Consider the following 72089-nt stretch of genomic DNA (forward strand, 5'->3'; position numbering starts at 1 on the left):
AAGGCCTGCCGAGCCTCTGTCGACAGGGGGAAGGTAGTGGACTGTATTAGCGGGCGGTCCTTGTCTGCATACTGGGGGACCAACTGGGCGTAATATGAAAAGAAACGCAGGCAACGTTTCAGGGCTTTGGAGCAGTGGGGGAGGGGAAATTCCATAAGGGGGCGCATGCGTTCGGGGTCGGGGCCTATTATCCCATTGCGCACTACGTAGCCCAGGATGGCCAACCGGTTTGTGCTAAAAACGCACTTTTCCTCGTTGTACGTGAGGTTCAGGGCGTTAGAGGTCTGGAGGAACCTTTGGAGGTTGGCGTCGTGGTCCTGCTGAACGTGGCCGCAGATGGTTACGTTGTCGAGATACGGGAACGTGGCCCGCAACCCGTGTTGATCAACCATTCGGTCCATCTCCCGTTGGAAGACCGAGACCCCGTTTGTGACACCAAATGGAACCCTTAGGAAGTGGTATAGACGCCCGTCTGCCTCGAAGGCTGTGTATTTGCGGTCACCTGGGCGGATGGGGAGCTGGTGGTAGGCGGACTTGAGGTCCACGGTGGAGAAACCTTATACTGGGCAATCCGATTGACCATGTCGGATATGCGGGGGAGAGGGTATGCATCTAGCTGCGTGTACCTGTTGATGGTCTGACCATCCTTTGCTTCTCCCCGGTCTTTACTACTACCACCTGGGCTCTCCAGGGACTATTGCTGGCCTGGATTATGCCTTCCTTCAGCAACCGCTGGACTTCAGACCGAATAAATATCCGGTCCTGGGCGCTGCACCGTCTGCTCCTAGTGGCGACGGGTTTGCAATCCGGGGTGCGGTTTGCAAACAAGGACGGCGGTTCAACCTTGAGAGTTGCGAGGCTGCAGATAGTGAGTGGGGGTATTGGGCCGCCGAATTGGAATGTTAGGCTCTGCAGGTTACACTGGAAATCTAATCCCAGTAATGTGGGCGCGCAGAGTTGGGGAAGGACGTAGAGCCTGTAGTTCTTAAACTCCCTCCCTTGCACCGTTAGGTTCGCGATGCAGAACCCTTTGATCTCTACGGAGTGGGATCCTGCAGCTAGAGAAATCTTTTGCGTGCTTGGATGGATGGTCAGAAAACAGCGTCTTACCGTGTCTGGGTGAATAAAACTTTCAGTGCTCCCGGAGTCGATCAGGCATGGCGCCTCGTATCCGTTGACCAGCACCGTTGTTGTCGTCGTCTGGAGCGTCCGGGGCCGCGATTGATCCAGTGTCACCGAAGCCAGTCGTGGTAGTAGTGTCGCGGCGTCTTCTTCGGACCCCGTGGAGCCGTCGATGCTGGGGTCCTTTGTTGTCAACCAAGATGGCCGCCCCCATGGATCGCATGCGGCCGGGGGTGGACAAAATGGCCGCCCCCATGGATCGCACGTGGTCGGGGGTGGACAAAATGGCCGCCCCATGAATCGCACGTGGCTGGGGGGTCACAAGATGGCGGTGCCCATCCTCCCCTCGTGGTGCCCGGGACCCAAAATGGCGGCACCCACGGGTCGCACATGGGGCGCTGGGGGGGTTGGGGAGCGTTTGGGATGTGCTGGGCTCGTTCTTCTCCGGGGATTGCGGCGACCCCCCCGGGGCTGGCACACTGCCGCGTAATGGCCCTTCTTGCCGCAGCTTTTACAAATAGCTGCGCGGGCCGGGCAGCGCTGCCGGGGGTGTTTCGCTTGTCCGCAGAAATAGCAGCGGGCCCCCCCGGGATGGTCTGGCGCTTTAACCGCGCAAGCTTGCGAGGGGGGGGGGTTGTCGCGACGGGGGTCCACGGAGCCCAAGGGGCTGCCGTGCGGTCGGGGCCGTAGGCGCGGGCGTTTTGCGAGGCCACATCTAAGGAAGCTGCAAGGGCCCGTGCCTCTGAGAGTCCTAGCGACTCTCTTTCTAAAAGTCTTTGGCGGATTTGGGGAGAGTTCATACCTGCCACAAATGCATCGCGAATTAACATGTCCGTGTGTTCAATCGCGTTCACTGGCGGGCAGCTGCAGCCCTGTCCCAAAATTAGCAGCGCGGCGTAGAATTCTTCTAGCGATTCTCCGGGACTTTGCCGTCTCGTCGCGAGTTGGTGGCGCGTGTAGACCTGGTTAACGGGCCGAACGTAGATGCCCTTCAGCAATGTGAGCGCCGTCGGGAAATACTCTGCGTCTTCTATGAGAGGGTAAATCTCCGGGCTTACCCTCGAATGCAGGACCTGCATTTTCTGGTCTTCTGTGATCCGGTCGGGGGCCGTTCGGAGGTAGCCTTCAAAGCATGCTTGCCAGTGTTTAAATACTGCTGCCGAGTTCGCTGCGTGGGGGCTGATCCGCAGGCATTCTGGGGCGATCCGGAGCTCCATAGTCTTTTAAGCTCGCTTAATAAATTGTAGCGCACAATGACTTACGAGAGAGACGATAAGTGATGAAGTCGATTCAGGCTTCATTAAGCGAGACTTGTCCCCAGCAGCTCAGCAACAGAATGAAGCTGCGGGGAGAAGCTCGGGTTCTTATACTCCGCCTTCAGGGTGGAGCCAGGAGTCGGTAGCCAACCAGGACCCGGGATCTGTCAGCCAATAGCATCACGGCTTCACAGTCCCACATGACCTCTAATACATACCACCACACCATTCACGCTAAAATCCGGCGCGACGGCACTTCCGCGATTCCCGGCGGACCCGCCAGTCATGCGCATGCAGTCGGGGCGGCGCCGTTTGGGGGCCGTTGGAACAGGTGCAGCGATTCTCCGCTGTCGACCGGCCGAAGTCCCGCCGGTGTGGTTTACATCTGGTACCACCCGGCAGGAGCTTGGACCCGCGGCTGCGGTGGGGGTCCTGGTGGAGGTCAGGGGATATCTGACTCGGGGGGGGGGGCTCAACGGTGGCCAGGCCCGCGATCGGGGGCCGCTGATCGGCGGGCCATCGCGATCTGTGGGGGACCTACCTTACTCTGCGCGGGCCCGCAGTGTGGCTCCGGCATGTCGGTGGCGTCTGGGCCGAGGTGGGCCGCCGTGCGCATGCGCAGCCGTGCGGTCTGGACAGCAGGGCTCCGCCGGCAGCCAGAGCTGCAGGTCGCACGCCGGGCTCTGCTAGCCCCCTGGAAAACGGAGAATCACCCCGGACTTTCGAGGCAAAAGTCCGGAGTGATTCCCACCCATTTTCCTGTGGCCGTGGGGACTTAGTCCCCGAAAGGGAGAATCCCAGCCAATGTTTCCTCTTGTGGGGAGGAGCAGGACCATCAAAAGAGGTTAGTCACCCAAAAATTCCAATAGAGAATTCAGAAGAAAACCGCGACACCAGAGTGGTGAGTATGTGCAACTCGCTGCCACAGAAAGTGGTTGAATGAAGGGTATAGATGGATTAAAGGAAAACCTAGTCAACCATGTGAGGGAGAAGGAAATACATGGTCACAATGCTGGACTTAGCGGAGGAAAGATGGAAAACGGCTTGAGTAGAATATAAATACCAGCGTGGACTGGTTCGGCTGAATGGCCTGTCACTCTGCTGTATATTCTATATAACCTCATGCCCTTTCAGTTCAGATTGGTATTTTGTCAATCCCACTCCCAGATCTGACCATTTCAAATCCTTCTCTAAACCTGAAAATCCCGCACATAAAACTGACCGTTTATTTCTTGTCTGTCAATCATCCTCTTATCGATGCTGCTATATATCTATGTTTAAAAAAACTTGCACTCATATTTCAATAGATACCATAGACTTGAACTTTTGGAACAACTTTATTGTGAGACACTTTTATCAAAACATTTCTGAACATTAACCACCAAGTAGATGAACTCCTGTCGGAATTCAGCTAATTATCTACCATAATCTCTGCAGGTGAGCTGGCAGAAATGTTAATGCATTTTCCAAGGTTTTGCAGCCCTTACACTGAAGTTATGCCAGATAAGCAGGAGAACCTTCAGACTAGTTTTGTTTTTCGTTTGTCCTAAGATGTGGATGTCACTGGCAAGACCAGCATTTGTTGTCTATTCCTAACTTCCCTTGAGAAGTGGTGGTGAACTGCCTTCTTGAAGTGCTGCAGTTGTAAGTAGCAGCCACAGTCCTGTTTGGAAGCAGGTTCTGGGTTTTTGATCAAATAACAGTGAAGGAACAGCAATATAGTTCCAAGTCAGGATAGCGTGTGACTTGGGTAGGACCTTATAGGTGATATTGTTCCATGCATCTGCTGCTCTCGTCCTTCTAGGTGGTAGAATTTGTGGGTTTGGATGGTGCTGTTGAAGGGGCCTTGGTGAGTTGCTGCAGTGTATCTTGTAGATAGTATCAGTGGTGGGTGGAGTGCCAGTAAAGTGGGCATCAAACTTCTTGAGCGTTGCTGAGGCAATTGGAGAGCATTTCATCACATTCCTGCCGTGTGCCCTGGAGATGGTTGACAATTTTGGGGAGTTATGAGGTGTGTTACTTGCATCAGAATTCCTAGCTTCTGAACTGCTTTTGATGCCACAGTGTTCATCTGGTTGGTCCATTTATGGTTCTGCTCAATAGTAACCTCAGATAATAATCTTAATAAGGGGAAATCAGTGATGGTAATGCCATTGAATGTACAGGGGAAATGGTTAGATTCTGTCTATTTTTAATAAAATAATGCAAAGATTTACATAACTCTTCAACTTGAAGGAATGGTCCATAAATTCAAGGCCAGTCTACTCTGCCCCAGATTTTCAGTGTTGCTCTGCATCTTCCCAGCCAGTGGGCAGAGGATTAGCATGGGGATTGTGGAAGAGAGAGTGCATCCACTCAACCAAGGGGGTTTGAAAGGCAGCAGGCTTTTTGGAGGCAAAGGTGCAATTAAAGCACGAAAATGGAATTTGGTTCATATAAAGAGGATTCCCTGGGGAGTAGGTGATTAGGGACATTGGGCAGGATTCTCTGTCCAGCAACACTGGAATCGCAAAACGCGGAGGATTGCAGGTGATCCGAAAATTGTGGCCAGTGCCGGTGCTTGATGAAATACTATGCTCCGGTGCCTCGAAGCGGCATGAATGCATTCTACTTTGCATGTACAGTACGCGACATTGACATAATCTATGAGCCTGACCTCGGTATTCTCCGGGGCTCCTGCGATGCTTCACCTCCACCAGCAGAATGAATGACGGCAAGGCTCACTTGTAGTTTTAAGAATCGGGAAACAGGCGCCGTGGCTGCTGAGGGAGAGAGAGGAGGGAGGACAAGTTCCCAGATGTGCCACCATGGGCTGCCCATTCTGCCGCTGGTAGAGCTGGCTGGGGGGGGGTCATCTGCCAGGGCCAGGGAGGGGGATCAGCGGGACCAACCAGGGGACGGGCTGTGGGATCAGGTTGACCCCCTCTAGACCCGGGGGTCCAAGCATGGACCACCATTGCCACGGCCTGCAAGGCTGACACCTTGCTGCGCACCCTACTGACTGCCCACAATGGCCCATGGTTGTGTAGAGTGATACCAGCCATATGGGAGCCCCGACCCCACCACTCCCGCACTCCTCACCCCTTCACCCCACCAACCCCACTTCTGCCCAAACCGGGAACCACCTGCCAACAGGGCATCACGCGGCACAGTAGCCCCACAGGAGGGAGCTGGACGGGGGGTGGCAGAGCATACCTCTGGCATGGGTAGGAACAACCACCGGTACCCCTGCTAGCGGGGATGGGTGCTCGGGGCAGAGACCTCCGCGGTGTCCCGCCCCCTATGTTTTTTCATGTATGGAACGATGTGTCTGGACTGTACACAGAAAAATACTTCTCACTGTACCTCGGTACATGTGACAATAAACCCAAATCCAATTCCAAAGAATGTACCAGCAACACCTGTCATTCGTGGACCTGCCGGACTGGGCATGCCATCAAAGACTCCGGCTGAACAGGTGGACCGTGCGACATACATGGTGGATCATGGTGTACCTGGCAGCGCGAGGGTACGAAGGAGGATACCCGCTCCCAGTGGCCATCAAGGTGATGGTTGCCCTGAACCTCTCCGCCACAGGGTCCTTCAACGCGCCGAGTGGGGACCTGTCCAGAACCTCTCAGATCTCGGTGCACAGGTGCATCCGCACTGTCACGGAGGTTCTATACACCCGGTCAGCACAATATATCAAATATAATGTTCACCGAGCCCACCAGGATGCCTTGGCAGAGAGATCCGCCGACATTGTCAGGATTCCCTGGGCCTGGGGGGTGATTGACGGGACACTTGTTTCTCTATGAGCATCAACTCATGACAGGCCTGTCTTTACAAACTGAAAGGGTTCCACTCGATGATCCTGCAGTTGGTGTGACCTTGAGCTGCACATATGCGCCCAAGATCTGGGCAGAGCGCATGGCATCTTCATCCTGGCACACTTGATGATACCTGACACCTTTGAGGTGCACCCCCAGGTAAGGGATTGGCTCCTTGTTGACAGAGGTTATCCGCTGCGTCGTGGCTGATGGCGCCTACCCGGAGGCTACAGACCAACGAGGAGACCCGCGACAACGATGACCATGCAGTGACCAGGAGCGTGATCAAGCAGTGCTTCGGCCTCCTGAAGATGTGATGCAGGTGCCTGTACTACTCTGGAGGGGCACTCCAGTACAGCGCCAGGAGAGTATACAACATAATGATGGCCTGCTGCGTCCTCCATAACATTGCACAGGAGTGGCGCGATGTGCCGGAGTAGGGGCATGGACGCCAGCCCTCATCTGATAAGGAGGATGTAGAGAAGAGACAGGATGGGCAGGGCAAGGAGCCTGGGCAGGCACAGGATGCCGCACAACGTGTGTGCCAGGGCCAGCATGCACAGGACGCTCTAACCGCCTCCAGGTTCACCAACTAGTGGGCCTGGCCGATGGCACGGACATCACCATCCCACCCCCACAGCCCCTGCCTCCCCCAACCTGGTCGACCACACCCTCCCATGACCAGCCTCCCAGCACCACCGCCCCCAACCCGCTGCAACCCCCTTCATGATTCCGTGATTCCTACCTGCCTAACGATGGGTTGTGGGCCCTGGATTGTCAGGAAGAGCTGGTGATGACGACCCACTCTGCGATGAGCTATGGTGCCCGCATTGTTTGACAACGTCTGACTCCTACCCTCAGCAGCACTTTCCACCCACCGCCTGGGTCATCCCTGCATGTTTCAAGACTTCCCCTGCGTGAGTCACCGGCACAGGCTCCTTCAACTCCTCCTAACGCTTGAACTTCTGCACTAAAGTGCCCAACTGAGGTGAGTGTCTCTGGGATGGTGGAGGGTACTGGAGACAGCTGTGACGGGAAATCAGTGTCATCTTCTGACTCAAACTCCGGGGTCTCCTGAGTCTTGGGCGGAGGGCTAGTGTTCGAGCTGCTCTCATCACTGCTCGACTCATGAGGGGGGGGATCCGGCTGTGGCACTGGCTGGAGGCGGGGGCACCGATGGACCCGCCCCATCACCAGCAGGTCCTGCAAGACACAAGACAAGGCGCATGATTGGACCGCGGCCCGGGTTTAGGGGGTGGGGAGCGTATGGGTGGGGGTGAGGGGTGGTGAGGTTGGGATGATGTAGGGTGAGGGTGGTATGGGGTGATGTGGGCGTGAGGATGGTAGGGTGGATGCATGCAGCCCAAGGGGTGGGTAGCTGGTCGCCTCAGTGCCAGGTCACCCAACCATGGCAGCTGGTATGGGTGGCGGAATGTGGTGCAGGGTAGGGGTTCACCTGCGCTCTGGCTCGGGTGGGGGGTTGTCGGGTTACAGGTGTGTGGGACAGTGGTTGGTGGCAGGGGCACAGTGCTGCCTACTCAACCTGGCCGCCCTGAGGAGGTCGGGCAGCTTTTTGCAGCACTGTTGGCCGGTCCGTTCAACGTTGCCCAAGGTGCTGACTGTCTCTGCCATCTGCGCCCTGGCACAGCGAACGGCGGTGGCTGGCAACCTCCAATCCAGGCCAGGGTACAGGGTCAACCTCTCCTCCACCACGTCCAGGAGGCTCTCCAGCCTGGCATCCATGAATGTTGGGGCTGCTCTCCACACTGCCATCTTGTTGGCTGGGATGTGTGTGGGGATGTGATTTTTCTGCTCTTTATGAAAATTTATTTGCTTCAATTGGATTTAAAATCAATAAACTAAGATATTTCAGTGCTCTGTATGAAGCATTTACATTTTCTCTGTGTCATCTCGTCACTGGAAATTGAATGCCTTAATTTAGCCTCAGTTGTGCAGTGATCAAAGGCTTAAGTCATTTGAGATTATAAAATTAGCCTGCACACAGTAGATCATTTTGTGAGTTGTTGGTGCAGCTTTTGCATGATGTGATGGCAAGGTGATGAAAGCACAGCTCAGCTTGTAAAATAAATCACTGCAAAGTGAAGAGAGCAAAATGCAGATGGTTTTAAATTCATTTCAGCTCAAAACAGCATCGCATAATCAGAATGGTCTCTAAATCTATGGCCAGGCACATCTGGTTTTGTTGATTTTTTTTGTACAACTGCCAAAAAAAATCAGCTTATCGTTACAAGTAGGCTTCAGTGAAGTTACTGTGAAAACACCCTAGTCGCCACATTTCGGGAGGCGGGTACAGGAATTGAACCCGTGTTGCTGGCATTGTTCGGCATTACAAGCCAGCTATTTAGGCCACTGTGCTAAACCAGCCCCTTATAAACTTGTCTCTGAATTACTCAACATCAGTTTACCAGGAGTTAAGGTTTCCAAGAGAATCTGGATTTTCGATGGTTTTAGTGGTGTCTTGTGAGGTAATATAATCTGGTACAATGAAGTGAAATGTGACTTAAAAAATTGAGAAACATTTTATTTTGCTTCAAAATTAAAGCTGTTAAATATCAACGATGGGAAGTGGTCTGATTATTCTAGCAGACTTCATTGCAGCGCCATTGTATGCAGCATCTCCATGGAATGGGCTCTTAACTTTACCAGTGCCATTTGGCAAAAGTGCTGAATAAGCGCATGAGAAGGGATTCTCCGTTTCTGAAACTAAATGTTGACGCTGAAGCAGAATTCGTGGACTTTCACGGCAGCAAAGGTGGCGCTGCACCTGGACGGATTCAGTGACAGTTGGGGGTCCAGCACCGGCGCCACGTGTAACACAATCGACTCTAATGAGAAACGGTGCGGGATTCGCCGGATTTGCAATTGACACTCAGGAAGCTGACAAGCTGCAGCTGCATATACACACTCCACTCCCTATACACACCATCCCAGCCAACAAGATGACAGCAAGACGCACGGCTCCTATGGAAACCGAACTAGAGACCCTCCTGAATGCAGTGGAGGAAAGGCATCAGCAACACCATCTGGACTGGCCATTCGTGCCATAAAAACCTGCGAGACCTCCTCGGTGCAGCCAGGGTGAATAAGCAGTACTGTGCCGCTGGCACTAACACCCGTCCCACACACCCACCACCCCCGCCTGGATGGCGGCCAAACTCCCACACTGCAACACATACTGGCACCCATGCCGGCTGCTATGGCCAGGTGCCCTGGCCACTAAGGTCACCAGCTACCCACCTCCTGGCCTGCATGCGTCGGACTGTCTAACACTGTCATTTTCTGTTGTTCCCCCACCCCCCTCTCCACAACCACCCAAGGAGAAGGCCGCCCACAACTGCCGGGAGCAGGAGAAAACTGGAGCGCGGCCGCAGACCTACGGTCCCTCACCGTGGCTGATCAGAGGGCCTTGGACGTGGTCCGCAGCACAGAGGAAAGGGAGGTCGCGCGGGTGGAGATTGGCTGCAGGCGAGGAGGTGAGATCTTCTGGAACAGACAGCCCCATCGATTTGAAGATGCAGTCACAAAGCCAGGGACTACATGAGGAGTTGTTGGCAACCATCCAGCACCTGCAGGTGCAGTTAGAGCTGTCCAATTGCCTGCAGGAGCAGGAGGTGATGTCAACCATACCTGCTACCCAGGCCAACACTACACGGGTGGCTTTGGATCCACATTTCCAAGGCCTGGGGCATTGGGGCAGGGACGTGGGCTGAGGCCCAGGACAGTGTTTGCAGCTTCATAGGCAGCCGTGTGCGAGAGCCACCTGGAAATTGCAGCGGCGCTGCTGAGCGTGGCTTAATCACAGTGGGGCATGGCTGAGAACGCCAGCGGCATTGCCCAGGCACTGGCAAAGAGGGAATAGCCCAGTCCCAGAGGAAAATGGTGCTATCACTGGCTGATATGACACAGACCCAGAAGGTGGTGGCACAGTCGCAGCGCGATGTGGCGCAGTCCCAGTCCTGTGCTCCATGGGCGCGAGCGTGCGGACCCTGGTCGAGTCCAGAGTGGGCCTCCAGGACTGGCAGCGGCAGGTAGCGGGGGATCCTTTGGGGATAGCTCCACTTGCACCCCCATACCATGGCACAGCCCGGCAGCCATCTGGCACCTCCGAGGGAAGAGGAGATGATCGGGCCTGAGCCGGTGATTCCCGCAGGGGAAGGTGCATGGAGACCACAGCACCTCGGACACCCTCCTCCGGTCCCTGGTGCATCTGGTGGGCAGCGTGCAGAACAGGGTGTCCCAAACCATCTGCGATACCCAAGCAGCAGCTGGGCCCATCCAGGCCCAGTCGCCACAGAAGACAGCCGCCAACGGGGACCCAGATCGCAGGGCGAGAATGACAGCAGGCCCCATCCACTCCGGATGTACCATCTGGGTATCCACCATCAAGTAACATTAGAGTCCATAAGGCCAAAAGGTAGGCACCAGTCAAGTTGGCATGAGTGCAGGGCAGAATTTACTTCTCGGGGCTAGGGTACAAATCTGTAAATATTTATGCACATTAAATACCTGTTAACAGTGTTACAAGCTGCCTCAATGCTCTGTCAGTTGGGTGTAAGGGGTGGATTGGTCTGGGATGGCCAGAGAGGGGGTGCAGGGGGAGTGGGGTGGGGGTGGGAATGGGTGGACGTAGTGGGTGCCCTGGGGCTCCCCACCCTCACTCCCCGACCATCCCCACCACTGTCAACCCCGGGATCTGGCCAGCTCACATGCAGGGATCACTCACGTGGCCGGTGGAATGTGTTACCGTGGGCAGGAGTCAGAGTTCATCAAGCGAAGCGGAGCACCACAACTCATCGCAGAGCGGGTTGTCATCATCCTCTATCCCATGGACAAGACCCAGTGTTACTGCCAAATTAGGGTCCACACCCTGTAGCGCAGCAGGTAATGTATCTCGGAGGGGGTTGCAGGTGGACTGGTGGCCGGGGGGACAGTGTGGCTGGGTGTGGGACTGGGATGCGTGGCCAGTTCCCCCCTCCCCCCAGTTGGTGAACCTGGAGGTGATCAGAGCGTCCCGTGCACATTGGTGCACACATCATGCGGCCTCCCATGCCTGCCTGGGTCCCTTGTCCTGTCCATCCTCCCCCTCCCCCGTATCTTCCTCGACGGACAAGGACTGGTGTTCATCCTCCTCCTCCAGCAGGTTGCCCCTCTGCTGCACGATGTTGGGGACGACACAGCAGGCTGCCATGATGCGGATGACCCTCTCAGAGCGGTCCAGGCACCTGAACCACATTTACAGGAGGCTGTGGCACCGCTCAATCACGCTCCTGGTTGCTGCATGGACGTCGTTGTAGCGGGTCGCCGCGTCGGTCTGTGTTCTACGGATATGTGTCATCAGCCACGGCCGCAGTGGATAACCCATGTCGCCCAGGATCCAATCCCCCAGCCGGGGGGGGAGGGGGGGGGCTGTCAGCAATTGTCAAGTGTGCCAGGATGCAGGCGTCGTGCACACCGACCGGGTATCGGTCGCAGCTGTGCAAGATGCGCATCAGCTGCACATTCATAGAGTGGACCCCCTTTTGGTTTGTGTAGAGCAGCCTTTCATCAGCAGGCGCTCATGGGGGGTGTCATGTGAGAGTACTTTTAAGACATGGATGTTTAAGCAATGTACCTTTAAGAAAACAGTGATGTCAGAGAGTGGGTGGGGCTGAGGTCAGGTCAGCCATTTTGCAGTTTAGTTTTGCAGGTTTTTAGTTTCAGTTTTGAAAAGAGCTGGGTGTGTGTCTGTGTTTTGCAGTGAGCTGGATCTCTCCCATGAAAGACCATCGCAGGATCATTTGGGTGATTTAAACTCATAATTGTAAAGCCTTTAACCTGATGTGATTTTGTTTAAAGGTGTTAAGTCTCTTGGAAGTTTGAAGGAACAATTTAAGGAATTATTTACTGTTGCAATATTTTCTGAGTTATCTTTGAAGTAAGGGGTGTTAAGAAATCCAATGTTTATTTAAGATGTTAAGTTGAGTTCATGGAATAAAGTGTTTTGTGTTTAAAAACCTATGTGTCCATAATTGTAATTCCACACCTAGGGAAAAAGCCGTGTGCTAGGAAAAGCAACAAATCCATTAAAGGGAGAGGTTGGTACATGATACATTTTGGGGTTCTGAAAATGCCTCGCCCATAACAGGGGACATGCATCCCGTTCGATCACCCTCTGGACCCAGGCTATCCTGACGATGGCGGCGAACCCCACTACCCGGGCATCCTGGTGGGTCCTGTCCACGTTGAAATTGATGTATCGTGTCTTCCGGTGACTGCGGGCGGGAGGGCTCCCACTCGGGAATAGAATTTTCAGGAATTTAATGCCCAGTCCCAGGGGCAACGGATGCTGAAAAAGTTGTAGGAAGACACAGTGAGGAGAAATGTCCAAGTTTACGAAAAAAACGGCCGTGAAAAATGCGGCTAATGAAAGTCCACCGGTGAGTGGAAAAATTGGCATGGGAACTGTAACGAGAGCGGAGGCTGGGGCGCCGGGGGAGGCCGAATTGCTCACGGCAGAAGGAATTACCAAGATGACGGCCGTGGAACTTGAAAAACAGTTCACAAAGCGGTATTGAAAGTGCTGGTGGAGGAGGCGATTGCCCCGGTGAGGGCGGCGGTATCGAGAGACAACGGCGGAGGTGCGGGAACAGGGTGAGACACTGAAGGAAGTGGCAGAGGCATTATCGCAGCACAGTGATCAACTCACCTCGATGGGGAAGGAGCTGCGGAGGGTGATAGAGACCAACAAGGGTCTGTGAGCCAAACTGGAAGACCTGGAAATCAGATCCAGAATCTGAGGATCGTGGATCTGCCCGAAGGGGTGGAAGGCCCGAGGCCGACGGAGTATTTTGCCACGATGTTGGCGGAGCTACTGGGGGAGGGGGACGATCCCCCTCGATACGAACTGGATCGGGCTCATAGGTCGTGGAGGCCTATACCAAAGGCGAGTGAGCCACCAAGAGTAGTGACTGTTTGTTTGCATAGGTACAGCATGAAGGAGAAGATCCTGTGCTGGGCAAAGCAGAAGCGGGTGGTGCAGTGGGCTGGAGCTGGTATGCGCACATACCAGGACTTTACGGTGGAGTTGGTGAGGAGGCGGGTGGCCTTCGGCCGGGTGAAGAAGGCACTGTACAACAGCAAGGTGCAGTGTGGCATAGTATATCCAGCTACGTTGAGGGTGACCTACAATCCAAGGACTTCTATTTTGGGACGGCAGAAGCAGCGGAGGGGATTGCAAAGGCAGAAGGACTGTGGCAGAATTGAGAAATGGGATTGAGAGCTGGTCGTTGTTTTGTTATGTTTCCTTTGTAACATAAGCGGCTTCCTTGTGTTGCATTTGTCAAGGAAGGTCGAGACGTGTAAATAACTTCAACTCATTTATTTACACTATGTACACTTTTATAACTTGAGTTCAACACTACTGCTAATCCTATTGTAGCTACCTAAACTGACTAACCATCTGCTGTCTTCCACGTGGTGGGTGTGATAATGAATCAACCCTGTGCCTCTCCTCACTGACTGTCTCCACTAGCCAAAGGGCTGATCATGTGTGTGGTGTCCTTTATGTATGGGTTGGTGTAATGCCCCCCTGTGGTCGTGTCACCTCCTTGTGTATCGTGAATGTCGATTGGTCGCCTCCCATCTAACTTATCTATTGGTTGAGTGTGTGTGTGTGTGTGATGTTTCTGGTGCTCCCTCTCGTGTCTGTCTAGCTTACATGTATTTACAGTGATGCACATCACCACATCCTCCCCTTTTTATATGTTCATATTTTCTGTACACTTTAAGAAAAACTGAACAAAGAACAGGTAGAGAAGGTAACGTATATACAAGTCATGGGAACGGTGATGAAACAATAAGTCCAAATCATTCATGTGAGTCCATAAACCATCAATCACCATGGTCAAATGTCTCTCTTGGTTATGAACGCCAACAACAGGAACCAAGAAGTGGTCGAATCACTGCGCTGTCCGATTTGGAGTCTTTTTCTTTTTTTCTTTTTATGTTTGTGGTGGTGCTGTCGGATGGCATCTTGTAGTTGATAGGTCGTTGACATTGAAGAGGTACCATCAACAGTATCATTCGAGGTCATGGATGTGCCAGATGTTGAAGTCGGATGAGACTGTGCATGCTGGTTCTGGCCACACAGAGGTGTCACCGGAGTCACCAGTGGTCTCACAGGCCACCCTTCTGTGCTGGAAGGGTGATTCTGCTGAGAAGCGTTGAAGCATGTCGATTTGGAGACAGAATTGCTGCTCGCATCAATGTCTGGTGATGGTGTGAAACTAGACCCTTGCATCTGATAGGAATATGCTGTCTGGCCAGGCTGTGGTGCAGCAAATCCTGGGCAGTAACTAAGGCATCCAGTCTGTAGTGCACATTGCGCTGGCGGTAGCCCTCCTTCGGTCTTGATTCCATTAGTGGGCAATCCATGGTGCTGGCCTGTTTGAGAATATGCTGCATCGACTGCTGGCTGCTGCAGGCTTGAATACTGGGTCTGTCCAGCATGAGCTGTCATTGGCCGCACTGTCGGTGTGGAACAAATGTGTGGACATAGCTGTGGTGAAAATTGGTGTATTCCTCTTGGAATGTAGCTGCTGCTTGTTATTGCTGACCCAGTGTGATTGTCACGTGATCCATCTCCTGTCGTTGTGGCATCTGCTGTCACCCTGAGCATGCCATCGCTGAGGTTGCGGCACTCCCTGTCTGGAGTAAAGTCTGGCTTACGTGAATCAGAGTCGGCATTTGGTTGCTCCCCATCTGGAGTCTGGACTGTTTTTTGTTGATGCTCCCCATCCGGAGTCTTAGCAGGTCCACTGGAGTCAGCTGAGATTTCTTGAAGCTGCACGTCTGGAGTCGGAACATGCAGGAATGCATTGACTAGTGGAGAGGTTCGAGCAATTGAGGGTGGAAGTAGTGTGGTGTCACCGGAGTCACCAGTGGTCTCACAGTGATCGTCGAGTGCCTCTGTATGCACTAGCTGAGGTCTGTCACTTTGCACCTTTTGCATGGGAAGTGGGATGCTGTCGTCACTCGTTCCACATACCGTGGGTAGATCCTCAGTAGCTGCTTGCTGTTCACTAGGGTTGGGTAAATTGTCAGAGTTTTCATCTGGTGGTGCAAACAATGTGGGTGGACTGTCATTGTCTTGCCGTTGTCCTTCATTTGGGCTTTTCTTCTTTGGAATTTCAAATCTTCCCCAGACATTACAGAACCTTGTTCATTTCCCTCAATTTCTCCCATATGTAGGGCATCAAATGTTAGATCTAATGTTTCTTTCGTCATTGTACTAGTTTCCAAAGAACAGTCCGTTTCAATTTTCTTCTCAGTTACTTCATATGCATCCTTTTCTAATGTACATGCCTTCATAGTCTCTGGCTCTGATTTTGCTGGGACTGGCACAGTCACAGTCTCTCTTTTACTGTTCTCAATTGCCCACATTCTACTCCCCAGACATAAATGCTTAATCTCTGGAGTTAATGTGGTACAATGGATAATCGGGTCGACCTTATCTGCATCTTCACCATCACTGGAAAGCACAATTGGTTCACTTGAAACTGCTGCGGGTTTTAAGTGCTTTATCTGGCTACTCGATGTCAGTGTCCTCAGGATTCTTGCTCCAATGTTCTGCTCATTTATCAATGGAGTGTGCAGAGGTTCAATGCGATTAATGTTCCCATCAGGGGTTGAAGAGTCATTACTGACTAACTGCTGGTCTCTGTAGTTGGGAGTTTGCGGTTTTGTGTTGAAGGGAGACAGTTGTCCCTGCTGTAGATATGATTCAGGTTGTGTTATTTCCATTAAATGATGATCAATGTCTTGTCCATTTTTTCGATCCGTACTAAAGCAATGGCAATTTTCAGTCTGCTCCTTGCAAGTTAGACATACAAGCAATTTCTTTAGCAAGTCCTCATCATCCTTCTGTGACTGTGCAGCATTATTAATATCTCTTCGGCTAGAATGATCCTGAAGGTCAGCGCATAATCATTTTTTCTTCGGGCTTGGAAGAGGCGATTCCTTTGGCTTGTCTTCATTTGGGCTTGAACAGTCATCAGCGCTGTGCCCTTCATTGAAACATGATAGACCGTCATGGTCGTCCTGCTGTGCAGTGGAGCGTGGTAGACTGTTATAGCCTTCTTGCTGTTTACGTGAGCATGGCAGACTTGCATCGTCTGCCGCTAGTTGGTCAGAGGAGGTTGCTAGACCCTCATGGTCTTGTTCCTGCAAGGACTGCGCATCGGAGTCATGCATTTCTGCAATTGTGGAGTCTGTTCACGAGCTTGCTGTGGAGTCTTGTGACTCTGGAGTCACGTCTTGTTCCTGCAAGGACTGCGGTGTGGAGTCTTGCATGTCTTCTTTCGTAGAGTCGGGAACCCAGAGCGGGGCGTGGACCACGCTCTGTGTGGCAGCAGGTCGCTCTCTGTGGGCTTGCACCGCTCCCTGTCTCTTAATTTCAGGCTGCAGCATCATCCGGTACTGATGAGTTGGGACGTCATATCTGCTGGGTTGAAGATCCTCAAATCCGAAAAATGAATCCGCATCTGTGTCGGATTCAATGCGGGGGTCGCCAATGTGCAACACGAAAGGTTCTTCCGGGTCGTAGTCGTCTAGGACCATGGAGCTGTCATTGGGCTCGCGAGGTCCAGAAAAAATGTAAAGATGGGTATCGAAGTATTCGAGGTCGGAATCATCGGTTTGTGCGTAGGTAATTGCTTGTTGCAGGGTTCTTCAGAGGTTAAATTCACTTCCTGGTTCAATTTGAGGCATTGTGCTGTCATTCCAGGTGAAGGAAGGTTGTTTTACAGCTTTAAAAGATTTTTTCTTTGATTTGGGACGTTTCCCCTTTAAATTGGATTTGGGACGTTTCCCCTTTAAATTGGTGTGGTCTGGGGCCTCTGACGTCATGACGCGCGTGACGTAGCATGTAGGAAGCAATTGCGCATGCGCAGATCGCTGTTCCTTTACCGATGGCCATTTTCTTGATTGCGCATGCACGGCGTCTCGAGCATGCGCAAACGAACCTTCCGGTTCTGTGCACTTCTTGCGCACCTGCGCTAGTGTAATCCCTTTAGCAAGATGGCCGCCGACCTCGACCCAACAAATCGCGCTCTGGTCCGGGATTTCGGCCTCAAGGTGAGTACTGGCGCTTCTCTTACCTTTCCTTGCCGATTGGAGTGTGTTTTCCTCACAGTATTTGCCGAATTTGTCCAGAACTGCGTGGAAGTCGTACCTGTTTTGCCCCTTGGAAAACTTGAAATTTTTAAAAGATTTCTTCTGCTCTTCTACTGGCAATTGCGAGGAGAAACTCTATTTTTTTCATCATCGGCCAGGTCTTTAAGTTCGGCAGCCACCAGGAAGAGTTCAAACGTTTGCCGGAATCGTTGCCAGTTTTCGCGGAGATCGCCGTGGCACTGGAGCGGCTGCGGAACCAGGAGCTCGTACATCTTGCCTGGGTATTGCTGTTTGTCACTGTACGCTGAGGTATGGCTATCTGGATTTAAACAGTTCACTACTGGTACCATGTTTTATTATGTTTCCTTTGTAACATAAGCGGCTTCCTTGTGTTGCATTTGTCAAGGAAGGTCGAGACGTGTAAATAACTTCAACTCATTTATTTACACTATGTACACTTTTATAACTTGAGTTCAACACTACTGCTAATCCTATTGTAGCTACCTAAACTGACTAACCATCTGCTGTCTTCCACGTGGTGGGTGTGATAATGAATCAACCATGTGCCTCTCCTCACTGACTGTCTCCACTGGCCAAAAGGGCTGATCATGTGTGTGGTGTCCTTTATGTATGGGTTGGTGTAATGCCCCCCTGTGGTCGTGTCACCGCCTTGTGTATCTTGAATGTCCATTGGTCGCCTCCCATCTAACATATCTATTGGTTGAGTGTGTGTGTGTGATGTTTCTGGTGCTCCTTCTAGTGTCTGTCGAGCTTACATGTATTTACAGTGATGCACATCACCACAGTCGTGTACCGATGTAGCCTCATGTAACTTTATTTTTTCACTGTGTGTTGGTGTAGTTACTAAATGAGTCAACGCTGTATATTTGGACAAGGGAAGAGTTGGGACTTTCATTTGCAATGATGGTTCTTTGAGGCTTGGGTGTGTATGCTGGGGTTATGTGTTAAAGGGGATTTCTTGGTTTTCCTGGGACCGGGCAAAGGGGAAGGAGACCCAGGCGGGGGCCTCCACGCTGGCCGGTTTAAGCCGGCCAGTGAATGGGAGTGAGGTGGAGCAGGAGCCTGGTAGAACAGGTTTCGATGAGTCTAGCCGGGGTGAAAAGTTGGGGGAAGGAACCGATGCTGGGGGCGAGGAGCTTACAAGAGGAAGTGGAGGGGAGGAATCTGTGTGTGTGTGTGGGGGGGGGGGGGGGGGTCTACAATTCATGGGTGCCATTCACAGTACACTTTTGGGGATTGGATGGCTTTGAATATTAGGGGGGGGGGGGTTGGGGGAGTGGACTATATATGTTAATAGCGATGCCCGGTCTAGCATGTCCTCGAATGACAGGCGCTGCCGGTACATGGGAGGCCTCATGTGGCGTCTCCTTTGCACCTCCTCCTCCTCGGCATGTTGGGCGGCCGGCTCTCCATCGTGGGCGGCTGCCTCCTGTTCCTCTGGGGCAGGCTCCGCTGCTGCCCGCTCCACTGCATGCACTCCACTGCTGCAGCTTCCTTCTCCTCGAGCAGCTTCAGCTCATACAGCCGCAGGGCATCCCTCAGGCCACCATTGCTGGTTCAATACCAATATCCATTGTCTGCAGGGAATAAAAGACCGACATGTTAGCATGGTGTGAGTCCCCATGCCCAACCAGGCACACCGGGCTACATGGTATCTTCGGTTGATACTGTGGGCTGTGCCCCCGAGAGTTCGCCCCCCATCCCTGCACTTCTGGCTCTGGCCCTGCCGGTGCCTGGCACCATGGGGTCTCTGGCCTGGCACCCATCCCTGCTGTCATGGGTACCGTCGGCGTGTGCTGCCCTTGCCAGCGGTACGCTCTGTGGTCCCCACCCAGTGCCCCCGAAGAGGCTACTGTGGGCGATGTCCTGTGTGGGCTGCCTGATGCCCCGCCGGTGGGTGGCCGGCGGTTGGGTCGTGGGGGGTATGGACGAGGGTGGGGTGCAGGGCTGGGGGCACTCATACGCCGGTGTCACTTTGCAGAACCAGGGGCCAAGATAGGTGGTTAATGGGGTATGCAGCAATATGGCTGCCTTGCAGGCCACTATAATGGTGGTTCATGCCTGGGCACTGCCCCAGTCCCGTGGGTGGTCACTCCGGCCCCAAGGCCCCCACCACCCCAGCCAGCCCGGCCAGTGTCCGGCCTGGCAGCCCACTGTCGTACCTCTCCATGTCTTACCTCCTCTCTCCTCCTCACCGGCCATGATGCCGGTTTCATGATTTTTAAAAGCACAGTGAAGCGTGCAGTCGGGAATTCGGCCCATCAGACGCAGGGAATCACAGAAGTCCCGGAGAATACCAGGTCGGGCCGCTAATCATATGCAAATGCCGTTTACTGTATGTGCGTTCTGGAACGCATTGACGCCACTGTTGAGGCAATGGAGAATTGCGAATTGGCATCAAATCGCGAATTCGGCTTCAGAACCGATTCTCCGCCCAACAGTGCTTCCCGATTTCGGCGTTGGCCAATGGAGAATCCCACCTTTATGTTCGCTACTGAACGTGGCTTTACATTGACACTGAGTTGTCTGTATCGTAATTTTGATCAATGTGCCATTAGATGCATGGCACAAATTTGTTCAGCTTAATTTATTATTTGTAAAAGTACCTCAACAGATAAATAAAAATTAAGGAGGTGAAAAAAGAGAGTATGTATCCCTCGGGAATCTTCATCTTCTGTTCGGAGAGAAGGTGGAGACACGGTGACTACACATGGTGAATTCTTAAAGGCCAGCTTCATGACACTGGTCAAAAGACAAATTTGGTTTCCCTGGTAACAGTGCACTCTAAAGCTACCAGTCTTTTCTCAAAGGACCTTTTGTTGAAAGTTGACGAAAATGTCTTTGATTTATTCCAGTAATATTTTCAGCTAAGCTAAAGCAGAACTCTCCACACATCGCAAATACTCACAAGCTCATAAAATGAGAGATGCTAACTCAGTATGTATGTACAAAATGGAAAGTTCGGTATGCCCAAAATGAAGTCGTAGATCTATTCCTCAGACATACTCTAATTAAAATGTGGTGCTGGTCTTATGTCGTGTACTGTGACATTTCATTTCTGTCAAGTCTCCACATTATGCAGCATTACAGTCTTAATATATTGATTGAGAAGCAGTTCATGACATTACAGTAAAAATAGATGGGGTGTCTAATAAATCCTTCAATGCTTCATTTCAAGGCAAGCGGACTTTGAGTTTCTTTAATGTAACTCTTAAAGACAAATTCTAGAAAAGTGATCTTTCCGCATTTTCTCCATTTACATTTTAATGAGTTCCTCATTTGTTTGTAAATGGCATTTTTGTGAATATTTCAGAAAACTATTTCTCTAAAGATAAATGCTTTGGAAATGAGAATATTCACATTAAATGGGCTTTAAATTCTGATATTAAAGGGATGTATGAACCATTGTGTTATAACCTGCCTGCTTACCATTGGCTGGGACTAATGACAATCCCACAATCCTGTGGGCGTATGAGCTTCCCCAATGAGGGGGGGGGGCGGAGAAACCATTAGTAAACTCCAAGTATAAATAAAGCTGGCCAGTTTAGGAACCAGCAGTAAGGAGTGTGCAGCAAGGGAAGTTGCTGCTGCTGTTATATATATATATATGTTATTGGAAATAAATGTTATTACTTTGTATCCTTAAACTCGTGCTGGATTCTTCATGGCCCTTACAAAACTGGCGACGAGGGTTAAAGTGAATAGCTGTCTACACTGCTGAAGCCACCTCCCTGGATTTTTGGTTGGATACAGGTTGGAAGTTGTTTTCTATTATACCATGCCTCTGTACGGACGTTTGGATGTTTTTGATGCTGCGCTGGAAAGCTGGAACCAGTACGCACAACGGATGCGTTACTATTTCCGGGCAAACAATATCACCGAAAACGAGCGCCAGGTGGTCATATTGCTCACCGCCTGCGGCCCGCATGCGTTTGGTGTGATTAGGAGTTTTACGTACCCAGCTGCGCCGGACACCAAAACGTTTGATGAACTTGTGAATATAGTGGGGCAACATTTTAACCCAACCCCGTCCACGATAGTCCAGCGTTACCGGTTTAATACCACTGAAAGGACCCCTGGAGAATCCCTTGCCGATTTTCTATCCAGGCTTCGCAGGATTGCGGAGTACTGTAACTATGGTGAGACCTTGTCAGAAATGTTACGCGACCATTTGGTTTGCGGTATTAACAATGCGGCCACGCAGAGAAAGTTGTTAGCGGAGCCAACATTGACTTTTCAACAGGCCATTCAAATAGTATTATCCCGAGAGAGCGCAGAACGAGGATTGCAGGAGCTACAGGGAATGGAAGTGCATGCCTTGGGGCGCAACCCCTTCCATCCGAAAACGTCCCCCCGCGCTCCTGCGGTACCGTGGGCGAGGCGGCGTCCGGGCCGATGCCAGTGGCCGTCGGACATTCCTCCCTGAAGGGAGCCTTCTCCAGAACCAATGAATGAGGAGCCATGTCCGTGTCAAACTTGTAGACGCCGACCCCGTCGCGGACGCCGGTCCTGGGGGCGCCAGAGACGCCGTCGTTCCAACCGAAACTGGGACCAGCCCAGTGTCCGTAACTGGGACCAGCCCAGGGGCCGTACCTTCCATGTGTATGAACCTGCGGCGACTACTCCTGAGGACATGGAGACGGAGGACGACTGCCTGCAGCTGCATTGTGTGACAGCTCCCCGTGTGGCCCCCATTCAGGTGACAGTACGGGTCAATGGTCACCCGCTTGAGATGGAGTTGGACACTGGCACAGCGGTCTCCGTGATCGCCCGGAGGACATTTGACCGCATCAAGCAGGGTATACAGACCCTTACATTAACCGACTCACAGGCCAGGTTGGCCACCTACACGGGGGAACCACTGGACATTGCAAGAACTACAATGAACCCTGTTGTTTATGGACGCCAGGAGGGGCGTTTCCCACTTATCGTGGTGCGCGGCCATGGGCCCAGCCTGTTGGGTTGGGACTGGTTGTGCCATTTGTGTTTGCAATGGCAGCACATCCTCCAAACAGTTTCTGAAGGGTTGACTGAGGTGCTCGGACGATACCCAGATGTATTCCAGCCTGGTTTGGGGAAAATATCCAAGTCGAACCAGGAGCCACGCCGCGCTATTTCCGGGCGTGCCCGTGCCTTACGCCTTGCTCGAGAAGGTAGAAGGGGAGCTCACTCGTTTGGAGAGTTTGGGTATTATCAGGCCCGTCCGTTTTGCTGAATGGGCAGCAACAATTGTACCTGTAATGAAGCCAGATGCCACAGTTCGCTTGTGTGGCGACTATAAACTTACAGTGAATACGGCTTCCCGACTCGACCGATATCCAATGCCTCGCATAGAGGAGCTCTACGCGAAGCTTGCAGGTGGACTTCCATTCACAAAATTAGATATGAGTCACGCCTACCTGCATTTGGAGCTGGACCCTGCCTCCCGACCATATGTAACGATTAATACACACCGGGGCCTGTATGAAAATACACGGTTGCCCTTTGGAGTATCCTCTGCCTGTGCTATTTTTCAATGTGTTATGGAGGGCATTTTGAGAGGTTTACCACGTCTTGCTGTCTACTTAGATGACGTTTTGATTACAGTGACGTCGGAGCAGGAACATTTGGAAAATCTGGAGGCTGTCCTTGGACGCTTTTCGGAGGCTGGAGTCTGTTTACGTCGCACAAAGTGCGTATTTCAGGCAAAGGAAGTAGTCTTTGAAGTTTTAGTGTGAGTCATCCTAAAGTCTGTATAAAAGACAGACAGAAAGCGCACTTAGTAAGCATTGCGCTGGTCAATGACACACAGCCTGAGTGAGTGAGATACAAACCGAGTGAGAATTTGGTAATTTGGTGCAGTGAGGTAATTCGGTGAAGAGTGGGAGAAGGTGCTTTTTCCCTACTGTTTTGTTCTCTCTCTTTCTTCGGGCCTAATTTCGGGAGCCGTTCGGAGGAGGAGGAGCAGTCTCTGTGTATAAAAACCTAACGGTAATTTCTTGTTTTCCAGTTTTTTTTCCAAAAGCGACGTCAGAGGGAAGCTGTGATCTGAGTGGTTGATAGCAAATCTGCCCCAAATTTAAAAAAAAACACAGCTAAACTCATAAACTTAAATTAAACGAATTAATTAATTAGTGATGGCTGGTCAGGTGACGTGCTTGAGCTGCTTGATGTGGGAGCTGGCAGATCCCATTGCGAGCTGCAGCGACCACATCTGCAGTAAGTGTTGGCTGCTCGAAGAGCTCCGGCTCAGAGTTGATGAGCTGGAGTCTGAGCTTCAAACACTGAGGCACATCCGGGAGGGGGAGACTTACCTGGACACTGTGTTTCAGGAGGCAGTCACACCTGTCAGAGTAAGTAGTTTAAATCCTGCCAGTGGCCAGGGACAGCAGGGTGTGACTGCAAGTCAGGCAAGTAAAGGGAACCAGCAGTCAGGAACTCAGGAGCCTCAGCCCTTGACTCTGTCCAACAGGTATGAGGCACTTGCTCCCTGTGTGGATGGCGAACAGGGCTGCAGGAAGGATGAGTCAGATGACCAAGGCACCATGGTTCAGCAGGCCATTCAAGGGGAGGGAGTAAATAGGCAAGTTGTAGTTGTAGGGGATTCTATTATCAGGGGGATAGATAGTATCCTTTGTGAGCAGGATAAAGAGTCCCGCATGGTATGTTGCCTGCCCGGTGCTAGGGTGCGGGACATCTCTGACCGGCTTGAAAGGATACTGGAGAGGGAGGGGGAGGATCCAGTTGTTGTGGTCCATGTCGGTACCAACAACATAGGCAAGTCTAGGAAAGAGGACCTGTTTAGAGATTATAAAGAGCTAGGATTCAAATTAAAAAACAGGTCCTCAAGGGTCATAATCTCCGGATTACTGCCCGAGCCACGTGCAAATTGGCATAGGGAGGCAAAAATAAGGGAAGTTAACACGTGGCTGAAAGAGTGGTGTGGGAAAGAGGGGTTCCATTTCATGGGACACTGGCATCAGTTTTGGGACAGGGGGGACCTATACCGTTGGGATGGTCTCCACCTGAACCGAGCTGGGACCAGTGTTCTGGCGAAAAGAATAAATAGGGTGGTCAATAGGACTTTAAACTAAAGATTGGGGGGGAAGGGAAAATCAGGGGACCAAGAGGTGAAGTAATCAGTGGGAAGCGTAGCTGCTTAGGAATACAAAAAAGCACGAAAAGACAAAACTCAGGAGAGGTTACGATAGTCCCCATCCCACAAAATATGACACAGTGTATGGCAAGGCTCAGTAAACCAAGGTCCACCACACTAAGAAAACAAAAAGGGACGGTCAATAGAGAATTAAAGGTGCTATATTTAAACGCGCGCAGTGTACGGAACAAGGTAGATGAGCTTGTGGCCCAGATTGTGACTGGCAGGTATGATGTGGTAGGCATCACAGAGACATGGTTGCAGGGGGTTCAGGACTGGCATTTAAACATCCAGGGATTCACAACCTATCGAAAAGACAGGGAGGTGGGCAGAGGGGGCGGGGTTGCCTTGTTAATTAGGAATGAAATTAAATCAATAGCACTAAATGACATAGGGTCAGATGATGTGGAGTCTGTGTGGGTAGAGTTGAGGACCCACAAAGGCAAAAAAACCATAATGGGAGTTATGTACAGGCCTCCTAACAGTGGTCAGGACCGGGGGCACAAAATGCACCACAAAATAGAAAGTGCATGTCAGAAAGGCAAGGTCACAGTGATCATGGGGGACTTCGATATGCAGGTGGACTGGGTAAATAATGCTGCCAGTGGACCCAAGGAAAGGGAATTCATTGAATGTTTACAGGAGGGCTTTTTGGAACAGCTTGTGATGGAGCCCACGAGGGAACAGGCCATTCTGGACTTAGCGTTATGTAATGAGCCAGACTTGATTAAAGATCTTAAAGTAAGGGAGCACTTAGGAGGCAGTGATCATAATATGGTAGAATTCAATCTCCAATTTGAAAGAAAGAAGGTAGAATCAGATGTAAAGGTGTTACAGTTAAATAAAGGTAACTACAGGGGCATGAGGGAGGAACTGACGAAAATCGACTGGGAGCAGAGCCTAGTGGGAAAGACAGTAGAACAGCAATGGCAGGAGTTTCTGGGAGCAATTGAGGACACAGTACAGAGGTTCATCCCAAAGAAAAGAAAGGTTATCAGAGGGGGGATTAGGAAGCCATGGCTGACAAAGGAAGTTAGGGAATGCATCAAAGCAAAAGAGAAAGCCTATAATGTGGCAAAGAGTAGTGGGAAGTCAGAAGATTGGGAAGGCTACAAAAACAAACAGAGGATAACAAAGAGAGAAATAAGGAAAGAGAGGATCAAATATGAAGGTAGGCTAGCCAGTAACATTAGGAATGATAGTAAAAGTTTCTTTAAATACATTAAAAACAAACGGGAGGCAAAATTTGATATTGGGCCGCTCCAAAATGACGCTGGTAATTTTGTGATGGGAGACAAGGAAATAGCTGAGGAACTAAATAAGTACTTTGCGTCAGTCTTCACAGTAGAAGACATGAGTAATATCCCAACAATTCCGGAGAGTCAGGGGGCAGAGTTGAGTATGGTGGCCATCACGAGGGAGAAGGTGCTGGAGAAACTGAGAGGTCGAAAAATTGATAAATCTCCGGGCCCAGATGGACTGCATCCTAGAGTTCTAAAGGAGATAGCTGAAGAAATAGTGGAGGCGTTAGTTATGATCTTTCAAAAGTCACTGGAGTCAGGGAAAGTCCCAGAGGATTGGAAAATCGCTGTTGTAACCCCCCTGTTCAAGAAGGGAACAAGGAAAAAGATGGAAAATTATAGGCCAATTAGCCTAACCTCGGTTGTTGGCAAGATTCTAGAATCCATTGTTAAGGATGAGATTTCTAAATTCTTGGAAGTGCAGGGTCAGATTAGGACAAGTCAGCATGGATTTAGTAAGGGGAGGTCGTGCCTGACAAACCTGTTAGAGTTCTTTGAAGAGATAGCAAATAGGTTAGTCCAAGGAGAGCCAATGGATGTTATCTATCTTGACTTCCACAAGGCCTTTGATAAGGTGCCTCACGGGAGACTGCTGAGTAAAATAAGGGCCCATGGTATTCGAGGCAAGGTACTAACATGGATTGACGATTGGCTGTCAGGCAGAAGGCAGCGAGTTGGGATAAAAGGTTCTTTTTCGGAATGGCAACCGGTGACGAGTGGTGTCCCGCAGGGTTCAGTGTTGGGGCCACAGCTGTTCTCTTTATATATTAACGATCTAGATGACGGGACTGGGGGCATTCTGGCTAAGTTTGCCGATGATACAAAGATAGGTGGAGGGGCAGGTAGTATGGAGGAGGTGGGGAGGCTGCAGAAAGATTTAGACAGTTTAGGAGAGTGGTCCAAGAAATGGCTGATGAAATTCAACGTGGGCAAGTGCGAGGTCTTGCACTTTGGAAAAAAGAATAGAGGCATGGACTATTTTCTAAACGGTGACAAAATTCATAATGCTGAAGTGCAAAGGGACTTGGGAGTCCTAGTCCTGGATTCTCTAAAGGTAAACTTGCAGGTTGAGTCCGTAATTAAGAAAGCAAATGCAATGTTGTCATTCATCTCAAGAGGCTTGGAATATAAAAGCAGGGATGTACTTCTGAAGCTTTATAAAGCATTAGTTAGGCCCCATTTAGAATACTGTGAACAATTTTGGGCCCCACACCTCAGGAAGGACATACTGGCACTGGAGCAGGTCCAGCGGAGATTCACACGGATGATCCCAGGAATGGTAGGCCTAACATATGATGAACGTCTGAGGATCCTGGGATTATATTCATTGGAGTTTAGGAGGTTGAGGGGAGATCTAATAGAAACTTACAAGATAATGAATGGCTTAGATAGGGTGGATGTAGGGAAGTTGTTTCCATTAGCAGGGGAGACTAGGACCCGGGGGCACAGCCTTAGAATAAAAGGGAGTCACTTTAGAACAGAGATGAGGAGAAATTTCTTCAGCCAGAGAGTGGTGGGTCTGTGGAATTCATTGCCACAGAGGGCAGTGGAGGCCGGGACGTTGAGTGTCTTTCAGACAGAAGTTGATAAATTCTTGATTTCTCGAGGAATTAAGGGCTATGGAGAGAGAGCGGGTAAATGGAGTTGAAATCAGCCATGATTGAATGGTGGAGTGGACTCGATGGGCCGAATGGCCTTACTTCCGCTCCTATGTCTTATGGTCTTATGGTCTTATGGTCTACCTGGGTTATCGGGTGGACCGCGAAGGTTTGCACCCCATCGCAGAGAAGATGCGTGCGATTCAACAGGCCCCCGCCCCGACTGACACTTCACATCTTCGTTCTTTTCTCGGTCTCGTAAACTATTACGGGAAGTTCCTCCCCAATCTGGCAACTACGCTGGCCAGGTTGCACCTTCTGCTAAAGAAAAATCACACCTGGGTTTGGGGTCAGCCGCAAGAAACCGCTTTCCGGTGGGTAAAGCAACAATTGTCGTCGTCTGGGTAACTAACCCACTATGATCCTGGAAAGCCTTTGCTCGTCACATGTGATGCATCCCCGTATGGTATTGGGGCCGTCCTGTCCCACAAGATGGAGAACGGGGCCGAGCGACTGACAGCTTTCGCCTCCCGCACATTGAATGCAGCGGAGAAAAAGTACGCGTAGATCGAGAAGGAGGGCCTGGCAGTGGTTTTTGCGGTCAAATGCTTCCACCAGTACGTGTATGGCCGCCATTTCACTATCGTGACAGATCATAAGCCTCCGCTGGGATTTTTCAGAGAGGATAAGCCAATACCGCCTATTACTTCCGCACGGATCCAGCGCTGGGCTTTGTTGCTTGCTGCATACAAGTATTCTCTGGAGCAAAAACCAGGAACGCAGATAGCAAATGCCGACGCACTGAGCCAATTGCCTTTATCGACCGGCCCCATGTCGACCCCCACAACCGGTGAGGTGGTTGCAACCCTAAATTTTATGGACACCTTGCCTGTCACGGCATCACAGATCCGTGAGTGGACCCAGACGGAGCCAGTCCTGTCAAAGGTTCAGCACATAGTCCTGTATGGTGGGCAGCATAGACAGCTCCCAGGCGAGTTGCGGGCATTTTCCTCCAAGCTGTCAGAATTCAGCGTGGAAGACAGCATCCTCTTGTGGGGGACGCGTGTGATTGTCCCAGAAAAAGGCCAGGAGCTGATACTAAGAGACTTGCACAATGGGCATCTAAGTGTGACCAAAATGAAAATGTTGGCTCGGAGTTATGTCTGGTGGCCAGGCCTCGACACCGACATTGACAAGGTGGCCCAAAACTGCTCCATTTGCCAGGAGCATCAGAAGCTTCCGCCGGCCGCGCCCCTACATCACTGGGAATGGCCAGGGCGGCCTTGGGTGCGCTTGCATGCAGATTTCGCAGGCCCTTTTCAAGGATCCATGTTCCTTCTATTAATCGACGGCCAGTCTAAATGGTTAGAGGTGCATAAGATGCAGGGGACAACGTCCTGCGCAACAATTGAAAAGATGCGTTTGTCCTTTAGCACGCATGGCCTCCCCGAGGTGCTGGTCACGGATAACGGCACTCCATTCACGAGTGAGGAGTTGGCGAGGTTCATGAAGATGAATGGCATACGCCATATCCGCACTGCCCCTTACCACCCGGCTTCAAATGGGTTGGCAGAGCGTGCAGTGCAGACATTCAAAAGAGGCCTAAAAAAGCAGCCTTCTGGATCAATGGACACGAGACTGGCTCACTTTTTGTTTACGTATAGGACCACCCCCCATGCGGTGACTGGGGTAGCTCCCGCAGAACTCCTAATGGGTCGGCACCCACCTTAGTATGGTTTTCCCGGACATTGGCGCAAAAGTACGCCGCACACAAGAACGGCAGGGACCGGGATTTTCTCGGCATCAGCCGATTCAGCAGTTTGCGCCCGGTGACCCAGTATTCGTGCGGAATTTTGCTGGTGGTGCCCAGTGGGTTCCTGGCGTAATCTTTCGCCAAACGGGCCCTATATCTTACCAGGTGCAAGCCCAGGGTTGTCTCCAGGGGCAGCACGGTAGCCTTGTGGATAGCACAATTGCTTCACAACTCCAGGGTCCCAGGTTCGATTCCAGCTTGGGTCACTGTCTGTGCGGAGTCTGCACATCCTCCCCGTGTGTGCGTGGGTTTCCTCCGGGTGCTCCGGTTTCCTCCCACAGTCCAAAGATGTGCAGGTTAGGTGGATTGGCCATGATAAATTGCCCTTAGTGTCCAAAATTGCCCTTAGTGTTGGATGGGGTTAATGGGTTATGGGGATAGGGTAGCGGTGTTGACCTTGGGTAGGGTGCTCTTTCCAAGAGCCGGTGCAGACTCGATGGGCCGAATGGCCTCCTTCTGCACTGTAAATTCTATGATAAAAAAAAACATGTAGACCTCATTCGGTCCAGAAGACTATCCCCTCAAAAGATTCCCCGCCCCCGGAGCTCATTTCTACAGCCGCAGAGACCAGAGACAAGGGAAGGTAGTCCTCACAATCTTCCACTGATGCCTCACTCAAAGCCTGCGCAGTTCGTTACAGAACCGAGTGGAGATAGAGACGCTGACATGACGGAGGCAGCAGACTCTGACTCCGAGATGGAGACACAGGACGCATCAGAGGGGGAATCCTCGGGTCCACTGGCCGTGGATGTACAACCGTTACGCCGTTCATCACAGAAGCGCCGGTCTCCGTCTCGTTACACGCCGCCTGATTCAGCGCCGCGTGCAAATGGTGTCCGGCCTGCGGCAAAACGAGTCCGACGCCCCCCTTCGCCAGGGTCTTCGGTGGATTCCTTGGACTTTGGAGGGGAGGGATGTTATAACCTGCCTGCTTACAATTGGCTGGGGACTAATGACAATCTCACAATCCTGTGGGAGTATGAGCTTCCTCAATGAGGAGGGCGGAGAAACCATTAGTAAACTCCAACTATAAATAAAGCTGGCCAGTTTAGGAACCAGCAGGAAGGAGTGTGCAGCAAGGGAAGTTGCTGCTGCTATTATATATATATGTTATTGTAAATAAATGTAAATAAATGTTATTACTTTGTATCCTTAAACTCGTGCTGGACTCTTCGTGGCCCTTACAAAACATTGTTAATTTTCAATTTTCAATTGGATGTTATTGTTTCTGATGTCTTTCTTATTAGGGATAGTGGAGCCTTGGAGCGAGAGGAAGAGTGGACCTCGGAACGAGAGTGAACTTCGGAGAGAAAGGGAGAGCAGGACTTGGAGTGAGAGGGAGAGCGGGTCTCCGAGCAAGAAGGAAAGTGGGCCGTGGAGTGAGAGGGAGATTGGGCCATGGATTGAGAGAAAGAGTGGGCCTTGGAGCGAAAGGGAGACGGGACCCGGAGCGAGAAGGAGAGCAGGACTTGGGGCAAGAAGGAGAGTGGACCTTGGAGTGAGAGGGAGATCGGGACTTAAGCCACGAGGGAAAGTGGGACTTGGAGCAAGAGTGGGACCCACTGGCATGTGAGAAAGAGGGGTGTGTGAGTGCGCTTGTGTGAGAAGGTGGAGGGTAAGTACACGTGTCTGAGATATGTGAGGGTGTGTGTGTGAGAGAAGGGAGACTGTGGGCGCAATTTAACAGAAACGTTTAGAAGTGTAATTTGTGGCGGGATTTGCTGGGGGTTTCTCGCCAGCTCTGCCGGCGGGCTTCCCACTGCTATCTCAGATACCAAGTCACTTTTTTGGGACCTGGGGAGTTTCTCACCGGTTTTGCCCACAGTTAGGGCAGGATTGACTGGCTGTTCACATCAGCAGGATATTCTGGTCCCTTGACGGTGCATGGGTTTCCTGGCGATGTTGGGGAATACCGTTGACAATGGCGGGATCAGTTAATCCCGGTGGCTGGCCGTCTCCGCCGCTGAAAAGCAGGTTGGTCGGTAACTTTTTTTCAGTGCTGGGGAGCTGAACTCAGATATCGGGCCGCCATTTTGAAAAGGTGCCCTGATCTCTAAATGAATTTGTGAGTCCCCCATATCCCCCACCCATGGGCAATGCCACCCCCCCACACACATGAGCATTACCCCACACACCCGCAAGTGGGGACACCCCGTTATGGGATCCTTGGGGCCCCGCCTCTTCAGGACCCCCACCAGTCACCTCCCATCCTCCCAGAGGCAGCTTCGTCACTGTTCTGCACCCCCCAACCTTTTATATACCCCTCCACCCATTCAGGGGCATGGCCTTCCTCGGGCCCTGACTCTTGGCAATACCATTCTGGCAGCTGGGCACCCCTGCACCACGACCCTGGCACTCGGGCAGTGCTCCTGCCAGCTTGGCAGTGCCACCCATGCATCTTGGCAGTGCCAGGGAGGCATGCAAAGGTGGCAGTGCCAAGGTGCCCTTGTTCCAAGGGAAGGGCAAGGGGGCCACCATGTCCTGCCCTTGACCACACAGCACCTACGATGGCCTTGGAGATCCCTTGGGTGCTGTTCTGTCTGGTGCACATTTGTGTGGACCAGTATTGAATGACACCCAGCTGCGATCTCCCTCGGGAAGTCGGTAGATCCCAGGCGGCCGGTAGATACCGGGTAAGTAGACCTTAAGTAGGTTTAACTTACTTACCCGAGCGTGGCTTTGTCCCATCCATTGTGGGTGGGTTCCTGATCCTGACACCTCATGGAACTTGGGTAGATCCCACAAGATATCATCGGTGTCAGGAAGTCTGCGGGAGGCTTCACCCAGGATCTACTGGCCATGTGGAGGCGCTACATGGCTGGTAGATCATGGTCACAAGTGTGTTTGTGTGAGAAAGACGAAAGAGTGTGCATGCATGTGTGTGAAAGAGGGGAGAGTGTGATTGTGTGTGAGAGAGAGGGGCGAGTATGAGTGTGTGTGTGAGAGAATACTATTTCATGTTTAGCGTTGTGCCAAAACTTGCTCTTTGGCCCCTTGAGTGAAAACAATTGAAATATGTTCCCCCTCAAACGAATAAGTTGGACAAGGCTGATATATACTGTGGAGTGTACTTCTTCTGTATTTCACCTAACATTTAAACTCTTATCCTAATCTTCCAAAATATCTTGATAAACAGCTTGGGATCCTCATCCTGCCTACAACCAAAATGTGATTCACTCAGCTATGCTTTTCTAACTCTGAAAAGTTTCATTTCAAGTCCCACTCAAATCAAATCGTCATTATTAACACCCATAAAATCCCATGAGTCTCTTTCATGAAAGTTGTGAGTGGATTGTTATGGGCCAGGGTTTAGAGAACCCCAAAGTATATCATGGAGTTCACCTGGCCCACAACTTTCAATAGATTGTGGTATGGGGAGCGCACGGCCCACTCTACAGGTGTGGTACAGCAGAAATGGAAAAGGTTTTTTTAAAGCAAAACAATGTTTATTCTATGAACTCAAGTTAACCTTTTTAAAACATACAGTGAACATCTTAGCAACCATTAATTCAAATACAACCCCCAAAGAATACAACACTAAGTAATTCTTAAGCTGTCCTTTTAACATCCAGAAGACTTTAAAAAAAACTTTCAGCAGAAGCACGTCAGGTTAAAGTCACTACTAAGAGCAGTTATTAGTTTTAAATCACCGAAGGATCGATTTACATTCTTTAGATTACAGAGAGAGACTCTAATACATCTTCTGGCTGTGACTGCAGCTATCCAGCTCTGAAAACAAAACTAAAACACACCCTGCAGCAAATAACCTAAAACTAAAGTATAAAGCTGACAGACAGCCCATCTCCACCCACTCTCTGACATCACTGCAGTAATAACCAACTCATTTCTTAAAGGTACTCTCACTTCAGATACTTATGTACACTCCCATTTATAAACACCCATTTCTTAAATGTACTATCACATGGCATGATTGAGACTTTGAGAGGAAGCCATTTCACTCAGTCTTGGGCAGTGTAAATGAATCAATGGGCGGCACGGTATCACAGTGGTTAGCACTGTTGCTTCACAGCGCCAGGGTCCCAGGTTTGATTGCCGGCTTGGGTCACTGTCTGTGCGGAGTCTGCACCTTCTCTCATGTCTGTGTGGGGTTTCCTCCAGGTACTCCGATTTCCTCCCACATGTCCCGAAAGACATGCTGTTAGGTGAATTTGACATTCTGAATTCTCCCTCTGTGTACCCGAACAGGCGCCAGAATTTGGTGACTCGGGGCTATTATATTACTACTCCTGGTAGTAATGTTATATTGCTTTGTGCAATATATGTTACTCATTTTCCTCTTGTCAGGATAATCTTTAACTCAATGGTGATTAACACTTGTCGTCTCCCAATTAGAGCAAATCCTTTATCGAGTCATGTTGACAAATTAACTGCGAGTTCGTTCTCTCTCCAATGCTTAAACTAGATGTTACATGAACAAAATTAAAAAAGAAATACTTGCTGTCTTTGTCTACCTTTGGTCACTAGTCCCTGTCCTTCTGAAGAGGCGGATCTTGGCTTGAGTCTGTCTTTTATACCCATCTCTAATGCTGGCCTCTAGTGATTACTTATCTGTTATGTCCATACATTAACCCCTTGTGTACATACAGATATGCAGATCACTACAGGGGATTCAACCCCCTTGTTCTCTCGCTCCTTTACACCCTCCCACTACTGTGACCTTCTCTGCCACTTTAGAACTCTCATCCAGATGTCTGTAAAGATGTTATTCACTCCATGATGCTTTGATATTTCTGTGGAACTGTAATGATGCCAGAGGCACACAGTGAAGAAGATGATAAGAAGATGCTGAAGGTTTGGAACATTACTGTTACAACAGAGGCAATGATGAGGCATTAATGATGGGAACCCTAGGCCTGCAAAATGAATCTCATGCCCTTACAGAACATCTACCACAATCTGGAGAAGGCACCGCAGAAGCTGCGCCATGAGATTCAGATAAAGGAGGCCCTGGTGTGCAGCCTGGAGGATAATACGATCCAGGACCAGACCCCACAGTGGCTAGGTTACTGGACAGAAACCTCAATATTTTATTTTAATTATATAAGACTGTAAGGAATGAATACCTCACTCCAGGAGGGATTTCATACAAAATAAGAATTTGGTGCAGTAAAACAAATATTATTACTGACTAAGTATTAAAATATCTTTAACATCACACAATAAAAATAGCCTACAGTTACCCATGAAACAATGCTAATGAATACAGTAACACAATAACCCTTAACTGCTATCTTTATTCCCACTCAAACAACAAAACTATCACAGCTCTCGATCCATTTTCAAATGTATTTAGCACTCAGGAATATCTGCTGCATAGAAATGTTTGTATACTCTACTTTGAGACTGTTGTAAGAGATGGACCTGAATCTTATCAGAACAAAGTAGAAATGTTGGCTGTATTGCTTCAGAAGATGCTTCTCAGCTCATTTCAGCTCACTTTCCAGCCACATAATTCTGAACTGCTTGGAAAGAAACTGCTAATCTGTCTGCAGACATATTAAATTGAACTGCAGTGAGAGCAGATGCTTGGCTTTTGCCCACATTCCAATCTAAAACTTAACTACACTGCTTTTCTACAAAATACCTGGCACCTAAGCTCCTCCCATTAATTACATCACCTTACCAAGCTGAGCACAACGGTTGGATTCTTCGCGTTGGGATTCTCCTTTACGCCTTCATCGCACCTACACCCGGGAATTTCCCGATGGCGGGGTCTTCCCACAATGGGGAATCCCATGGGTCGGCTGATGGGAAGGAGAATACTGCTCAAGGTATCTAATTAACTCCACAGGGAACCCTCTTAATCCAAACATAACTCCATTAGCCCATGCTTTTATGATACCTTAATTGCACATCAGGCTCCCAAAACCTTTCAAACCAAGATTCTTCAAAGACATTACTGCAGCAGTCATGCGCACACTAACACAGGTTTTAATCCTTACTGCACCAAATACCTGTAATACGATATATCTGAAATTCCTACATTCATCACAAGGGGAAGCAGTTGGCCATGGAAAAACACACCGCAAACCTTGGGCAAGAACTAAAGACTGGAATCTGAGCTTGAGTGAAGTTGAAGAACTCCTACACCCGCAGAACGCCAGCCCCACCTTTCTCCAGCTATGATCTATCCTGGGTGTACCATGCTCAGCAGTGTGAATGAAAGTTCAAAATGGAATAAACTGCAAAGGTTTGAAACCTACCACCACTAGCGCCATTACATCCATAGGAATGGCCAGAAGGGCCGTGGCAAAGAGTCCATTTAGATTATGCCGGACGATTCAAATAATGAATGTTCTTCATTGTGGTAGAATCATACTCAAAATGGCATGAAGTTGCTGTTATGAAGATCACGTCCTCGGAGAGAACAATAGAAAGATTGGGCGGGATTTTTGCAAGATTCGTTAACCTGAACAACTTGTTAGCGACAATGGACCACAGTTAATTTTGCAAGATTCACAAATTATTTAAAGAAGAATGGAATCCGACACTTCTGATCCGTTCCTTATCATCCTGCCACAAATGGGCTGGCTGAAAGGTATGTTCAGAAAATGAAACATTCATTGAAGATAACCCACGAGCAAGTGTCATTGTCAAAATGACTGAGCCAATTCCTGATGAATACAACACATTCGACAACCCAAAGTTCTCTGACATTACTCATGGTAAAACCTCAGTTACACAGTGTTTGATTTGCTGAAGCCACCTAAGACAAGAGAACTTGTTGAGAGGAAACAACAAAGTCAGGTTTGCGATGTGAGAACAGGGCTAAATGTGTTTTTCAGAAAGGTCAGGAAATATCCACCAGTGAGAAGTGGATACTTGTCATCATCTTAGCATAGACAGGACTGGTCTTGTATACCATTCAAACTAGGGTCAATGTACTGTGGAGAATACATGCTGGTGAACGTTTAGCAACTAGAACTGGTTTCCAGAGACAGAAGAAGGTTTGCAAAAATTTAGGGACAGATGTGTGGTTAAATTAAAAGATCCTAAAACTACTGTCCAAGCTTAATCTCTCAGCCATTACCTTACAGAAAACGGTATCTCACTGTTTAGTTCATCATTGAAATGCAATGAACAGCATGAAGTTGTCACATTTACTTGGTAGATATGAACAAAACTTGCCACAGAAAGTTAACTCTTGACTATTCCAGTTTAAGGACCATTTTTAATGGGTTGATAAGTGTTAATTACTCCCAGTCAACCTCTCTGGCACTGAAGACAAACAATTGTGAAATGCCATGTTAAATATACTTTTCTTTTTTTCTGCTTTCACTCTTAAAATCGATTTTTATTTCCCTCTCTTTATTTCTATTTCTCTACCTGATTTGCCATTGAATTTAATTTAAGCCTCTCCGTCAATCATTGCACTATAAACTTTTCAATCCTTCAATCGGATTAAAGATATTCATGGCTTCCTGTTATGTTCACTCATGTCCCAGATGTCTTGTTTCATTCACCGTGCCAGTGTCAGTTTATACTTTCAGCAACTAGTCAAACAATGTAAAAAATCTAAACACACAAGAGAAAGTATAACAAATTATACATTTCGTGAGTGGCTACTACAGAAGATTATGGCACAGGGTTTATAGAAAGAAGCAAGTGATGGAGGAAACAATGGTTTCTAAATGCCATTAGAAGTGGCTGCATTTGTCCAGAATGTTTGTATAATCCACCCACTCTCTATTACCAAACTTGAGCTATTGCAGCCACAAATGTCAAACTCATTTTGCCTGTAATTGTAAGAAATTGAACTGCAAACATAAATTGATTTTAAAAACATTGACACCAGAGGCTGGATTTTCATCCTTCGGTGAGCACCGGGCATCACTTCTCAATCCTGTTTCCTACCCTGCAGTGCCTACCAAAGGTATTTTCATCCTGGGGTGGCATGGACAGTCTAGTATCAGGCCTGACACCTCCTTCAGCTAGAGACAGAGGTGGGCTGATGCCCAGATGGCAAGGTTAAAATAGCCACCTCCATTTACTGAGACATTGACCTGGTTCTGGAGATGACTGCAAGGACTCCTAACCCTCACCCCATTACCTCTAATAACTTTCCCATAATCCCTCACCTCCCATCCAGTCACCCAGTATCCATTATAAATACAACTCACTAACCCTGGAATTTTTTGATAAGTTAATTTGTCTGTCAAAATAATTAGATAATACTTAAATAACCATTTTAAAAACATCCTCCTCCTTGAAAGCCTGATTAATCTGTCAAAATACAAAAGCTTACATTCCTCATGGTGGCCGATCGACAAATATAATCTATTAGCGAATTGGAAGTCAGCAAAGCATTCATGATGAGATTCCACCGAACAACTATGTCAACAAACCCTCCTGTGCAGAGTCCATTAAAACCTTTGAACACAGACAGTAGTTCTGCCATCTGTCAAAACTTTGGAACTGCCAAATAAATGGCTAAGCTGAATTTCAAGGAAAAAATATCAAAGCAATGGGGACATTTCATACTTGCAGATCTGGTTCACTATTGTACAATGCGGAATCGGACTTCATCCTGTAGATACTGTACTCAAATGCATCTGAAGACTTTTCCACTTTCAGAGTACTGTTCTTTCCATTAGCAGCTTATCAGTTGGCAGAAGTAATAATCTGACAACCACAAGCACGATGATCACTCACTGTTTTAGTAACGTATAAACTAAAGCTACAGCATTTCACTCTGTCAACACCTTTTGTATTCATCTTTCATATGCTTCCCATTTCCAAGCCAATCCCCATGGTTCTTAACACCGTTCAAACTAGTCCCGACCCATCAAAATTGTGTAAGATCTAAAATGCTTATTTCACAATGGTGACGGCAATGTCAGGGCATTAATGTGCTGTCTCTCAATCAGCGCCCCTTTATCCCATGCTGGTGAAAATTACCAGAGCCAGGAATGGGGTTGGGAACCCCAGATGTGGATCCATCCAGCCATTTCTAAAGGTTTCCAATTCATTTTAGGCCTGGAAATCCTGAACTACAGCCGTGCCACTCACCCAGTTAATATTTTTTTGTTGTTGTTACCCTGATTTTCCTACTGCTGCCTTTCTTAAAATCTTAAATCTTAGCTGCTGCCTTTTGTACATTTTTCCTCATTGTCCACAGAATAGCTTTCTATTCTTGATCTCCATGATTCAGCATCAAGTTTTTTTTACTTGTTTCCTTCAGTCTCTTTGTCACCTTGCTTTTGTCATTTATCTGCTCTTCTTCGTCCTTCACCTTGATCCTTTGTTTTTTTTAAGTCTTTTTGCTGTTACCTAATTCTTCAATGGGAACAATGAGCTGCATAGAGAGGTTGGTTTCTCAGTGACACTGACTTGCAGCGGTCTGAAACCACAAACTGTACCAATGTTTTTCCAACTAATGCCAATAGAAAAATAAATCCTCTTAAATAAATAGTGAAGATTTAAGATCTGATAAAATACCTAATTGGCCCAGGCTCATGTGGTTTCCAGGCCTCCTCAATGGATGCACTCTGTGGTGGTGCTATGACTGGAGGCCTGCTGGCCTCTGATTGGCCAGCTGCTCTTGGATGTGGAACATCCTGTATCAAATGGGTGGAAGCCACAACTGCAGATGACTAATTGCCTGAACAGTGCAAAATTGAACCGCAGCTTGCAGGGCTGTGGATGGACAAGGTGGACTTGTCCCTTGTTTTCCTGCCAGTGTTAGGGCCACCATTGTCCTCAGCAACCCGCATTGAAAAACACAATTAACTTACATTTGAATTTAAGTTTTATTCATTTCACCACATAAACCTTTCCACTATACACACTTGAGAGCATATGAGATCCACGTCAGGTCTTAATTAATTTTGTTAATTCATTAATTGCCACACAGAAAATATGCCACCCATGCGGCTTAAGTCTCAGTATCCCTGATGCCTCCCTTCACCTACACCCACTAATCTCCTCTCAGCATTCCCTGGTGGTTCCCTTCCCTGATCCTCTCGATTTCTCCATAGTGGCCCAGACCCCCACCCCTGATGACTCACTCCTCTTCTTCTCTTCCATCCTGCCTTGTGCCTACACCAATTTACCTCTGCTCGCCTGATCTCTGGTTTACACCAGAACTCTGCCCCCCCACCACCCCCCCCGATCCTGATCTCAAACCTGCATCAGTACCACCAGTACCTTCACCACCAATCCCTACCCCCGATCCTGGGCTTACACTATTCACCCAGCCCCCTGACCTGGACCTACACCACTGCCTCAGTCCGCTGCTTACATTTGGTCCTTGAGCCCCTGCCACAAAAGTAGACCGGAATACTTATAGATTTTTCCAGCATCCATTTCTCGACCTTGCTGGCTGGAACAATACAGCAGGGCAGGCCTCACCATCAATTCCAGTTCCGGTTCCAATCAGTCCTGTCACTGTGCTCTCTGGCAGAGGGAGTGGGGGAAGGGGAAGAGTGAGGAGGAAGAGGAGAGGGCAAAGAAAGGTATGAGGGAGGTGAGGGGAAGTTATTCTCTACATGATTTTTTTGCTGTTGTTTGGGCTGCATTGCTGCATTTTTTTTTCCAGCTCAAATTCTTGCAATAATTTTGGCTTCGATGATAAGTAAAATCAGACAGGATGTGAAAGGAGAGTTGCACCCGCTCTCTTCCATTTTCTGGATCAGGTTAGAATTCTGCCCTTAACATCAGGACTGGCAGCATAATGCGGAAATAAGAGAGACAGTTAGGATTAACAAATAATTCCATGAATTTAGCATTTACCCGTTCTAGAAATAGGTATTATTCAAAAAATTCACAGAAAACCAGAAGGATGTGCAAAAATATTTTACTTTATTATCTGTCGCTATTCATATTACTATTATGACTAATTTGAAAATATAATTATTAATTATTAATATTTTAAACTCCAATTTCACATTTCTTCCTGTATTGAGAAAATCTATTAAATGTTTAATATCCTGGGAAAACAATGGGCCAGATTCTGCGCTCATAATTGCAATAAGGATAACAGAAAATTGGATAGCAACTCCTGGCATCTGCACATATATATTGAAATGTGGTAATGTGGTGGACCTTCACTCCTCCAAAGACTTGCCATAGCAGTCCTTATTGATAAAGACAATTAATGTCATGGAGTTGACTTACTTGTCCACTGTGTGGGATCTCATTCATTCAGAAATTGCTAAGTATTTGATTTTTTAAAAATATATTTTTAAAAATATGTCTGCCTGACCTTCTTGACTCGCTGCTGATTCCATCTGTTAATCATAATTTTTATTCTGTTTCAGGGACATGATTTAAATCTATTTTACACCACCTATTACTGCACCTCCCCAAATCTGTGCCTGGATTTTACGGAAGGCCTGCTGGGAACAGGGGATGAGGTCAATTGCATGTGGCAAACCTGGAAATAAGATGGGTGGCATGGTAGCACAGTGGATAGCACTGTTGCTTCACAGTGCCAGGGTCCCAGGTTCAATTCCCAGCTTGGGTCACTGTCTGTGCGGAGTTTGCACATTCTCCCCGTGTCTGCATGGGTTTCCTCCGGGTGCTCTGGTTTCCTCCCACAAGTCCCAAAAGACGTGCCGTTAAGTAATTTGGACATTCTGAATTCTTCCTCTGTGCACCCGAACAGGCGCTGGAATGTGGCGACTCGGGGCTTTTCACAGTAACTTCATTATAGTATTAATGTAAGCCTACTTGTGACAATCAAGATTATTATTAATGCCTTTGCTAGCTTTTTTTTTAACGTTATCTCTTCGTTATATTAATTTGGGATTTGCCTTTAACTAACACCAACATACCTGCGAGTGATGCTCATGACATGAGTTCAATTCCACTCCCCTATTTAAAGGGACACTCCAAACAGTCAAGTTCAAGGAGTTTGGTGTTGGGATGGAGAGCCACATGGAATCAAAATAGTCAAAGGCTGCTCCCCTTTCGGACAATGGCTTCCTATGCTGCTGTAAGGACATGGAGGGAGATACTATTCCCTCCCATCAGGCAGAAGAAGATTGCTGATTCCTGAGCAGTGGCTATTTCTGATGGGAGAGAACACCAGCAGGTGAGTGAAAAATCAGTGACCTTTCACTGTTTCTGCCTGGAATGTTCCTTAGTTTCCAGGCAGCGGTGAAGATGGGATGGTGAGGTAGGCTCTGATATGGGGAGGTCTCTTATGGGGATTTCTGATGGGGGCCTCTTATGGGGGTCTCTGATATGGGGGGTCTCTGATGGGGGGGATCTCTGATAGGGGGTATTTGATATAGGGGGTCTCTGATGTGGAATCCCTGATATGGGGTGATCTCTGATGGAGGCCTCTGATGGGGGTCTCTGATTTAGAGTGCCTCTGATATGGGGTGATCTCTGACGGGGGTCTCTGATTTAGGGTGCCTCTGATATGGGGTGATCTCTGATGGGGGCCTCTGATGGGGGTCTCTGATTTAGGGTGCCTCTGATATGGGGAGGTCTCTGATGGGGATTTCTGATGGGGGCCTCTTATACGGGGGGGTCTCTGTTTGGGGGTTCTCTGATGGGGATGTCTCTATTATGAAGGGTCTCTGGGGACAGAATCTGATATGGGAGGTCTTTGCTGGGGTGTCTCTGTTCTGAGGGGTCTCTGATAGGGGGGGTCTCTGGTGGGGAGTCTGGTTGGTGTCTGCTGGGGCAGTATGATGGGGGTCTCTGGGGCTGGTCTCTGGTGGGAGGGTCTGATGGAGGGGTCTAATTGTGGTCTCTGCTGGGGGATCTGATGTTGGAATCTGATGGGAGGGCTGGATGGTGGACTGGCAGGGTTTGCATTGTGGGTAGAGGAGCCCTCTGCTGGACTTTTGGGGTACCTACGTTAAATACTTACGCCCTTGACCCACTGCCAGGTCCATTACATCAGGCCCACACTGGAAAATACTTACACCAATCCATGCCCGCATGAATTCCGGCTCTAAGGAGCGGAGCATCTCAGAGGTGTGGAGAATTCGGTGTCCAGTCTTTTGATAGGATGCAAATGGGTTCAAATGAGCTATTTGCATCCTTCTGCTGTCATGGAGTGTGAACCTTAATGCTGCCGCTAGTTGGGGACTGGAACATCCCGTTTTTTTTGCCCGACACGAGATTCTCCGCTGCATCGGAACTCCGCCATTAGCAGTGGGCAGCAGACAATCCCCCCCCCCCCCCCCCCCCCCACCGCTGACCCAAGGATTTGCACAGTGGTGTGCACCATATTGTTAGGTTATTTCATTTCTGTTTTATTTTTAAAAATTCATTTACAGGATTACAGGATGTGGGCGTTGCTGGTTATTGCCCATCCTTAGTTGCCCTTCAGAAGGTGATGGTGAGTTGCGTTTTTGAACCACTGCAGTGCCTGAGATGTAGGTAAAGGGAGGGAGTTCCAGGATTTTGTCCCAGCGACAGTGAAGGAACAGCAATGTATTTCCAAGTCAGGGTGGTGAGTGACTTGAAGTGGGTTGCTTTGCTCTGGATGCTGTCGAGCTTCTTGAGTGTTGTTGGAGCTGCACTCATCCAGGCAAATGGAGAGCATTCCATTACACTCCTGACTTGAGCCTTGTCGACAGAGAACGGGCTTTGGAGGGTCAAGAGGTGAGTTATTGGCCGTAGGATTCCTAGCCTTTGACCTGCTCTGATAGCCACAGTATTAATATGGTTAGTCCAGTTCAGTTTCTGATTAATGGTAACCCCAGGATGTTGATTGTGGCGGATTCGGCGATAGTAATACCATTGAATGTCAAGGGGAGATGGTTAGATCCTCTCTTGAAGGAATTTGTCATTTCCTGGCACTTGTGTGGTGCGAATGTAACTTGCCACTTGCCAATCTAAGCCTGAATATTGTCCAGGTCTTGCTGTATTTGGACATGGACTGCTTTGATATCTGAGGAGTTGCGAATGGTGTTGAATATTGTGCAGTTATCTGCAAACATCGCCATCGCCATTTCTGTTCTTTTGATGGAAGGGAGGTTATTGATGAAACAGCTGAAGATGGTTGGGCCTAGGGCACTACCCTGAGGAACTCCTGAGTGATGTTGTGGTGCTGAGATGATTGACCTCCAACCACCTCAACCATCTTCCTTTGTGCCAGGTATGACTCCAACCAGCGGAGAGTTTTCCCCTGATTCCCATTGACTCCAATTTTGCTGGGGCTCTTTGATGCCATACTCTATCAAGTATTGCCTTGATGTCAAGGGCAGTCACTCTCACCTCATCTCTGGCATTCTATTCGTCCACATACATATTATTCATTTGTATCGCAGTGGCCTAATTTATCCCATGGATTATCGAGGCCTGAAACACGGCATGATTTATTGTAAAATATTGCAGTAAAAAAAGTCACAACTTGACAGTTAAATTTCTTTAATTTTTAGGGGGAATTGTATATTATCTTTCACAGTGATATAATTTGACATTTTGTTTTACAGAGCACACATTGGGATATTGACAGTGCTGATCTTATGCACCATGTTGACATCACATATTGGTGATAACAGTTTTAAAGATGTGATAACTACTGAAGGGGGAAGCGAGAACGAAGGGGCAATTGATCAGGAGTACATACTTTTACCTCTTGTGGGGTTAATGTGAATTTTTCCTGTTTCCTGTTACAGAGTTGATGGGTGGGTGTAATCAGTGACAAAAACGTTTTTTGATACGTGGTCAGTAGTGTATATTGGAAAATCAGTCTGCCCCTGATTTCTTGACATGTGCGAACCACCACTGGGAGAGTAAACTCATAAATATATTTGAGAAAATGTTTTCTCCAATATCCTCCCAGAACCTTTGATGTATTATGCGTAACAGTTGTCTCCTGAGTGTTAAATCTTGAATATACATGTTCAGCTTTATCGCATTCATATAAATCAAACTGACTTTGCAATTGTAAATATTTTTTTTAATTGTTATGGAAGCGGTTTACTTTCATTATTGATACTAACTTACTGAACAAATGTCTGTTTTTACTGTTTCCTATCTTGTTATTTATTTTTCACTTTGATAAACACAATTAAGCAGAAAAATGAAACAAAACCTGATATGCATTTATGTATGGCAGGGACAACATAAATGCTGCAAAAACAGGAAATAACTCTTTATTAGCACATGGAACAAAAGGCTTGTTAGATTTCCTCAGCCAATGACAATTCTTTTTGTGCTGCTCAAATACTGTTCCGCATGTTATTTTTTTCTGCACATGCTGCAGTTCTGTTGATAGAGGCAAAAATGTCCCTTATCATTCAGATTATATTTGATTTTAAACATGGATTGCAAATGTGTCAACTAATTTAGATGGAGCCCCTATGTCTGGCTAATTTAAATATGGTGTGGATTCTTCAATAGGCAGTGACATGCTATTCGCAACAAATCTTTTCAGCCTGTGCTTATTTTTAAACAAATAGATGACTATTGATAATATTTACTGGCCTGCCTGGAGATCTGTCTCTGTAGTTTTTGGCAAATGGACAATGTCTGACCTTATTTGACTTCAGGATATTGCAAATCATAGAAGTATTAGAACAAGCTGTAAGCACATTAATATTACACATGGCGGTACTAAGGAACTTTTAACCAGCATTTGCGCTCAAGTTTGCCATTTGTGGAATTCTGTCCAATACCTTTTATCAGTTTATATCGCTAGAAATATATGCAGTACTGTGTACAGTTTCTGACTCATTTAAGAAAGGACATAATTACATTAGGAGCAGTTCAGAGAAGGTTCACTCAACTGATTGCTGGGATGAGGGGATTAACCTATGAGGAAAGGTTGGACAGGCTGGGCCTGTGTATCCATTGGAGATTTGAAGAATGAGAGGCCTTCTTATTGAAACATACAAGATCCTGAGGGGACTTGATAGGGCGGCTGCTGTAAGAATATATCTTGTGGGAGAGACCATAACCAGGGGACACAGTTTAATAAAAAGGGGTTTCCCATTTACGATGGGGATGAGGAGAAAGCTTTTCTGAGGGTCATGAGTCTGTAGAACTCTCTTCCTTGAAGTGCTGGTGGCAGGATCATTGAGTATTTTAAGGCTGACAGCCTTAAGTCGAGCAGCATGGTCGGCACGGGCTTGGAGGGCCGAAGGGCCTGTTCCTGTGCTGTACATTTCTTTGTTCTTTGTTCTGAGTTAGATATATTCTTGATGGGCAAGGGAGTCACAGGTTATAGGGGACAGGAAAGAAAGTGAAATTGAGGCCACAATCAGATCAGCCATGATCTTATTGAATGGCAGAGCAGGCTTGAGGGGCCGAGTGGTCTACTCCTGTTCCTAATTCGTAAGGCATGAGTCACATTCAGAGCATGACTGTTCATGACCAGTATTGTATCTGCATGAAGGGGGAGCCCACACGAGTTGAGTGAAATAATATTGGCTTATTTCAATGTCCCTGGACGCATGGCACTCGGCTTTACCCAACCGAGTGAGTAGACCGGTCGGCTTTATACCGGAAGTACTTAAGTCCTCTTAGCAGGGAAGCGTGTATTCCCCTAAATACTCTGGAATACGAGAACCCCATGCTTTAAGTATCATATGGATACAGGTTATGACATCCAGCTTACAAATGGAGATTTCAAAGATCAATTCTCCTTTATTAGGTTTCTGTCTCGGGCAGCACAGTGGCACATTAGTTAGCACTGCTGCCTCACTGCGCCGAGGTCCCAGGTTCAATCCCGGCTCTGGGTCACTGTCCGTGTGGAGTTTGTATATTCTCCCCGTGTTTGCATGGGTTTCGCCCCCACAACCCAAAGATGTGCAGGTTAGATGGATTGGCCACGCTAAATTTCCCCTTAATTGGAAAAAATTAATTGGGTACTCTAAATTTAAAACAAAAAGAAAAGGTTCCAGTCTAATATTTTTTAAATGATTGGGATAAAATTTGATATTCCCTGAAAATGCACATGGGGGGTGGGAATCACAGTACATGACACACGTGTGCCCATTCATTGCTTTATGGGAAGTATGTTAAATCCATGCTGCCTGTCGTTTTACATGAATGTTGGGTCCAACAAGCTCCACTCAATCAGCAGGGTGCCTGATATCTCAGGTGGTTGTTGAGGCAGGTTGAACCTCTTAAAGTGAAGGTGCACAATGGCTGCAAGGGAAGTAGGGAGGATGTTAAACTAAATACTGGGAGCAGGGATCACATTTTGGAAGACATGATAAATCAAAAGAGTAGAGACAAGGCAAGAGAGAAAGGTACTAATAGGGGAAGTGATAAACAGACAGTGACAGGAATGGATAGCGTACATATTTAAGAACAAATCAGCAGATAAGGCTAGAGGTTGCAAAAATAATAACAAGAGGAAACTAACGGGCCTGTATCGGAATGCACGTAGCATTCAAAACAAAATAGAAATAAACAATTATGGTCTGATAGCCATTATAGAGACATGGCTGCATATATCCTAGATTGAGACCTGAATATTAAAGGGTACATGACATTTAAGAAGGATAGGAAGCCAGGAAAAGGTGGAGGAGTGGCTCTGTTGTCAGGAATCAGAGGTAGTTTTAAGTGATCTATGTTTGTATTGCTGCCGTGAAAGCAAACAAGAGCTTAAAGAAGGACTGAGCAATTACTTCACAAACAGGGGTCATCTTATAAGTTAGAAAGGCCTACTGAGTTTAGTTTTAATGGCACCCAAGGCAGTAGGTGCTTAGCAGCTTGAAAGGAAACAGCACTCACAGCCCTGCCAGAAGCAGAAGCAATGCAATGGAGTAATGGGCAAGAAAACAACTCCAGAAACTAAAGCTAGTTATAGAAACCAGAGAATGAAAAGACAAGTTCCAGGAAAACTAAGTCAAAGGAACAGAAGAAAACTAGAATTTGACCAAGGCACTGTTCATTGAAGTTAAAGACAGTTAAAAAGTGTAGACCTTGTGAAGTTGGCTAGAGAGAGGTCAGATATCTGGAGCAATCCTATGTTTGGTGATCTTAGTACAGCCTGTGAAGCAATGGTGTTCTATTGGTAGCCAGGTACCTGAGAAATTTTGTGAAAGCGTGAATGCATGTGGAAATTCAAGATCGAGGATGACGGAAAGGAGAATTGGAAATCCTGGAAGTAGATACTTGCTGAAAACAGCTGAGAGAAAGCGTTGCTTGGAAGAAGATTCTAAGGTGGGTCTTTTCGTGAATGGAGTTTGGAAACATTCATGTTATAATCATCGGGGAGGATTTGCAAAGAAATCGACAAGAGCTTGATTGAATGGATTCTGCCACTTGGTTTCAGAATAGGTGTGTCTGACCACAGTTGGACCTGTTGGGTTACAAGGACTGTGTATTTACTGAAAACATGATAGCATAAGGTATATTTTGTGACCTGGGTTATCCTTAAAATCTGTGCACATTTGTGAAGGTAAGTGGAAGTAAAGGAGTATTATATTATAGTCAAACTTTTCATGTTTAATAATTTTTTTCTGTTGTTAAAAGCTAATTGGCAGTTCTATAACCCCATTCATCATGTTTTCTAAACAAAGAAAAAGGTACAGCCTCCCCCCGCAATGCAATTCAGTCCCCACAGGATTTGTTGGGTCACACCCCCTTCACCCCCAATATAGGTATGACCCGACACGCCCCACCAGCCCCACCCGAGGCCCCTTCAACAAAATGTCCCTGCACAGACCCCATAAACACAGTGACCCCCCCCACAGAGATGCCCTAAACTAAGAGACCCCCACAGACCCTTAAACAAAGAAGCCCCCACAGAATCCCCCTAATAAATAAAGAGACCCCCGAAATAAAGAGAACCCTGAAATAAAGGGACCCCCAGAGGCTCCCGAAATAAAGAGACCACCAGGAGGAAGACCCCTATCTAGAGAGCAGACCAAACCGTTGTAGTAAAAACAACACTGCTTTAATACTCACCTGGGGAATAAACCGGCTAGCTCAGACATAGGCGGCGGGATTCTCCAACTCCCCGCCAGGTCGGAGAATTGCCAGGGTGCGGCATGAATCCCGCCCCAGCTGGCTGCCGAATTCTCTGGCACCGGGGTTTTGGCGGGGGCGGGAATAGCGGCGCGCCGGTCGGGGGCCGTTGGCAGCAGCCCCCCCCCCAGCGATTCTCCAGCCCGCGATGGGCCGAGTGGCGGCCCGTTTTCGGCCGGTCCCGCCGGCGTAAATCACAACAGGTCCTTACCGACGGCATCTGGCTCCACGGGCGGCCTGCAGAGTCCTTGGGGGGCACGGGGGAATCTGGCCCCGGGGGTGCCCAACGGTGGCCTGGCCCGTGATCGGGGCCCACCGATCCGCGGGTGGGCCTATGCCGTGGGGGCACTCTTTCCCTCCACACCAGCCGCTGTCAACCTCCGCCATGGCCGGTGTGGAAAAGAGCCCACCTGCACACGCTGGTGTTCCCGCGCATGCGGCAACTCGCGCCAGCCGGTGGAGGCCCGTCGGCGTCGGTTGGCATGGCATCAAGCCCTTCCGCGCCAGCTGGCACGGCGCCAAACACTCCTGCGCTGCCCTAGCCCCTGAAGGTGCGGGGTGGCCCGACGCCGGAGTGGTTCACGCCACTCCTCGGCGCTGGAGTGGCCCGCTCCGCCGGTTTGCAGAGAATCCCGCTCCGATGCCGGCTGCCGAATTCTCCGGAACTGTTTTTTGGGTGGGGGCGGGGATCGCGCCACGCAGGTCGGGGGCCGTTGACAGCGCCCCTCCTCCCCCGGCAATTCTCCGGGCCCCAATGGGCCGAGCGGCCAACCGCTTTCGGCCAGTCCTGCCAGCGCGGATCAGACATGGTCCATCGCGGCGGGACCTGGCTTTAAGGACAGCTTGCGGAGTCCTCGGGGGAGCACGGGCAGAACCAGCCCGGGGGCGGGCCCCCACGGTGGCCTGGCCTGCGATCAGGGCCCATCGATCTGCGGGCGGGCCTGTGCCGTGGGGTCACTCTTTCCCTCCACGCCGGCCTGTGTAAGGCTCCACCATGGCCAGCACGGAGAAGAAACCTCCTGCGCATGCGCAGGAATCATGCCAGCGGTTCAGCACACGCGCCAGAACACACTAGCGCTCCTGCACATGCGTCAACTAACGCCGGCTGGCGGAGGCCCTTCGGTGCCGGTTGGCGTGGCGCCAACCCTCCAGCGCCGGCCTAGCCCCCGGAAGGACAGAGGATTCCGCACCTACCAGGTGGCCCGATGCCGGAGTGGTTCACGCCACTCTTTGGCACCGGTACGGCCTGCTCCGCCAGTTTGCGGAGAATCCCGCCCAGGAAGCAGCAGTTGTCAATTCCTGAAAAGAGAAAAACAGTCAGCTAAGTTTCAACCCCCATCAAATCTTTGATCTGCAAGCAAATCATTCATTCTTTGATATTGATTTTACTAGGCTGTGATTGGCAGCTCCCACACACCCCAGCTGTCAACATTGTTCCATTCATCTCACTTGACAGTTGAGTAACTTTGATGTGGTCAGCTGGGAAAGTAACTACAATGTTTATAAACATTGAGCTTTGATGGCAGCTCCTGCACCATTTCAAATGGACTTAAGTGCTTTCATTTTTTTAAATATTTTTATTCTTCTCCTTTTTCACATTTTCTTCAAAATTTACACCCACTAACAAACAATAAACAGTAACAAATACATTGTCAATCCTCTTATCAACAACAACAATCCAATCCTCCCACCAACCCCCAAACACCAGCCCACATGTCAACATACACATCAAATGAAAGAAGGAATAAGGGCGAAATTCTCCGGTATCGGCGCGGTGTCTGCCGACTGGCGCCCAAAACGGCGCAAATCAGTCGGGCATCGCGCCGCCCCAAAGGTGGGGAATGCTCCGCATCTTGGGGGGCCGAGCCCCAACCTTAAGGGGCTAGGCCCGCGCCGGATGAATTTCCGCCCCGCCAGCTGGCGGAAAAGGCCTTTGGTGCCCCGCCAGCTGGCGCGGAAATGACATCTCCGGGCGGCGCATGCGCGGGAGCGTTAGCGGCCGCTGACGGCATTCCCGTGCATGCGCAGTGGAGGGAGTCTCTTCCGCCTCCGCCATGGTGGAGACCATGGCGATGGCGGAAGGGAAAGAGTGCCCCCATGGCACAGGCCCGCCCGCGGATCGGTGGGCCCCGATCGCGGGCCAGGCCACCGTGGGGGCACCCCCTGGGGCCAGATTGCCCCGCGACCCCCCCAGGACCCCGGAGCCCGCCCGCGCCGCCTTGTCCCGCCGGTAAGGTAGGTGGTTTAATCTACGCCGGCAGGACATGCATTTTAGCGGCGGGACTTCGGCCCACCCGGGCCGGAGAATCGCGCGGGGGGGGGGGGGGGGGGGGCCAACCGGCGCGGCGAGATTCCTGCCCCCGCCGAATATCCGGTGCCGGAGAATTCGGCATCCGGCTGGGGGGGGATTCACGCCAGCTCCCGCCGATTCGCCGACCCGGCAGGGGGTCGGAGAATCTCGCCCCAGGAATCACCCATAGTCACCATCCACACATACAGTCCCCCTCCCCTCCAAACCTCCCCAACCCACCCTCTAATGTTCAATGTAATCCAATTCTTGAAAGTGCATAATGAATAACATGCATGAATTGTAGAACCCCTCCATCCTTCCCTTCAATTCAAACTTAACCTTCTCCAGAGTTAAAAATTCCAGCAGGCCCCCTCGTCACACCAGGGCACAGGGTGGAGAAGTTGATCTCCACCCCAACAGGATCCGCCTTCGGGCGATCAACAAGTTGAAGGTTACAACATCTGCCTCCGCACCCATTTCCAGCCCCGGCTGATCCGACATCCCGAATATGGCCTCCTGAGGGCCCGGGTCAAGTCTCCTGTGCACCACCTTAGAGATTACCCTAAAAACCTCCTTCCAGTAATCCTCCAGCTTTGGACAGGACCAAAACATATGTGGTTTGCGGGGCTCCCCCCGCAATGTTCACACACATCTTCTATGCCCTCAAAGAGCTGGCTCATCCTCGCCCTCGTGAGGTGTGCTCTATATACCAGTTTCAGCTTTATCAGCCCCAATCTCGCGCATGGGGTAGAGGCATTTGGTGTGTTGGGTGCTCTGGATCCGTGGAACACATACAGGCCACCAACACTTAAAATAGTGCAACACTATTTTATTAAGTTAGAAACTGTTGAACATACTTTCACTGTGGGTTAACACGATGTTAGATTAAACTAAAGACCTATGCCTGTCCTAACCAGTCTATGCACTCAGCACATGGTGAAGATCTGTGCTGTAAGCTGTAAACTCTGTCCTTCTGAGAGGCTGCATCCCGAATGAGCGGGAACTCTGATGCACCCTGTCTTTATAGTGAGTGTGCTCTAACTGGTGATTGGCTGTGGTGTTGTGTGTGTTGATTGGTCTTGCTGTGTGTCCATCAGTGTGTGTGTCTGCACCATGATATACTGGTGTATATTATGACAGCATTCACTCTCCAGAGCATCTCACACCAGATCCCCTTCTCCATCCCCTCTCCCAACTCTTCCTCCCACTTTGCTTTGATCCCTTCCAGTGGTGCCTTTTCCTCTTCCAAAATAGCCCTGTAAACCGCCAACACTACTCCCTTCTCCAGTCCCCCTGTCGCCAGCACCTCCTCCAGCAATGCGGAGGCCGGCTCCACCGGGAAGCTCTGTATCTCCTTCTTGGTAAAGTCTCGAACCTGCATGTATCTAAACATTTCGCCCTGCTCCAGCCCATACTTCGCTCTCAGCTCCTTCAATCCTGCAAACCGACCCCAAAGAAACAAATCTTTTAGTGCCCTAGCACCCTTCTCCTCCCATCTCCGAATATTTCCATCCCACTTCCCTGGCTCAAATCTGTGATTCCCTGAATCGGCATTTCCCTTGACCCTGCCCCCAACCCGAAGTGCTGGCGAAACAGCCTCCAAATTCTCAACGATGCAATTCCGGACTCCCTGAGTATTTCCCCAGAGTCATCGGGAGTGACGCTGTTGCTAGCGCCTTCAATCCCGACCCCCTACCCAAACACTCCCCCATTCTGACCCACTGAGAATCCACCCCTCTGTCCCTTCTCCACATTCGCCGCCCAATAATAATACATCAGGTTCAGAAGACCCAAACCTCCTGCCTACCTTCCCCTCTGTGGCAGCACCTTTCTAATTCTGGCCACTTTCCCTCCCCATATGAACGAGGTAATCGTTCCTTCAATCTCTCAAAAAAAATCCTTTGGCAGGAAGATCGGCAGGCACTGGAAAATAAACAAAAATCACGACAACACATTCATTTTAATCGCTTGTACCCGACCCGCCAATGACAGAGGGAGACCATCCCACTTTGCCAGATCAGCTTTTACCCTCCCCACCAAGCTAGAAATGTACCTACAGAGCCCACCCAATCCCAAGCAAACTGCACCCCCAGATATCTAAAATGAGTCCCTGCTCTACGGAATGGCAGCCCCCCCCACCCCTCCCCCCACCCCCGGCCGAGTCACCACAAAATACTCGCTCTTGTCTAGATTTAATTTGTACCCCGAGAAAGATCCAAACACCCGAAGCAGCTCCAATATTTCCCCTATTGACACACTCGGTTCTGATAACAGCAAGTCATCTGCATATAAGGACACCCCATGCTCTAACCCTCCCCGCACTATTCCTTTCCAAAGCCCCGAACTTCTTGATGCGATGGCCAACGGCTCAATCGCGAGTGCAAACAGGAGGGGGACAGAGGGCATCCCTGCCTAGTCCCACAGTGGAGAGAAAAGTATCCCGAGGTGACATTATTTGTGCGGACACTTGCCCTTGGCTCCTTATAGAATAGCATTACCCAGTCCACAAATCGTGGTCCAATCCCAAACCGCTCCATAACTACCATCAAGTACCTCCATTCTACCTGGTTAAACGCTTTCTCGGCATCCAATGCCACAACCACCTCTGTCTCTTTCCCCTCCGCCGGTGCCATAACCACGTTCAATACCCTCCTAATGTTCGCAAAGAGCTCCCTCCCTCTCACAAACCCCATCTGATCTTCACCTATCATCTTTGGGAGGCATTCCTCCAGACTCCAGTACCATTGCCAAAACCTTTGCATCCACATTCAAAAGTGATATGGACCGATACGACCCACACTCCATCGGCTCCTTATCTTTCTTAAGCAACAGGGAAATTGATGCCTGCCCCAAGGTTGTGGTAACATCCCTTCCCTATCGCCTCCTCAAACATCCCCACCATCAGCGGTGCCAGCTTATCATTGAATTTTTTAATTATAGTCCACCGGAAACCCATCAGGCCCTGCCACCCTCCCCGACGGAATCTTCCCAATTGCATCTTTGATCTCCTGCTCCAATATGCCCCTTCCAATGTAGCCCTGTCCCCCTCCCCTAACCTCGGGTACTCCAGCCCATCTAGAAATTCCTGCATCTCCCGGTCTTCCCCAGGTGGCTCCAACCTATACAACTTCCCATAAAATTCCGTAAAGACCTTATTAATCTGATCCGGAGCTACCATCAACTTCCCTGCCCTGTCCCGCACCTGAACAATTTCCCTTGCCGCCGCCTCTCTCCGAAGCTGACCTGCTAACATACTTCTCTACATGCTCGTAAACTGCATCCTGTGCTTACCTCAATTGGCATTTCGCCTTCCTGGTAAATAGTCAGTCAAAGCTCGCCTGTAGTTCCTTCCTCTTTTCCAACTTTGCTGGGTCCCCATCTTCTGCATAACTCCTATCTACCTGCAACATCACATCTATTACCCTCTGCACTCCAACCTCTCCACTTTGTCCAAAATAGCCTTAAACAAGATCACCTCACCCCTCACCACCGCCTTTAGAGCCTCCCAGCCAACTGCCTTCGACACCTCACCCAGGCACTTAAAACGTACATATTCCACAATTACTTTCTCAATTTTAACGCAGAACCCTCGGCCCCCCAACAGTCCCACATCTAATTTCCATCCCAGTCTCTGTACCACCCCCTTCTCCAGTACCATATCCACCCAATGCGGAGCATGATCTGATATTGTAACTGTCGAGTACTCCGACCTCTTAACCCCAGCCAGCAGGGCCTTCCCTACCACAAAAAAGTCGATCCGCAAGTATGCCTTATGGACCGCAGAGAGAAATGAGTACTCCCGCTCCTTCAGGTGCAGAAACGTTCAAGGGTCCACCCCTCCCATTTCCACCATTAGCCCAGCCAACGCCTTGGCCCCCCACCCCCCCCCCCCACCCTCCCCCCCGGGAGGGACCAGCGAGCGCGGCCCTGACCTGTCCAAACTTGGCTCCTGCACAAAGTTCCAGTTCCCCCCCCCACCCCGACTATCAGTTCATGTGAGTCCAAGTCGGAGATGGCCCCACACACCTTCTTCGAGAATCTCACATCGTCCCAATTGGGACCATATACACTTACCCACGCCACTAATCTCCCTTCCAGTACTCCTGTCACAATTACATATCGACCCCACTGATCTGCAACCATCTTCTCCATCTGGAACCGTACCCTTTTGTTGACCATTACCGCTACCCCTCATCAAACCCAGAATGAAACACCTGGCAAACCCAGCCCTTTTTAAGTCTCACCTGGTCCTTCACACTGAAGTGAGTCTCCTCATTGGTCTTCAAGCTTTTAAGATGGGTAAGCACCCTTTACCTCTTGACTGGACCTCCCAATCCCCTCATATTCCAGGTGACTATCGTAACTGGGGGTCTCTCATCCCCCCCTTCTTATCCACCATCATCATACCACCGGAACCTGCCCCAAGTGCCTGACCCGCCTCTATCCATTGTTAACATTGAACGCCTTCCCCCCTCCCAGAATCCCGCCCTGTAGGAATTAAGTGCTTTCATGAGTGAAAGTAGTCTGCAGGGCCCTAACAGTAAACACAATGCAGGGCAAAATATATAATAGAAATATTGGGTGCTTGTGATAAAGGGATGGCAATAATCATGGATGACTTTAATCTACATATAAACTGGAAAATTCAGATTAGCAGTAACAGCCTGGATGAAGAATTCAGAGAATGCTTTTAAAATAGTTCCTTGGATCAACACATTCTGGAACCAACCAGGGAGCAGGTTATATTAAACTTGGTATTATGTAATGTGACAAGATTCATTAATGACCTCGGAGTAAGGGCACCCCTAGATAGCAGTGACCACAATATGATTTATATTTTACATCTAGTTTGAAAGGGAGAAGAGTGGGTCTAAGGCTAGTATTTTAAACATAAATAAAGACAACTATCTGGGCATGAAAATTGAGCCAGCTGAAGGGAATTGTGATACTAGGGCTAAGGGATAGAGAAGGAGTGGCAGACAATTAGGGGCATATTTTAGGATACTCAGAATTAGGAAATTCCTACGATAAAGAAAAAATTCTAAAGGGAGGACCCACTACCTGTGGTTAACAAAGATAGTTAGAGGGCAGCACGGTGGCACAGTGGTTAGCATTGCTGCCTCAGGCGCTGAGGTCCCAGGTTCGATCCCGGCTCTGGGTCACTGTCTGTGTGGAGTTTGCACATTCTCCCAGTGTCTGCGTGGGTTTCGTCCCCACAACCCAAAGATGTGCAGGGTAGGTGGATTGGCCACGCTAAATTGCCCCTTAATTGGAAAAAAGTAATTGCGTACTCTAAATTAATAGGAAAAAAAAGAAAAAAAAACTAAGATAGTTAGTGAAAGTATAACACATACGGAAAATTCATATAACTGCATTAAGATGAGTGGCAGGTCAGATGATTGGTCAGAATGTAAAGAACAGCAGAGAATGACTAAAAGGTTAATCAGGAGAAAGAAATTAGAGTCCGAGAGGAAGCTAGCTAGAAATGTAAAAACAGATAGCAAGATTTCTGCAGGGATTTAAAATGGAACATAGGAAGTCAGGTGAGTGTTGATCCCAAGCCTTTGACCTGCCCTGATAGCCACAGTATTAATATAACTAGTCCAGTTCAGTTTCTGATCAATGGCAACCCTCAGGATGTTGATTGTGGGGGATTCAGCAATGATAATGCCATTGAATGTCAACACTTACCAGCTTATTCAACACTTACCAGCTCCTGCAAAAAGGTGGGGAAAAACAAGCACAGCAACAAGATGAAGGGCAGGATTCTCTGTTTGGGAGAATATGTTCTGTCGCTGGGGATAAATTGCCACTGATTTATGTTCAGGCTGGGTGTGCAAATCCAGAAGCTCCGAGGATGACCTGACCTTCCACCAGAGATCCCCAACAAGAGAGACCCATGCCTAGAAGCCCCACATAAAAGAGACCCTCAAGTAGTCAGCTGTGAAACTAACTGTAATATTTGTAAACATCAAGCTAGGATTGACAGCTCTGCAGTTACATTCTCTCACTTCTCTTTTTCTCTGCAGAAAGCATTTGACTGCTTTTGATGTTGTCCTAGAGCTGCCAATCCTATTTAGGAACAATGTGGCTAATTTCACAGCAAGGTACTCAAGATCCATTCAAGCATGAAGGGAAAATAAATTAAACAATCTGGACAGCTAGCTGTATGGAAGCTGTCAATTGCTGTCTCATAAATACAAATTCCCATTGATATGAATGAAAGCCTTGCAGATCAATGATCTGAGGGGGTTTAATCCCAGCTGATGTGGTTTTTACTTTCTAGTAATTTACAGGAACTGCTTTCTCTGTCTGAGCCAGCACTATATTACACGGGCGAGTTTTAAAGCAGTGATTTTTTTCACTGTTTGAATCTGGACTGCTCTCTAGCTTCCAAGCAGTGGTGTCTGTAATGGGGTAGGGGTCTCTGGTGGCGGTCTCTCTTATGGGAATCTCTGGTGGGTGGGGAAACCGAGCAAATCCTGTGGCGGAGTGATAGAGGAGAGAGTCAGCCGACGGACCTTGCTATTGGGATGCACACTCAAAATGGCAGCCTGAAAGCTGAATTCACGAGGGAATCCCTCACAATCCTCGCCATTCATAAATGTGCATGGCCAAGGCTGTGAATTGCCTCTGGATTCCAGCTCCAGTGTGAGCGCAAATCAGAGGCAATTCATCTCCAGTGAGAGAGCATAGTCTCCCAAATGGAGAATCCTGCCATATATCCTCACTCATAAAATTGCATGATAAAATAGTCAGCACGGCTTCGTCAAGGGGAGGTCATGTCTGGCAAATATGTTAGAGTTCTTTGGAAAAGTAACAAGGAAGTTAGACAAAGGAAAACCAGTGGATGTGATTCATTTAGATTTCCAGAAGGCCTTTGACAAGGTGCTGCATAGGAGACTTACATAAGTTAAGAGCCCATGGTGTTAAGGGTAAGATCCTGGCATGAATAGAGGATTGGCTGACTGGCAAAAGGCAGAGAGCGGGGATAAAGGGTCTTTTTCAGGATGGCAGCTGGTGTCTAGTAGTGTAAATCAGGGGTCTGTGCTGGGACCGCAACTTTTCACAATGTACATTAATGATCTGGAAGAAGGAACTGAAGGCACTGTTGCTATGTTTGCAGATGATACAAAGATCTGTAGAGGAACAGGTAGTATTGAGGAAGCAGGCGGGCTGCAGAGGACTTGGACAGGCTAGGAGAGTGGGCAAAGAAGTGGCAGATAGAATACAATGTTGGAAAGTGTGAGGTTATGCACTTTGGAAGGAGAAATGGAGGCACAGACTATTTTCTAAATGGGGAAATGCTTAGGAAATCAGAAACACAAAGGGACTTGGGAGTCCTTGTTCACAATTCTCTTAAGGTGCAGGTTCAGTCGGCAGTTAGGAAGGCAAATACAATGTTAGCATTCATGTCGAGAGGGCTAGAGTACAAGAGCAGGGATATACTTCTGAGGCTGTATAAGGCTGTGGTCAGACCTCATTTGGAATATTGTGAGCAGTTTTGTGCCCAGTATCTAAGGAAGGATGTGCTGGCCTTGGAAAGGGTCCAGAGAAGGTTCACAAGAATGCTCCCTGGGATGAAGAGCTTGTCATATGATGAATGGTTGAGGACTCTGGGTCTGTACTCATTGGAGTTTAGAAGGATGAGGGGGGATCGCCTTGAAACTTACAGGATACTGCGAGGCCTGGATAGAATGGATATGGAGAGGATGCTTCCTCTTGTATCAAAAATAGAAGCAGAGGACACAATCTCAGATTAAAGGGATGATCCTTTAAAACAGAGATGGGGAGGAATTTCTTCAGCCAGAGGGTGGTGAATTTGTGGACCTCTTTGCCGCAGAAGGCCAAATTACTGAGTGACTTTACGACAGAGATAGATAGGTTATTGATTAATAAGGGGAACAAGGGTTATGGGGAGAAGGCAGGAGAATGGGGATGAGAAAAATATCAGCTATGATGAATGGCGGAGCAGACCCAATGTGTTGAGCGGCCTAGTTCTGCTCCTATGTGTTATGGTCTTATAATCTGATACTATAACAGTAGTTTGAACAGCATAAACACATCAATCATTGACCTTTTATAAATATTCAACTAAACGTTGCAATGTTAATGTAAGCTTACTTGCGACACTAATAAATATTATTATTAATGCGATTGCGATCGCTATTTGTATGGAGAAGCTCACGGGAGAAGGGCGGTGAGTTTAAAATGTAAAAAGAAATTAGGCGACACTACGGAGCAGATAGAGAAACTGAACAGCAAGTTAGAGGTGTGAGAACAGAGGTACCAAGCCAGCCTTCTACATATGAGCCAGTTTCAGGCTCAATGCGAGAAGGCATATCAGATAGAGTAGCATGGGATTGAGATGCGGTGCAACTGACAACAGAAGAATTAAAAGAGAAATGCAGCGATCTGCAGGCTGCAGTAAAGGTCCTGCACCAGGCAGGGAAAGAGAATAGAACCCACACGGCAGACCATTCAAAGTGCATGCACCAGATTGAAAAATTACAATCGACTATTAAAAAAAGGGGATAACGTGTGCCTTCACAACATAATCATGGGATAGTGACCCAGGGGCAGAGTAGGAAGAGATAGAGGAGGAAGCCCAGGAATATGCCAACTCTAACAATGGGTGTGGAACCCCACCCTCGTTTCAGACGTTCCAGATGATAGAACTAGCAGAACCCTCAGAGAATTTCCTTACCCCTATGAATCCATTCACCACTAGTGGGTAAGACAGACAGAATGCTAACATTACATAAGTCACTGCATACACCGTAGCGGAACTGACCGACATCGCCAAGACAGTTGAGGTGATTCAGCCAACAGGGGATCCAAATGCATTCTTCAAGAATACAAACCAACAGAGTGTTTTGCACTGAGGAGGTGAAACTAATATTAATGTGCTTGAACCCATGGCAATCCCCAAAAGGTAGGTGGGGTGGGGGGTGGGGATGGGGATGGTGGGGTGGGGTGGGGGGACGGTGGAGAGGATTAGAGGAAATGAAGGTGGCAATTTTGACTGCTGTAGATTCGGATAGAGGGGACCCAGTGGACGACCTGAATAAGTTAAAACAAATGAAAGGGCAACACCCAACAGCATATTCCAGTCACTTTTGGACTCAATTTACAGCAGTTTTTGGATGGTTAGACCGAGCCCAGTTAAACAAACAGAACCAGTCCAATTGGATCCGAACGCTAGTCTCACATATCACGGAAGGGAGTCAAAAGGCATGTGAGATGTTTGACCCAGCCAACGGCACACACACTGAGGCATGGGTGATCCGGAGGATGACCCATGCCTCTGGGAAGAAGTACTGGAGGTAGATAAGCCCAACCCCATGAGGACGAGGGAAATGAACCCCGTTCGAACCAAATTGAACCCCGGTGCGGTGACACCCAGAGACCGTCCCCAGCGAAGACTCGACAAGGAGACTACAGACCAGACTTGGCGGTGAACCAGAGACAGACAGAAGTGTTGTACAATGACTACCTTCGCAGACGAGGGCCCTGAGGTGATGGTGACTCAGAGGATTGGACTCGCAGCTCAATCAAGTTCATTGGCACGGGTGATATTAGAATCTTGGGCAGATAATATTGGGGGTAATTTGGGAGAGTGACTGTTTTATTGTGCTTGTGAATAAATTTGGGTTGAATCGAGAACCTGTGTTTGTCTATTGTTCATTTCGCAAATAAAGGCACCAGGGCAAAACGTTTCACTAATAAGCTGGTCGAAGTGTCTGATAATATACAGAAAACACTTTGTTCATATAACCAGTTCACCTCCTATGATCAAACGAATGGAAAAGTTGAGAGAGGGTTGCAAATCATTAAAGATTTATTGAAGAAAAATGAAGATTTAATCTATATCCTTTTACTCTAACTATTAGTGTATCATTTATTGAAATATCGAAAATCAGTGATTTTAATCGCTTTGTCAGAAGGTTCCCAGCACAGCACAATAGTCCAGGGGAAGTTAGAGCTTCGGGACAATTGCAGGGTAAACCTGGGAACTTCCAAGAGGGATTTCCCAGCGTATCTCTTTTAAAAAATATATTAATTGAGTTTCCAAGGACGAACAATAATAACAATATTAATAGGCATGTATACAGAATATATAGGTAAAATATCAGGAAAGTGAAATACATATACAATGGTATTTTTAATCATAACAAACAAACTATCCCTCTTTTAACATCATCCCTTTACCCCTCGATCATGTCGAGTTCTTAATGAGATGAATGGGCGCCAACTCTGGTCGATCCTCCGCATCGAGCCCCTAATGATCTCTTTAATATTCTCCAGATGTAGGAATGTCATCATAGCCTCCAACTATGTGAATGCTTTAGGTGGTTTGGGAGATCTCCAAATGAGGAATATTCGCCTCCTGGCTATCAAAGAGGCAAAGGCGGGAACATCCATCTCCACCCTCGAATGGAATGCCAGTGAGTTTAAAACCCCCAAATATTTGTTGCCAGTGGGCAAGGTTCTTGGGCCACCTGTAAAATCTTGGATATTATATCAGAAAAGGAAACCCAATAGCTTGCAAGTCTAGAATAAGATCAATACACGTGAGTGTGGTTAGCTGGTGTAAGTGAGCAGCGATCACACTTGTTCTCCACGTCTCGAAAGAACCCACTCATTAATCATCGCCTTAGTCCTATGTGTTCTATGCAATACTTTGAACCGAATCAAACTCAATCTGGTGTAAGACGAGATGGAATTCACCCTATAGAGGGCTTCCCTCCAAGCCTCATCAATAAGTACAGGGCATAGCTCCTTTACCCTGTCTCCTTTATTACATCGAAAGGGGTAGGATCCAAACTTATATATGCTGCTATATAAGTTTGAAATAAATCCTCTATCCTGTTGTACCAAAGACATGACCTTCTCCAACAAAGGGAGGGTGGGGTCAGGGGGAAAGAAGAAAAAAAACTTACGTGAGAAATCTGAAATTTCAAAAAAACGAACAGGGTTGGAGCTGGGCAAACAAAATTTGTCCGTGAGCTTCTCAATGCTGGCAAAACTTCCTTCTAAAACAAGGCCCTTTGCCCCCCAAGACCTGAACGATGGGTCCAAGCCTGAAGGCAAAAAGAGGTGATTGTTGGGGTCAACGAAGACAGACGGAGCAGGCTGAAATTCTGCCAAATCTGTTTACAAATCCTGAAGGTAAAAATCACCACAGGAATCGAGGAAAAACCTACAGGGGACAAGGGCAGCGGTGCAGTAATTATGGCGCAGAGAGAGGGGGTGGTGAGCACGTTCGAGCCTCCACTATGCCCCAATTCGAGCCAGGGTCACGATGCCATTCCTGGATTATCTGTATGTTGGCAAACCAATAATGAAACAGAAGATTCGGGAGGGCCAAACTTTCTGATCCTCTGTCTCTCTGAAGCAGAGCGCTGTGGACTCTGGGACACGTGCTCGCCCAGATAAAAGCCAAAATCAATTTGTTAATCATAATAAAAAATGATTTGGGCAACAAAATGGGGATACGTTGAAATAAAACTAGAAACCTTGGAAGCACATTCATCTTAATACTTTGGATCCTGCCTGCAAGAGATAAAGGAAGATTACTCCACCTCTGCAAGTCCACTTTAACATTATAGATGAGTTTTGAATAGTTCAGTTTGTGAAGTAATACCCAGTTACGGGCCACGTGGATCCCCAACTATCGAAAATTAGAAAAATTGAGGCCTGAGTGAGGGTCATAGAATCATAGAATTTACAGTGCAGAAGGAGGCCATTCGGCCCATCGAGTCTGCACTGGCTCATTGAAAGAGCACCTTACCCAAGCCTACATCTCCACCCTATCCCCATAACCCCACCCAACACTTAGGGCAATATTGAACACTCAGGGCAATTTATCACAGCCAATCCACCTAACCTGCACATCTTTGGACTGTGGGAGGAAACCGGAGCACCCGGAGGAAACCCACGCACACACGGGGAGAACGTGCAGACTCCGCACAGACAGTGAACCAAGCCGGGAATCGAACCTGGGACCCTGGATCTGTGAAGCAATTGTGCTAACCACCATGCTACCGTGCTGCCCTTCAGGGGTAGTGACCCCCTAGACAGTTAATCATTAAACATGTCCAATATTAGAGGTGTGAGCTTTCTGAGAACTTGTATAAAATGGGGTTGGAAATGCATCGGGGTCAGGGGCTTCGCCAGATTGGAGCTGCCCAATACATTTCATTATTTCCTCTGCCGCAATGGCTGGGCTGTGTAGACCATCTCGAAAACTCTTCGTACCAGAAGTGTTTGGAGGCTCTGACACAACCAGGTGGCACGGTAGCACAGTCGTTAGCACTGTTGCTTCACAGCGCCAGGGTCTCAGGTTTGATTCCTGGCTTGGGTCACTGTCTGTGCGGAGTCTGCACGTTCTCCCTGTGTCTACGTGGGTTTCCTCCGGGTGCTCGGGTTTACGCTCACAAGTCTAGAAACATGCTGTTAGGTAATTTGGACATTCTGAATTCTCCCTCTGTGTAACCGAACAGGCGCCAGAATGTGGCAACTAGGGGATTTTCACAGTAACTTCATAGCAGTGTTAATGTAAGCCTACTTGTGACAATAAAGATCATTGTATATATCTCATGGTAATACGAACTGAAAGCCGCATGAACTTGGAGAGGAGCTGGAACCAAGTTACCTTCCTTGTTCCGAACCAGTGGGATCTCTCGAGAGGCAGACTGCTTCTTGAGTTGATGCACAAGAAGATGGCCCGCCTTCTTCCCATGTTCATGGAAGGTGCCCTTAGAATGTCGTAACTGATGTACAGCTTTATCCGTAGATATCAAATCGAATTGGAACTGTAAATGTTTTCGATGCATCAGTAGATCCGGAATTGGGGCAAGTGAGTATTGGCGGTCAACCTCCAAAATGGAGTCCACCAGCCATTGTAGTTCCACTCTTGCCATTTTTATGATGTGAGCTGTATATGAGGTAATTTCACCCTTATGATGGCCTTTAGGGTTCCCCAGAGTGTCGAAGAAGATACTGACTCTCTGATTTATTGAGCTTAATAAAATCTGCTATGGCAGCAGACAAATGCTCACAAAATCTGTCATCAGATATCAAAGTGGTGTCTAGTCTCCAAGGTGGGCGTTTGAAAGGGCCAACATCAAAACGAAAATCAAGAAAATGAGGAGCATGGTCAGAGATGACAAATGCCAAGTACTCGGCTGCCACCATTGAAGGGAGGAGAGATTTATCAACAATAAAGAAAATCAAATTCTTCAATTTCTTCGGGAATAGGCACGCTGAACATGTGAAAAAAAGGATGTCGAAAATGCCACGGGTCTACCCCCCATCCCATTCCGTAAGTGATGTCAGTGTCCTGGGCAGCCCAGATGGGGTCAGAGATTTTGGCATGCAACTGTCCTGTGAGAGTACCTTTAAGAAATGGGTGCTTAAGAAATGTATCTTTAAGAAATGGGTGTTTATCAGTAATGTGAGAGTGTGGGTGCAGCTGGGCTGTCTGTCAGCTTTTTACTTTCGTTTTAGGCTGTTTGCTGCAGGGTGTGTTTTAGTTTCGTTTTTCAGAGCTGGATAGCTGCAGTTACAGCCAGAAGTGATATTAGTCTCTCTCTCTATAATCTAAAGAATGTAAATTGATCCTTTGGTGATTTAAAACGAATAACTGCTCTCAGTAGTGACTTTAACCTGATGTGCTTCGGTTAAAAGTTCTTTTTGAAGTCTTATGGATGTTAAAAGGACAGCTTAAGGATTACTTAGTGTTGCATTCTTTAGAGGCTGTATTTGAATTAATGGTTGGGAAGATGTTCACTGTATGTTTTAAAAAGGTTAACTTGAGTTCATAGAATAAACATTGTTTTACATGAAAAAAATACTTTTCCATTTCTGCTGTACCACACCTGTAGAGTGGGCCGTGTGCTCCCATACCACAATCTATTAAAAGTTGTGGGTCAGGTGAACTCCATGATACACTTTGGGGTTCTCTAAACCCTGGCCCATAACAAATTGGGGGCTCGAGGGGAATAAAAGTCTATCCATTGGATTGGCTTAGTGAATTTAAAGACAGTGAGGGGTGAGCATATTGTGGTTGCTTTTCAGGTGTGGTATTCTAGTTTAAGAGGGGAGTGTGTTGTGGACAATGGCTCTTTCAGAGGCTCTGAAGTTTTGGGGAGTGGAGACGGTCACATGCAGTGCCTTGCGGACAGAGACTAAAAGCAGACTGTTAGATTTGGCGAAAACATTGTAGTTAACATTACCTGACAAAATGCGAAAATATGAGGTAATTATGGCGGTAGCTAAGCATTTAAAGTTGCCTGAGATACAGTTTGACTCATTGGAAATGGCAAAAATTCAGTTACAAATTAATCAAATGGAACATGAGAAAGAATTAAAGCAGCTTGAATACGAAAGAGATAGAGAGGGAAAAAAGAGAGAGAGAGAGGAAAAAGAAAGAGAAAGGGAGATACAGATCATGGAAAAAGATAAAGAGAGAGAGTTTGAACTTCAGAAAATGGCCAAGAAACATGACAGTCAGTTAAAATTGGCAGGCGTAAAGTGAAACGTACAGTTGGATGTTACTGATGAGGATAGCGAGAAAGAGTATCATAGGCGAAGGCTTGGTGGGGATCTATTTAAATATATCCAAGCATTGCCAAGGTTTGATGAGAAGAAGGTAGAAGCCTTTTTCATTTCATTTGAGAAGGTAGCTAAACAAATGAAATGGCCACAGGACATGTGGGTATTCCTGATTCAAAGAAAGCTGATAGGTAGGGCTAGTGAAGTGTTTGCATCACTACCAGAGGAGGTATCTGAGTCGTATGAGGAGGTGTAAAAATCCATCTTAGGTGCACATGAACTAGTGCCTGAAGCCTACAGGCAAAGGTTTAGAAATTTAAGGAAAGAACCTGGTCAAACATACATGGAGTTTGAAAGGATCAAACAGAGTAATTTTGATAGGTGGATAAGGGCTTTGAAAATAGACCAAACGTATGAAACACTCAGAGAAATTATACTTTTGGAGGAGTTTAAAAATTCAATTCCTGATGTAGTGAGAACACATGTCGAAGAGCAGAGGGTTAAAATTGTGAAGTTAGCAGCAGAAATGTCAGATAATTAAGAATTAGTTCATAAATCAAAGCTTGGTTTCTGACATCAGTTTCAGCCTGTGAGGGATAGAAACTGGGGACATGAGAAATACTCAAATGGGAAAGGTAAAGGTGATCTGATGGGAGATAATAAGGAGAGTGTACCTGAGACTAAAAAAGAAATACAGGCGGGTGGAAGAGGCATGAAAATTTTCAAATATTTTCACTGTAATAAACTACACCATGTAAAATCACAGTGTTGGTGGTTGAATAAAAGCATTGGGATGGCTGATGTTGTAAAACAGGATAAGACAGTGGGGTTTGTTAAAGTGGTAAAGGAAAGCCCAAGTGAAGCGAAGGAGGTGCAAAAGATTGTACAGCCTGATCAAGAGGTGATTGATAAGAAGGTGCCAGATCTCTTTAAATAATTTACTTGTGTGGATAAAGTTTACTCATGTGTATCAGAAGGAGCAGGTAAAGAAGTCACAATTTTAAGAGATATGGGAGCTAGTCAATCTTTAATGGTAAGAGATGAGGAGTTATGTAGTTTGGGATGAATGTTGCCAGAAAAGGTCGTAATATGTGGAATTCAGGGTGAGAAGAGTAGTGTTCCATTATATAAGGTGAGGTTGGAAAGTCCAGTGAAGAGTGGTGACGTGGTAGTAGGAGTAATAGAGAAACTATCTTGTCCAGGAATACAGTTTATCTTGGGTAATGATATAGCTGGATCGCAAGTGGGGGTGATGCCTACTGTGGTGAATAAGCCAGTAGCAAATCAGACAACTAAAGTGTTGAAGGGCGAATATCCTGGGATTTTTCCGGATTGAGTAGTAACAAGGTCGCAAAGTCACAGGTTAAGACAAGAGGAGAAATCAGAGAGTGAAGATAAAAGTGAAGTGCAATTATCAAAAACGATAATGGTTGCAAAAGGACAGGTGGAGGATGAGGTGGATATTTTTAGTTCAGGAAAATTGGCGGAGTTACAACAGAAAGATGTAGAAATAAACCGGATGTATCAGAAAGCATAAATGGAAGAGGAATCTGCGTGTATACCAGAGTGTTATTACTGTAAAAGTGATGTCTTGATGAGAAAATGGAGACCTTTACATATGCAGGCGGATGAAAAGTGGGCAGAAGTTCATCAAGTAGTATTGCCGGTAGGGTATAGAAAGGAGGTGTTGCGAGTTGCACATACGGCACCAGTGGGATGTCATTTGGGAATAAGGAAAACTCACGCTACAATACAAAAACATTTTAATTGGCCTGGACTACATAAAGATGTAGTTAAATTTTGTCAATCATGTCACACATGTCAAGTGATAGGGAAACCTCAAGCAGTGATAAAACCAATGCCCTTAATACCCATTCCAGCATTTGAGGAACCTTTTCCGAGGGTCCTAATTGATTGCGTAGGACCGCTTCCTAAAACGAAAAGTGGGAATCAATATCTTTTGACTATAATGGATGTGTCTATTAGATTTCCAGAGGCCATTCCAGTACGTAATATTACAGCTAAAAAGATTGTGGAGGAGTTACTTAAATTCTTTACTAGATATGGACTACCCACAGAAATACAATCGGATCAAGGATCAAATTTTACCTCAAGGTTATTCAAAGACGTTATGGATAGCTTAGGAATAAAACAATTTAAATCAACTGCATACCATCCAGAATCACAGGACGCATTAGAAAGGTGGCATCAGACATTAAAGACATTGTTGAGGGCTTATTGTCAAGATTATCCAGAGGACTGGGATAAAGGAGTTCCATTCGTGCTGTTTGCAATTACGGCTGCACCTAATGAGTCAACCAAATTTAGTCCTTTTGAATTAATTTTTGGTCATGAGGTAAGAGGACCACTTAAATTGATGAAGGAAAAATTGGTGCGTGAGAAATCGGAAATTACATTATTGGATTACTTGTCAAATGTTAGGGAATGATTAAATAGAGCAGGTGAATTGGCTGGACAACATTTACATGTTGCACAAAATGTGATGAAACGGGTAGCAGACAAGAAATCCAAAGTTCATAGTTTTGCCAGTGGGGATAAAGTTTTAGTATTTTTACCAGTGGTAGGTGAGCCTATAAAAGCAAGGATTTGCGGACCTTATCAGATTGAATGGAAATTAAGTGAGGTGAATTATGTGGTAAAAATACCAGATAGAAGGAAAACTCACCGAGTGTGTCATGTGAATATGCTTAAAAAGGTACTTTGAAAGGGAAGGAGAGAAAAAGGAGGAGGTTTTAATGATTCTAACTCAAAGGGACGAACCAAATCCAGATGACTGTGAATTTGACATACCTCAAATTAAATTGGAAAATGAGGATGTTCTTAAAAATTGGGATAAATTGTTGACTTATCTTCCAGAGGAAAAACAAACTGACCTGAAAGAGTTATTGATATCACATGGGCAAGTTTGTGGAGATAAATTGGGAAGTACTAAAAGGGCTATACATGATGTAGATGTGGGAAATGCAGTTCCAATCAAACAACATCCATACAGACTTAACCCTTTAAAATTGGCACAGGTTAACAAAGAGATTGAGAGTATGCTTAAAAATGGCATAATTGAAGTGGGTTGCAGCCAATGGAGCTCACCCATCATGATGGTCCCAAATTTGGACGGTACCCAACGGTTGTGTGTGGACTATAGTTAATGCAGTTACAAGAACGGACTCTTATCCTATCCCACGTTTGGAGGATTGCATTGAGAAAGTGGGACAATCAGCTTTTATTTCCAAACTGGATTTACTTAAAGGATACTGGCAAAAGGGCGAAGGAGATTTCAGCTTTTGTGACTCCAGATGGTATGTACCAATTCTAAGTTATGCCACTTGGCATGAAAAACGCCCCAGCCACATTTCAATGGTTAACTAACAAAGTTGTTTCAGGATTACCCAATTGTGCAGTATACATCGACGATCTGGTAATTTTCAGCCAGACATGGAAGGAACATTTGAAACATTTGATGGAGTTATTCGATTGACATTAGGAGGCGGGTTTGGTGATAAACCTAGCCAAAAGTGAATTTGGAAAAGCCCAAGTCACTTTCCTTGAGGAGTATCCGATACCCTCAACTCAAACTGAAATAATGCGATTTCTTGGCATGAGTGGATTTGATCGAACATTTGTGAAAAAGTTTTGTCGCGTGATAGCTCCACTGATGGACTTGCTGAAGAAGTGTAAAAAATTTCATTGGACAGCAGACTTTCAACAGGCATTGGACTGCCTGAAAGCTGTGATAACCAATGCTCCTGTGTTGGGGAATTACAAGGGACTCTGTGATCAGATTGAACTAAAGTATCTGACTTTAAAGAGAAATGCCGAGGCGTAGAGAAATGGATGGATCGTGCAAAGACCTTCTTGTTTCAAGAGACTGTCAATCAAGAATGATTTCAGTTGGAGGAAGAGGAACGAAAAAAAATGGACTATACCTGTTTGCATGTGTTATTTTTTTGAAACAAAAACTTATATTTACTGTGTGCATTTCTTCAAGGATAATGAAAAGGTGACAAATGAAACCATCTTGAAGTTGATGGTTTTTTTTTTTTCTTGGGGGGAGGTCTCATGTGAGAGTACCTTTAAGAAATGGGTGTTTAAGAAATGTACCTTTAAGAAATAGGTGTTTATCAGTGATGTCCGAGTGTGGGTGGACTTGGGCTGTCTGTCAGCTTTTTACTTTCATTTTAGGCTGTTTGCTGCAGGATGTGTTTTAGTTTCATTTTTCTGAGCTGGATAACTGCAGTCACAGCCAGAAGGGGTATTAGTCTCTCTCTCTGTAATCTAAAGAATGTGAATCAATCCTTTGGTGATTTAAAACTAATTACTGCTCTCAGTAGTGACTTTAACCTGATGTGCTTCTGTTAAAAGTTCTTTTTGAAATCTTATGGATGTTAGAAGGCAGCGTGAGGATTACTTAGTGTTGTATTCTTTTCTTTGGGGGTTGTATTTGAATTAATGGTTGCTAACCTTTAAAAAGGTTAACTTGAGTTCATAGAATAAATATTGTTTTGCTTTAAAAAATACTTTTCCATTTCTGCTGTACCACACCTGTAGAGTGGGCCGTGTGCTCCCCACACCACAATCTATTAAAAGTTGTGGGTCAGGTGAACTCCATGATACACGTTGTGGTTCTCTAAACCCTGGCCCATAACAAATTGGGGGCTCGTCCGTGATAAAAGTCTATCTATTGGATTGGCTTTGTGAACTTAAACACTGAGGTGTGAGCATATTGTGGTTGCTTTTCAGGTGTGGTATTTCAGTTAAGGCGTTGTGAAGCCTTACCTAGTCCTTCACATGCAGATAAGTTTCCTGTAAAAGTATGATACCCGAGTTTAGAACCTTCAGATGAGCAAAAGCCCTTGTCCACTGAACTGGGCCATTTAGACCCCTAACATCCCAGGTACGAGGCAAAGTGGAGATTCCCCCATCAGCCCCCACATTGGGGTTAGCCATAACCTCTGAAGAATTACAAGTAAGGAATCCTGACAAGCCAAGGTGAGTAAGGCCATCCAGATGGCGGCCAAGCCCAGTCCAATGACCAGCCCGAGTAGCAGCCATAGAACATACAGTGCAGAAGGAGGCCATTCGGCCTATCGAGTCTACACCGACCCACTTAAGCCCTCACTTCCACCCTATCCCCATAACAGAGTAGCAGACAACGTCAAGCAACTAACTTTAATGTTCTCCCTCCCCTATCCTTCCCTAACCCAACCATACCCATTAGTTATATTACTCAATCTCTTATCTCTAAATCTCTACATAATTCTACCAAAACTATTTTCTAAGCTCCTATTCACAAAGTGTGATGAGGAGCTGCAGTTACTCTTGTACCTCCTATCAGCTAACCTCATCTTTAGCTGGGAGGCTCTCCACTCAACCATATATTTAAAGAAAAACTTATAAAATTCACGATGCAATGATAGCACAAAGAGAAGAAAAAGTATAATACGCGCAAAACCGCAACAATATCTTCATACCCTAAGTTTTCACAAACCAACAATGTAAAACCTCCTGAACCTCAAAACACACGGTAACTCCAGTAGAAAGGAGAATTAAACAGAATTCACATTGAATTTCTGAACAAATGAGTTTGCCTCTTCAGGAGAGTCAAAAAGGTGATCCTTCTCCCCAACAGACACACAGAGGTGGGCTGGGCATATCAAACCGAACTGTATCGAACCGATTTCACCACATTGAAGGCTGTCCTCTTCTTTTCCAGGTCCACACTGAGGTATTGGTATAACTAAATGGAGCGGCCTTCCCATTTTATCCCCAACCTGTTCCTTCTTCTTGTTCTACCTGTTCTACTGTGCGGAGTCTGCATGTTCTCCCCGTGTCTGCGTGGGTTTCCTTCGGGTGCTCTGGTTTCCTCCCACAGTCCAAAGACATGAAGGTTAGGTGGATCGGCCATGATAAATTGCCGGGGCGACGCAAACACACTTTCATTCACCATTTTGGATAACATGTTGGTGAAATATTCCATAGGGGTGTTGTCCTCCATCCCCGCCAGTAAACCCACCATACGGATATTTTGCCTCCACAACTGATTTTCTAAGTCACCCAATTTGGCCCTTCGATTTTTATTTGTCTCCACCACTGAGACAGACTATTTTCCAATGAGGAAATCCAGTCTCTGAGGTCGGGTAGGGCTGCTCCCATATTTTATACAATGGCCCCACGTGCTTACAGAATTTTGCTCATGTTTTCCAATTTCATGAATTTATGGATTAAGGCTTCGTCTACCAACACTTTTACCTCCTCTGCACTCTGGTGGTGCTTTATTAATTTAGCCGCCACAATACGGCTGATGTCATCAGCTGTTGGCAGCGTGGTCAACTGGGAAGAAGGGGAGAATGCCATCGCCATTTTGCTGCCTGCCATGTCCTGCAAGGCCTCGGAATACAAGGAGTAAGTGTGGCCCCTTTCTTTTTTGTTTCTGTCTTTTCTGGGCATCCTCTTGGGCATCAAGTGTTTGTCCATTGAATTGTCCGTTTTTTTTATTTTTATGAGCGGTCATTGCTTAAAAAGCAATTTTCGAACGGACAGCCTCCTGGTTTGTCTTCCTCCACTACATACATCACCGGAAGTCTCTCCTGTGTATCTTTGGGGCACCTCCCCAAACCCAGCACAGGGGAGCCAGGATGTTATGGGCCAGTAGTTTTGAGAAACTACAGATTCAAGCAGCTTACTTTGGGAGAATAGATGATCCCCAAATCCCCAACTAGACCCCGACCACACAACGAGCCAATACCAGAAATGTGTGGCTGTACATATCGGAAAAGGATTGACAATAAAAACTTGGTGCGAATTATACTGAACAGGCACCCATTATATTTCCATCTCTTAATTCAGTGGCTATTGAAATTAGCCCTGCTTGATTGAAAGTCCAACTCAGGGTCAAACATGACATCATGATTGAGAGAGTGCATCTATTTACTTGATTTTTGAATTACTAAAAGCAAGAGGGGGAATCGTATGTCATCCCATCGCTGGGTTTGTGGTGGGGGGCATTTAATCAAATGGCAGGATACCAGGTGGGGACCCTGTCACCTTCCCGCCTCCATCTCAATCAAGTCTGTGACTGGAAAGCCC

The sequence above is a fragment of the Scyliorhinus torazame genome, chromosome 11 (genome assembly GCF_047496885.1).
Source record: "Scyliorhinus torazame isolate Kashiwa2021f chromosome 11, sScyTor2.1, whole genome shotgun sequence".
Classification (NCBI taxonomy): domain Eukaryota; kingdom Metazoa; phylum Chordata; class Chondrichthyes; order Carcharhiniformes; family Scyliorhinidae; genus Scyliorhinus; species Scyliorhinus torazame.